The 56,892-nt window shown below is 35.9% G+C and overlaps 6 protein-coding genes across 10 annotated transcripts in view; 4 read left to right on the forward strand and 2 right to left on the reverse strand.

Annotated features, from left to right (window-relative positions):
• Positions 1-11,095: 11,095 nt before the first annotated feature.
• On the forward strand, positions 11,096-15,286 carry LOC121258042 (auxin efflux carrier component 3-like). Its single transcript, XM_041159373.1, has 6 exons — positions 11,096-12,587; positions 12,715-13,048; positions 13,172-13,257; positions 14,102-14,259; positions 14,417-14,493; positions 14,614-15,286. Exons 1-6 carry the CDS (start codon positions 11,345-11,347, stop codon positions 14,678-14,680), a joined length of 1,965 nt encoding a protein of 654 aa, XP_041015307.1. The 5' UTR covers positions 11,096-11,344; the 3' UTR covers positions 14,681-15,286.
• Positions 15,287-20,971: 5,685 nt separating this feature from the next.
• On the forward strand, positions 20,972-23,041 carry LOC121257849 (protein FAR-RED IMPAIRED RESPONSE 1-like). The gene is made up of 5 exons (XM_041159097.1): positions 20,972-21,584; positions 21,682-21,882; positions 22,022-22,113; positions 22,311-22,487; positions 22,826-23,041. The coding sequence occupies exons 1-5, from the start codon at positions 20,972-20,974 to the stop codon at positions 23,039-23,041; spliced, it is 1,299 nt and encodes a 432-aa protein (XP_041015031.1).
• Positions 23,042-39,527: 16,486 nt separating this feature from the next.
• On the forward strand, positions 39,528-41,634 carry LOC121258053 (probable aquaporin NIP-type). The gene is made up of 5 exons (XM_041159398.1): positions 39,528-39,725; positions 40,030-40,251; positions 40,361-40,558; positions 40,967-41,028; positions 41,142-41,634. Exons 1-5 carry the CDS (start codon positions 39,621-39,623, stop codon positions 41,347-41,349), a joined length of 795 nt encoding a protein of 264 aa, XP_041015332.1. The 5' UTR covers positions 39,528-39,620; the 3' UTR covers positions 41,350-41,634.
• A 4,128-nt stretch (positions 41,635-45,762) lies between these two features.
• On the forward strand, positions 45,763-49,531 carry LOC121258051. 5 transcript variants are annotated; one of them, XM_041159393.1, is made up of 9 exons: positions 45,763-46,194; positions 46,457-46,672; positions 46,822-46,883; positions 46,963-47,052; positions 47,133-47,229; positions 47,323-47,394; positions 47,507-47,606; positions 47,873-47,985; positions 48,645-49,531. In XM_041159393.1, the coding sequence occupies exons 1-5, from the start codon at positions 46,009-46,011 to the stop codon at positions 47,173-47,175; spliced, it is 597 nt and encodes a 198-aa protein (XP_041015327.1). In that variant the 5' UTR covers positions 45,763-46,008; the 3' UTR covers positions 47,176-47,229; positions 47,323-47,394; positions 47,507-47,606; positions 47,873-47,985; positions 48,645-49,531. The 5 variants fall into 5 exon arrangements, with proteins under 5 accessions (XP_041015327.1, XP_041015326.1, XP_041015325.1 ...); XM_041159392.1 differs by lacking the exon at positions 47,507-47,606 and having other exon boundaries at positions 48,645-49,312; positions 49,414-49,531; XM_041159391.1 differs by lacking the exon at positions 47,507-47,606.
• A 2,034-nt stretch (positions 49,532-51,565) lies between these two features.
• On the reverse strand, positions 51,566-52,294 carry LOC121258052 (extensin-like). Its single transcript, XM_041159397.1, has one exon. It carries the CDS (start codon positions 52,181-52,183, stop codon positions 51,740-51,742), a length of 444 nt encoding a protein of 147 aa, XP_041015331.1. The 5' UTR covers positions 52,184-52,294; the 3' UTR covers positions 51,566-51,739.
• A 4,508-nt stretch (positions 52,295-56,802) lies between these two features.
• The window catches only part of LOC121258548 (leucine-rich repeat extensin-like protein 3), a 961-nt gene continuing 871 nt past the window's right edge, over positions 56,803-56,892 (reverse strand). The window contains exon 1 of the mRNA XM_041160083.1: positions 56,803-56,892. This exon is cut by the window's right edge and continues 871 nt beyond it. The gene's annotated coding sequence lies outside the window, so the exon portion shown is untranslated.

Genomic DNA, 56,892 nt, shown 5'->3' on the forward strand with positions numbered 1-56,892 from the left:
TTGTTCACCCAGTAATCAGAAATGGTTGTAGAACCTTCTTTTTCTGAATATAATTTCCCTTTCCCTTTGCTGGATGTTTGTGGGAAAAAAACATCTGGTTTCAGGTGCTGCTTGGGTATTTGTTGGAGTGAGAGGAATATTTGTTGCTAAAGCCGCCACTTCCAACAACTGATTTCCTGTTAATGCTTGCTGGTTCTTAGCTTGATTGAGCCTTCTTACCACAATATTCTCTACCCTCATCCATGAACCATATTTTGTAGTTTCTAGTTGATTCTAGAAGATTGGACATACTTGTTGAATGTAACAATCACAACAATAGCAAAAATATGATAATCTTTCATACTTAAAACTTATTCAAGTTGCTGGTCTCCTTGGTCATGTAAGAGGAAAGCCTTCTGGCAGTGGATTTTTAACATTAATCTCGACCTGAATTCTCATACATCTCCTAAGAGCTATTCCCCAGGCTTGGTACTTGCTCTACCTGAATGAGGTTTCCCAACTTTTTTACAAATTTTTCAGCGTTTGGAGTTGTCATCATTCCAACGGAAGACCATGTATTTGCACCCAAAAAACTGACATTTTCAAATCAATGTCTTGTAAACTCAAACCTGGAGGCCATTCACATACAAGCATATGGGACCCCTATATATTCCATGGGCGCTACGCCACAACTCTGTTTTTTTCCTGCTGTGTTGGGAAAGTGAAGATAAAGGTGTTGATATTTAGGTCTTCAATGGTGAGCCCAATAACGAAACTCCAGACTGCTTTGATTGTTGCATGCAAAGCATGCTTGTTGAGGGGTTTGGAGGATATAATCCTACCGATGAGAGCATGGTCAAAAAGATATGCAGCTGCTTCAGTCTCTGGTTCTAGATTTAGATCAGTCCAGTTTAGTGCTTTAGCTTTTGAAATGAGATTTTCCAGGTCTGTGTGGGTGGGCATGATTCTAATACACTGATTTTCTTTGAAGCTAATGGTTGGTTGGTGGTGAGAGGAAGATTTGGTTTCTGAAGAAAGGTCGGTTGCGTACTCTGTGTAAGTATTAAAGGCTTGGGTTTTTTGCTTTGTTAATTTCCAGGAAAGGGATTGTTTTGTCGAGTAATGGAATTAGTTACAGAGGGAAGGTGTAATAGGGTAGGTGTGACAGGGAGAGAACTCATCCTGGAGAGAGAGTTCGTTTTTTAACAATTGCAACTACTTATCAAAGAACCAATGTCACCCATGGAACTCTATATATCATTATTCACGCATTGAAGTCCAATGTGGGATTTGGGCCGGCATTACACTTTTGGTTGGTTGCAGGAAATTCTTTGAAGACAGGTCCTGATCAGAAAATTTGTCATGACAAAGCTGTGTCGTTTCTTGCTTAAAATGTGTCAAAACATGAACTCAACATGTCTCCAAGCGCTATTTAATATTGGGATGTATAGATTGTTCTTAGCTCTAGTTTGGAAATTATTGCTCCTCCGTGTGAGAATGGTATATGGGGTGAGGAAAGAGAATAAGTAGTAGTACTGATCACACCGTCACAGAAGAATGTTCGATCTTTCACGTGGTTGGCTTTGGAATTGTAAGTAATGACCCATCTATTACGGTACAAACAGCCCCACAAAACCTCTAATTCCCATAAAACTAATTTGTTGGTATTGATCATGTTATTGATTATCATTAATTATAACCAATTGTAAATTATCTTGATAATATCTTGTTACGATAATTAAACTTATCCTTTATATATAACATGGTCACAATCCGATATTAATTAAGGTTGCGTTTGGATGTTGAAGTGAGTTGAGTTGAGTTGAGCTGAGATGATAAAATATTATTATAATATTATTTTTTAATATTATTATTATTTTGGGATTTAAAAAAGTTGAATTATTTATTATATTTTGTGTTGGAATTTGAAAAAATTGTAATGATAAGTTGATATGAGTTGAGATGGATTGATAATCCAAACAAAGCCAAGTCAACCTTATTCAATAATATATATGTTCTTCATTTCATTTATAATAGATAGTATCCATTTAAATATATAAGAATGATTACATTAATTAATCTGCGTATATAGCAATATACATCATCCTTGGTAGTTGCATGGTAGATATGACGAATCATGCCCTTTGATTCCATGTAAACCCTACCACATTCTTTTACAGGCCATCTTGATTAGCAACTGCTGATCATGATCATGTCCACGATCGAGCATGAGCCCCACACCTGGATTCTCTCAACAGCTCGATTAGCAGTTGAGAGAATATTTAATAAATTGGATTATCTGTTAGCTTAGTTTGGATTTTTAATTATTCTCAACTCATTTCAACTCATCATTATAATTTTTTTAAATTTTAATATAAAATATAATAAAAAATTTAACTTTTTCAAATATCAAAATAATAATAATATTAAAAAATAATATTTTAACAATATTTTATCATCTCAACTCAACTCACTTCAACATTCAAACACACTAAAATTTTTATAACTTAACCTAGCTTTTAGTAGGACTAAGATAACGCTTTTTGTTTTTTTTTTATTTTTCAAAGTATAAAAAAGTGGTATTCGAAAGAATTGGCAACGTGTCATGCATCCCTGAAAATAGAACCAAAGAAAAGCGAGAAAGTGCAAGAAAGTATATATGCAGAAAATGTTGGGATCATTAAATAATGAATCGTTTGCGAGTTATATCCATCGTTTACCAAACTAAGAAAAAGACCCATCATCTCAAAAATGATATATTAAAAGACTGTTCTGACAAAAGTATGCTAAATAATTAAACAGTCGTGTGTGTATATAGGAATAAGCTATACTTGGCCATAACGGTGGATGTAATTTATTTTGAAGTGTCTTCTTATGTAAATGGCCACTTAAATAGAAAGCCGATTAAAATAAAGAGTAATTCTACTCACTATTTTCTGTACGTGAAGCGTGTGAAGTTGAAGTAAAATAAGTTACACTTGACTACAAAATTACAAACGTATGGTGTGACGCATTTTTTGTGAAGAGTGTCAAGAGCACTATATACATTATGCATTGCAGATTTTAAATCTACGAAACCAAAGTAATTTGTTGTGGTATTTTGAGGAAAAAGGGGGGCCTCCAGCAGCATTGTGACTTGTGAGCATAGCTAGGAGAGCCGTGGCATGCCGAGGGTGGGGGCCGGAGAGACCCAAATGGGCCGACAGCTGGCTCATTACTTTTGACTTGCTCATTATGATCTTTAGCTCTCCTTACTATGTACTAACACTAATAAAGAGAAGCCATTTGGAACCACTCAACCCGGACCCCAATGCGATCTTTTTTCCTTTTTCTTCCCTCCTTTTCTCACATCTCACCCACTTTGATATAAGAATCGCGTTGTACACATGATGTACCTAAATTCACATGTGAGATTGGCTGAAAGATCATTATTTTATCAATAATATGCATGCCCTTTAAAAGCACAAAGTTGCACGCATCTGTTCCATGCAGAGGTGTGGTACTTAATGCTAAGTGCTAATGTTGGTGCTTGCTATCAGTAAAAAATGGAGATCATCATGTGCACCGTCGACATGTCTGTGGCTGCAAAACAAATAGCTTTCTTCACCTTTAACCAGATCGAGAGAGAGGAGAAAAATTAACAACCGAGTTGCTAGCTATGTAGATCCTGCAGTTTTTTGATTGGGAACAGACCCACACGTGTAGTTCGAAATGTGCGTGTGTGTAGATCTCTCTCTCTCTCTCTCTCTCTCTCTCTCTCTCTGTTTATATATATATATATATATATATATATGTATATGTATATCTATATCGATGTGCATTGCCAATTAAGTTATATTTACACTTTTGGGACCTCCATGCTTTTGCAAACAGGTACAATTGGACACCCTAACTAGTCCTCCATGGATAGGAACTTGACATGCATGCGTATAGTTTGAGAGAGTGTTGGCTTTTAATATGTTCATTGTATAGACCCATATAAGAGGTACTTTTACATGATCCATTGACCCCGGGCTTTATACAAATGATCACCGTCTTCGTTAGAGATCATGCACTTATTATTGCCAGACAATCAACATTTGTTCATTTGGTACATCATCCAGCTTCGATTAGACATCGATCTAATTTTGACGTTCTTATTATCATTAGCTAGATAGGTATCAACCCTACGGAAAAGTGATTGAGTTCTAAGTGACAAGCATATTTGATAACAAAATATTATATATAGCTATATGTGTGTGTACTGTGTGTGTGTTTCTATATATCTCGATGATTCTAAGATTGGGAAATGCCAAATTAAGATCAATCCATCGATATCGATCATTCTTTCACATCCCAATTGAAAATCTTTTCGTTTGAATTCTCAGTAGAAATGCATGGTGACAAGCTAACCGGTCCCTTTATCATGTTTATAATTACTATACTATCACATCATTATTAATTAGGTATGGAATTACATCAGAAAACCACTAAGCCCATAAGATTGCTACAATTAATTTATTGGATGTGTGTTTGATTTGCACTAATTAGCTTGGAGGCCGGCAACACTACAACATATAGCAATTTTTGCAGCGATTTATCAAATTGCGCCGTAAATAGATTTTGAAGTCCAAGCACTTTCGCAGCTAGATGGTCAGTACTAATCCGTCTAAAAAAGTAATTAATAGTGAGATAAAAAAGCATAGCGAAAACTGGGTACCATTGCGGCATTCTATATCATTGCAAATAGTCTCAACCGTCATGAATGTTGTACAATTTTGTGTGGTCGCAAATAGATATTTGCAGCAATTCTTGTTGCCGCAAATAGATATTTGCAGCAATTCTTGGTGGTTGTGACAAAAAAAAATTTTATTTCCAACAATTCTAGATCACTGAAAATAGTGTTACAAAAATAAATAAAACACACATCTTACACTATATTACAATCCATAAAGCATTTACACAATGTGTTTGCTTTATATTCTAAGCAATTGCATTATATTACAATCCATAAAATTAGTAATTACATTATATTCTAGGTGTGCTACTTTAGATTTCTCAATGCACATCAAAGTACAAAACCTATAAGTAGGTATTATCAAGTCCAACATACTTGTAGAAATCTCTGTGGCGGGGTTCCTGCAAAAATATTCGATGTCATCCTCAAATGATTATAAAACAAAAATTCTAAAGATATCATGGTAGCCAATGAAAGGGGGAAGGAAAGAAACATGTACATGAAATGTTCATCTAAACTCAGGAAGCATAAAACACATGATAGCATAAATATGTATATATGGCAAAAAACTAATAACTAACAAAAAACTTCATTTACATGCACAATTGAAACAAGCCTAATGCTAGAGCCACTCCCCTTACAATTGGTATAAGGGAAAAACTACACAAATAATGGGCCTTTATTTGCATAGGATGGTCAAAACTCAAAATTACAAATGAATGTATTAGTCAAATACCATCAAAGACTACCTGCACTAGTACATGTATCACAAGAACAAGGACTTTAAGAAGGCATGTATTGCAGAAGCAGAGGAAAAAAAGGTGGTTTTGCAATCACTCATTATCAAATGCAAAAACAATAAGCACCCAATAGGTAGCAAGGAAACAAGAACACCAATATCGTGATAGAAAGAGAAAAAACATTATATTTTAGTGATAGAAAACAAGTTTGAAGAAAAAAAAAATATAAGGTTAAAGATTCAGCATTGTTAGAAGAACAAGCACTCTAGAAGTTGGCAATAGATATAAATATAAATAATTGATGGTATTACCTACTCAACATTACAGTAGGAGCAAGTCCAATTTCTGCAAGAGTCAAGAGTACACAGTTAGTAGCTTAGATCATGCGTTCTAAGCACAGCCCAAATCATTTGAGTTGACATTTACCAAGGGGAAAAGCCAAAGGTAATAAAGTATTGAACCAGTGCACACAAAGAACAACAACAAATATAAAGTAGTGTACCTGGACAACAAAGAGACTTTTAGGAAGGGTGAAGAATATAAAGAATAATAGAAATCATCAGTATAAAATTATTTTGAAAATGATGAAGAATCTTGAAAATTCATAATAAATTATATTATTAATAGTCAAATATTGAAAATTACATTATAATTGAGAAAGAGCAATGAAAAATTACAGTTCCATTTTTTTACCCGAGATTGAGATGTTAAAACGAGCATTGCAAATGGGATGTGAATCGGGAAATGTTCAATAGTAGAATATAGAAAAATTACCTAATCCTTTGCTTACTACATTTGCAAATTGTTTCTTATAGAATGTGAAGAAACACATATGATAGAAGTGTGTACAATCCAAGGAGGTGATAGAAATTTCAACTAATTAGGTCTCTGGTTCCTTGAGTGGCTCTTAGATTAGACCCTAATTTTTGGCAATTCATTACACAATTTATGACATTATACTCTTGTTTTAGAGAAACCGAGTTTTTTAATAGCTCACATTAAATAAATGTGGAGACAGAGAGAGATCACAAACCCAACATGCATTTCAAGACAGTCCCTTCCATATTCCAAAATATACTCCTCAGAAATAACTTGACCTGCCATTAAGGTAAGATTATATTAGAATGCTATGAATACACTAAAGTTCTAAATGTTCAAAATCCAAAGACAAACTTGGAAAGCCCTAGAAAAATCCTAAATTGTTTTGAAACATCCATATCAGACCATGACTCTAGAACTCTAGAACATCATGTTAACACAACCGACACACATCATGTCAACATCCAATTGGAGATTTTACAAGATCTAACTAAATAGTAGAGACCCAATATATTCCCTAAAAATAGATTACAGCTTCATAGACAAGTTGAGAGTCCTAGATTACAACATGCAATGGGATTTGTAAGGACTGGGACAACATATGCTCACTATTATGCCACATTCCTATAATCTTGCAGTTTCAGTAACCGCTGCTAAGTATCCAAAAAATAAAATAATCAAAAGTTTTGGAGTCTTGATAATTTAAAATCTGGGAAAATATTGAGAACCAAAAAAAATGAGTTCAAATTACAAGTTCTAGAGTTATAACAAAAGGCTAGGGCTATGGACTTACCCCAAAATCCAGCAAAATCGAAAGCCTGAGACCATTCAAAGTACAGAGAACGAGGAATGAGACAGGCTCGGTTTCGATATGAAAACCGAAGATGATAGAGCTTTGTTGGGGAAAAACATAGGAAATGGCAAGAGAGAGGGAGATGGAGGAAACAAATGGAGTGAGAGAGAGAAAAGAGAGAGGGAGAGAGCTTACTACAATGAAGATCGAAAGGAGAAGGATGCAGAATACCTTGGGTTGCGGCAGCACGACAGTGGAGCAACCTAATCATGGAAGGGGGGGGGGAGAGAGAGAGAGAGAGAGAGTCACTAGCTAAGACAGAGAAGGTGTGACATCAAGCGAACAATGATGGGATGGACGATAGAAAACTTAGAGAAGAGAGAGAGTATCGGGCTCAACAAAGAAAGTGCTGGGGATGAGGAAGAAAAAGTAAGGGGGGGGAAATACTTTAGGTTTTAAATGGCACTTTTTGCAACGGTTTTATATCGCCGTAAAAAGACTAAAGCCATACCGTAAAAGACTAAAATACGGATTAGAAATAAAACGCCGCAAAAGGACTTTGTTGTCGCTGTAAAAATAATTACAACTGTTCACTTGCCTGAATCTTGCCATTAGTTGCAGAAAGTTGCGACGAGGTAAAAATTGGTGCAAAAGATGAGTTTTAGCGTCGATTTCTCTGGATTAGAAATGATTTGGTCACAAAAGCCCTATATTCATGTAGTGAAAATTTACGTATAACACGTAGGGGAGCTACCCGCCCCCTACGGGGCGGGGCCACCACTATCTCGCCCCCCACCCCCGCATGGGCAGGGTTGGGATTTTTCCCCAGGCTCTGCCCCGTCCATGCGGGGGCAGGGTATGCCGTCTATTAAAGGGGGTGCAGGGGTGGACCTCCAACCGTCCGCCCCCGCCCCTCCAATCTTCACAGTAATTCACAACACAATCAAGCAATTCACAAAACTACATGTACAATCAAATCCTCCACAACACACAATTCACAATCTCATCCTTCTTTAATCTCATCATTCAATCTCCATCCACAAATAATAATAACAAATTAAAAAATTGGGGGCGATTCTCAAAGAGATACGGGAGTGAGCCCTACTTACATTCGTGAGGCGCTGAGGCTTATAGGAGACGGCAATGGCAATTTGTGATGATGATGATGACTTGAGATGACGGTGGTGACTGGTGAGGCAAATAGCGATCTGGAGAGAATCGAGAATCGCACAGAGAGGGAGAGAGAAGAGAAGAGGAATCGCAAGGAAGAAGAGAAGTAGGGGCTAGGGGGTCTTCGATTGGGTATTAACCTATAATCAAAACGTCATTATTTTGTACCTGAGTATTTTTTTTTATATACAATATGTATTATATATAATATATATATTATTAACAAGCGGAGTGAGGCGGGGTATGTATGGAGCGGGATTCCATCCCATTTCGCCCTCACCTCTGCTTGAAATTCCAGATGCAGACGGGGCACCCCTACACCCTGCATTATCGAACGGGATAATCCGCCTTGTCTCACGGGGCAGAGCGGACGGAGCACCCGGCCCATCTCTAATAACAAGTATACTACCGTACCTCATTTATTTCTATGATGTAAGTTTGGGAGTCTTGGGATGTTCATCGGAGTAGGTAGTGTGATTTGACAATATAATTTGTTTTCAATCACTCACTCACGGATCGATCTCTTGTTATTTTACTTGTGCGATTTGATATTTTACTCATATTGAATGTGACTGATGTAGGTGTTTTGCCCTTTGCTTTGGAACCTTGGATCATCCATATTATTTATTATATATATATATAATTAATTAATTAGAAGGGACAGGCCTCTTAATTAATTATCATATATGCTTGACAAATCTCATCTTATATTATAATTATAATTATTTTAAATTTTTACACAAAACATAATAAATAATTCAATTTTTTTAAATTTTAAAATAATAATAATATTAAAAATTAATATTTTAAACATTTATCTGAAAATTATATATATATCCTTGTCTTTGCTTCCCATGTTTAGTCAGTACTGTACGTTAAGTACCTGATGTCTAGCATATATAGAAAAGAAAGGATCCCCATATGATATTATATTATATGCACTCGGTAATTAACCAAGTGATATATGGATCATAAAAACTAGCTTATTTTGATAATCACTTTTTTAAAGAAAATTAAAATGATTTGATCGAGGTTTTTAATTTCCTTAACTAACCTTCCGTACGTTGTGTAATTTCAAAACCACACATACCAAATAATCATTGACAAAGAGAGTAAAGTATTGATCAGGAAAGTTATAATAATTACCAATATCGGACAATATGAATATGACTACTCCTACCTAATCATCCTCATCCTCCATTTTACTACTTTTTAACTATATCTTAACTACATATAATACCATATATATATATGTATGGGGTCGTATACCTTTTTGAATCTTTTTTCATTCCTGCATGTGATCAGTCATCAGTGTCTCAATCCTACTTTTTCTAGCGATCTTTTTTCTCCCATGAGTTCACTGACTTTTCTTTTTTAGCACTGTCACTATCATGGGAATGAGACTGCTGCTCGAAACAGATCAGTCAAAACCTAAGAAAATAAAATTCCAAATATTGGAACATAAGCGCAAAATAAGTTTAGAATAATGATAGAGTTATTATTTTTTTATATTTAATTGTTTTAAAATCTTTTATTGAGTAAGTTTATATATGAAATGGGTAATGCAGTTCGGATTGGAATTTGGAACAGAGGGTTAAATTTATCTGAAAAACCACGCGCGTGATGAATATTGAAATAGAGTAGTGCTATATAATATTTACTGTAGTGGTGCACATAATATATACACTACAATTCACTAACTTATTCTCTCTAGATAGATGGTTGAGATGATGCTACATAGAGTGTGCAAAGTGATTGCTTCTAAACAGTGGCTTCTCTCAAGATTATTTCATTGAAATGAGTAGTGCTATATAGCATCTATTGTAATGGTGCACACAATGTACACATTACAATCCACTAACTTCTTCTCCCCAGATGAATGGTTGGGATAATGCTACACAGGGTATGCAAAGTGACTGCTTCCAAACAGTGGCTTCTCTCAATATTATTTTATTGAAATGAGTAGTGTTATATAGCATCTATTGTACTGGTGTACACAATGCACACACTATAATTTATTAACTTCTTCTCTCTAGATGGATAGCTGGGATTATGCTACATAAGATGTGCAAAATAACTGCTCCCAAACAGTGGCTTCTCTCAAGATTATTTCGTTCAAATAAAGAAAATTTCTATTAACATAAAAGTCTAATTATCCTGATTTAATTTGTAATAAAAATTTTAAAATGAAAATTTATAAATAAAATAACTTATAAATAAAATAACTCAAAAATAAATTATTATATATCTTGCTTTATTAAAGTACATGTCATGCCAACGTCAAGAAATAATAATGAGTACTCTCTAACAAAATTCGGTACTGAATGCAGGGTACTGAATAGAGTAAATTATTTTTTCTTTTTTCTGTTTTTTTACTTCAACCATTTTTTAAATCATTTTAAATTTTTTTTAAAATTATAAAAAAAAATTAAAAAATTATTAAAAAAATACTTTCTTCACTACAAAGTAAAAAAAATAATAATATAATAAAAAAAATTCGGAGTTAGCATTTTTTAATAAAAAATAATATACACACAATATTTTATACAATACATATTATATAACAATATATTAAATAAATGATATTTTTATAAAATATCTTATAAAAATAATATAATTTTATAAAATATTCTTATTTTATAATATTATTATATAATATATTATATAATTTATTGTGTATCCATCGTTACTCTTTTGTAATATTATAATCTCCAATGGATGTTGGAGTCAATGAAAACCTTACGTGCCAGAGATGAATGCGGACCAGGTGTACAAATTTAACCCGACATTGGGTTAACCCAAGCATATGAGATGGTTAAATCCTAACCCAGCTTCGAAGATCACACCATCACTACCCTTTTGTCAAAGCCGCACAAAATCTCTCTACCTTACACGTTAGACTATCCACTGCTAAATATCATCACTCTCTCTCTCTTTCTCTCTAACTGAAAGCCACCAAAAATCTGCAGAGCAGAGCTGCGCTGAGAGGACGCGTCGCTGGCCTCTAACACATCTTCTCCACCGCAGTCAACCACCATAACGGTTTTTTCCCTACATCCGTTTTGCTCTTCCTATACACCCAAATACCCAATGCCATTCACCTTATAGATCTGAAAATAGTAAAAGATGATCACCTGGGGCGACCTCTACACCGTTCTAACGGCGGTGATCCCTCTGTACGTGGCTATGATTTTGGCCTACGGGTCCGTCCGCTGGTGGAAGATCTTCTCACCGGACCAGTGCTCCGGCATCAACCGCTTCGTCGCCATCTTCGCCGTTCCTCTCCTCTCTTTCCACTTCATCTCCAGAAACGACCCTTACTCCATGAACTTCCGTTTCATCGCCGCCGACACCCTCCAGAAGATTATTATGCTCGTCGTCCTTACCATCTGGACCAACTTCACCAAGAACGGCAGCCTTGAGTGGATGATAACCATTTTCTCGCTTTCGACGCTACCGAATACTCTGGTCATGGGCATCCCTCTGCTCATCGCCATGTACGGAGATTACTCGGGGAGCCTCATGGTTCAGGTCGTGGTGTTACAGTGCATCATCTGGTACACTCTCTTGCTTTTCCTCTTTGAATACCGAGGCGCCAAGATGCTGATCATGGAGCAGTTCCCAGAGACGGCAGCGTCCATCGTTTCGTTCAAGGTGGACTCCGACGTGGTATCGTTGGACGGTAGGGACTTTCTGGAAACCGACGCGGAAATCGGCGACGACGGGAAGCTTCATATCAAGGTGAGGAAGTCTAACGCGTCGAGACGGTCCCTCGGTGGTTCGGCATTTACACCTCGGCCGTCGAATCTCACCGGGGCGGAGATATACAGCTTGAGCTCTTCGAGGAACCCGACTCCGAGGGGTTCGAATTTCAACAACTCCGACTTGTACTCCATGATGGGATACCAGGGTTTCCCGGCCGCAAGGCATTCGAATTCGGACTTGTATTCCGTACAGTCCTCCAGGGGCCCAACTCCCAGACCGTCGAGTTTCGAAGAGAATTGTGGGCCAATCGCTCAGACAGCTTCATCTCCGAGGTTCGGGTTTTACCCGTCGCAGACTGTACCAGCGGCGTCGTACCCAGCGCCTAACCCAGAGTTCTCTTCCACCATTACTAAGAGCTCGAAAAATCAGTCGCAACTGCAACCGCAGTCGCAGCAACAGCAACTGCAGCAAGCTCCTAACAGCAAGGCCAACCATGACGCCAAAGAGCTACACATGTTTGTGTGGAGCTCAAGCGAATCACCTGTCTCCGAAGGGGATGGCCTCCAAGTCCTCGGTGCGTCAGAGCAATCCGGACGGTTCGATCAGGGCGCCAAGGAAATCCGGATGTTGGTTGCTGATCAGCCGCCAAATGGAGAAAACAAAGGTAAAGAAATCTCGAGTCAACAGATCACCCATTTTTAATCAATTAAACTAAGGATTTCTTTCCAAGACTTTTTGTTAATTATACTTACAAATTTATACTTTTTTGTTTGTATTTTTGGGTCATTAAGGATTTGATGAAGCAACTACGGAGAGGGAGGGCTTTGGTGCTGGGGAAGACTTGAACTTTGCTGGGAGACATGAAGTTGAAGGAGATGCTCATCAGACTGAGAGAGAGAAAGAGAGTACAGGCCCCATTGAACTCAACAAGCTGGGGTCAAGCTCCACGGCTGAGCTCCACCCAAAATACGTCGCCGGAGCTCCTGAGTCAGGTGTAGGAAAACAAATGCCTCCGGCCAGCGTAATGACCCGTCTGATCCTTATCATGGTGTGGCGAAAGCTTATCCGCAACCCCAACACATATTCCAGCCTCATTGGTCTCGTTTGGTCCCTCGTGGCTTTTCGGTATGTAGTTCACAAATGAATACAGAAAATTTTGTTTAAGTTTAAAAAAAAAGATGAAAAGAAAAGACACTTAACTGTTTTTTTTTTTTTTTTTTTTTCCTCGGGTACATTATAATTTGGAAGGTGGCACGTGGCTATGCCGAAAATAATAGAGAAGTCAATCTCAATACTGTCCGATGCCGGGCTTGGAATGGCTATGTTCAGCTTAGGTGAGTTTTCCTCTAAAATTAATTTGCTAACACTTTCATTAATAATTTTAGTTCTAAAGATAAAAAGCTTAAAAAATTCAATTATTGAATAGGCATGGCATAGTTTTTAAGGGCAGTGGGCACCATGCAATAGGGTCGGGTTTAATCATGCATACTTATAATATACACAAAATTAGGTGAAAGAATGGTAAAGATAATATTTTTGATTATTTACACAAAAATAAATCTGATATTTTAGTCCAAATACATACCTTAAAAATTATAATTACTTTAATATTATTAAATATCGGGGCTGAGATTTAGAAGGCATGCATGGCAGATGGGGTCGGATTCGGAACTTAGGACGATGTCGACATTTAATTTTGCGTTGTGTTAAGTGTGTAACTATTAAATAATTCAAAAAAAGGAATACATGATGATATATAATATTCACATGATTCTATGATCAAGGGATACAATATATTTTAAATTACAAAGGCCGTCTGTCCGTCGACTTTTCTTCCTGATCTGTAAACTGAGTTTCATCCTTCTGGGATATAATTAATGGGCCGGGATTCATGACCACCCGACAAGTAGGGACCCGGTAGGCAGCGTTGCTTGATTGGGGACCAGAGGGTCGGCTGCCTAGCTAGACGTGGTAATTATGATGGATGCTGATCATGTACATTGTGGTGAAAGGGATTTGAATCCAGAAATTAAAATTGGAAGTACATTGATTGATGATATGCACCTTTATTTTGTGTTTTAGGGGTGGGGTACTTGATCTTCATGCGTATATAATTATATATATATATATATGGTACTAATAATTAATTATTTGGTTTGCAATATTGTTGATATATAGGTCTGTTTATGGCTCTTCAGCCCAATATAATCGCTTGTGGCAACTCCGTTGCTGCTTTTGCTATGGCCGTCAGGTTCCTCACTGGCCCCGCCGTCATGGCCGCCGCCTCCATTGCCATTGGCCTGCGTGGTACCCTTCTTCACATAGCAATCGTTCAGGTAATATTCATCGTAATGTACTTAATTATGGATCTAGCTAGCTTTTATATTTTGCATGTTTAATTTTTGGTCTGTTTTGATCTTAATATATAATTCCCCCCCTATGGAGTAAATTATGCTGTATTAACTACGAATGAAAATTGTTATCTGATTATAGGCTGCACTTCCACAAGGAATTGTTCCCTTTGTGTTTGCTAAAGAATACAATGTTCATCCAGCTATTCTTAGCACTGGGTAAGTAGAAAAAAAAAAAAAAAAAAAAAAGTAATTTTCTAAACCTTTTTCTCTCCATTTTACTGAGGTAAAATTAACTAACATATGCTTAACATATCCTCGATCTATGTAATATTGCAGGGTTATCTTTGGCATGTTGATAGCATTACCGATTACCCTTGTCTACTACATTGTTCTCCGCTTGTGAGTTTTACAATGGTAGCCAAAAAATACAAACTGGCCCGGATATATATATATATATAATTGAGAGAGCTAGCTGCATTGACTGCATGCACCGGAATATGTTGTTGTTGTTATTGTTGCTGTTTACATGAGGAATTCCAGGCAGAAATCAATCAGAATTGGAATTATGTTTGACTTGGTGATCAAAGCCCGGATACGAGGATCGCCACCCACGTTAACGTACAGCCAAAGTTGATATATTTTTCATTGAGTTTGAGAAGATCGACAAGGAATGCCGTGTAGCTCAAGGGGATGGAACAAAGGATAGGAAAATAAGGAAACAAGGGTTGTAAAGCCAAAAAAGGGTGCATATATGGTCAATGCATGATGGTCGCGATGTCTTGTGATAATTCTGTATATATGTTCCGTCGTGCACGTAAAGTTTGAATGTCACAATTAATTGGATCCCATCTACGTACTGTAGAGAAAGTGACAAAGTTTGTTAAATGAATGGATCTGGAAAATAGAATATATAGTAGGATCGGAGGGCATGTATGCATTTTTTCAAAAAAGCTGCTTTGTTCTTACCTTATTTTGGTTTTGATTAATCTACGTGGATTCATTGATCATATATATCTGCTGTACGTACGTACGTACGTTGTCGTTTCTTTCTTGATAGGTACCTTATTTTGCAAGAAGATTTTTCCTTCTTTTTGATATGTAATCTAATATTTAGGGTTTTTATGGTAAAAAAGGCTTCATTAGTCCTCTGCTTGAAAAGCTCAAAAGAGAGAGATCATGGATCGATGCGTCGTTATGATCTTAATGCAGCAAGACGCATATAATCTTTCTATCAACAAATTATGGAGAAGGAATAGTGGGATGAAAGCACAGTGTCCATCTGCTTAAAGGTTCTTTGTACTTTTGCGTATATAGGACCACATTTATAAGGACTCTCTCTCTCTCTCTCTCTCTGTGTCTATATATATATATATATACACGTGTGTGTTGGGTGCTGGTGCTGGTGCATGCATGCGAGTAATGAGAAGCAAAAATATGAGATAGGAGAGCGCTAAGGTCAAAATAAAGCAGCAAATATTGCCCACTTTTGCCTCTCTGGCTTTTGGCTCTTTGCTTTTGATATTGGTCCCACTGCCCTAACCTCATCTACGTACGTACGCTAGCTACATATATAGGACTTTGGAGGGAGGACTGATCCTCATCACTCACTGATCATTAGAAAAAAATTGATCATATATATATATTAAAAATAAAATATGTCATATTAATTAATATAAAATAATAATTACATTTAAGTCTCCATCATTATTCACAAAGATTGGATCAAGACATCACCTGTCAAAAGTATAGTAGTTGCTGTAAATCAAACCTCCAAACTCATAAAAAGTATGCATGCATGCAGGGGCTAACATGAATTATATATATAATTCGGTCAGTTAAGTGACGATTATATATATAATATGCCAAACACCGCCTGATCTCATGATCTGCAGTACTCGATAATTCCTCTCTCCCTCTGAACCTTAATTTGTTCTGCAACCTTCAAAGATGTGATGTATGTATCGATCAACTTTTGTTCAATACATTAAATATGGCCAGCCTTGTAATTGTATTAAGTTTGTCATCGTAATTGTGTCGTATAACATCCGAGACGTACCATGAATTCATGCAAGGTTGTCCCATTTAAGTATTATAAGTTCAACAATCATGCATAGAAGTAAACAGACATTTGGGGACAATCTCATTGGAAGTGGTGCACGAGCAAAATCATGTAGATTAATTCAGCTTAATTAATCTTTATCGATCGACCCTTTTAGTTTCATCCAACCAAGAATTGTCAGCAGCTTGCACAACATTCCATCAATATAAGATAATTAAATCTATTCGATGGGAGCTTAAAATCATTTATCAACCCCGGGCCGAAATTTCAATTTAGTAATTAAGGTCAGGTTGTATTGGAAGGGAACACGTACACGCACAACACGTATATATATATATATATATATATATATATACACGTAAATATTATAACACGTACATATTATATGCATTAGCATTGATCATCCCCGTAAAAGCAAGCTTCAAAATATCTTAAGATCATTTTGGCAGGTTTTAATTCCTAGACCTAGTTATAATAAGAGCCAAATACCCCCCATGAATGAATTAATTAATTATGGTTTAGTCTTCTGGAAAGTAGTAGAAGGGCCATCAAATCACGCAAGACCAACATACTCAACGTACAATTAAAGAATCACCGTGGAGGGTACGCTCATCATATGGCATCGTAGGGAGAGAGAATTCAAAGAAAGAATGGCTCTTATATATAACTTATAAGCGCCCTCCACGCATGCACTCAACCTCGTTTTCTGTGCGTTATCAGCCACGAAAATTGAGCCATTAGCGGCCAAAATTGCGCCAAGTAGGAAGCTTATCATGTTGATCACGTACTCTCCGTTGAAAACTTATATATGTATAGTTAACGTTGGAGTCGCACTGGATACAAATACATATAGAGTGTCTAAGTTTTGTGTGGATTCTTTGTAAATAAAAAATAAAAAAAAAATTAGGATAAGAAAAATTAGATTTTTTTTACTTAGGTCAGATCATTAATTTTATAAAAAGAAAAAAAAAAATAGATGAGACTGCATTTTAAATCTTCACAATTAATCATTTTCTTTTTAATTTTGTGAGTCGGACAAAATTAAGCACATGTACAGCATGATATGATTTAATGATAGGGCAATGCTACTCTTCCGCTCAGTATTTACCGCTGGGCGTGCCGTCCAGTCTGGTTTTTTTTTTTATTTATTTTTTTCATTTCATATTTTTTTAATACATTTAAATATTTTTAAAAAATAAAAAAATATACTATTACACTTAAAAACACTTCCTTAATTACTAAATAAAAAAATAAAAAATTTTGTCAAGCGATAAAAAAGAGCGGTCAAATTGAGACCGCATACTAGTGTTTTCTTTAATGATATTATCAGTTGATGGAAAGCATCGATCGATTTCGATCGGCCTGTACTTTATTGTAAGAGTGTTTTATTGCTAATTACGGCTGGGGCGTCCTCATGACAGCTTAGGGTACTTGTGTGAGAATATTCTAATTCAGAGTGATCATCATCCTAGTTTAAATGCGTAGAAGATTGAAGTAATTTTTTGTTAAACATCATGATCAGAATAATATATATATATATATATATATATATATATAAAAGATCAAGAAAAAATAGATAAAGAATTAGGAAGCTGATCACTAACATGGTAAGTACTGTTAAAAGATTTCAATCTTAATTAAGGATCATATAATATATAATTAATTTCCAGTACTAATAATATTTGACAAACATGCGTGCTCAAACCAACAAACGATCAGGTTATAAGTAATTTCGACCATCAGGTCTTTAATTTGTTTTATTTAGGTTCCCAAACCTCGTGATACTAGTCGAACATGATCATTTAGATAAGCTTTACACGCATGATTTGGCTGTTTCAAACTAATCTTCCTAGTTTTCAATAGTGCACGCTAGATTGATGGAGATTGAAAAGGGAATACATGCAATCATCAAGCACGTCACAAGACAATTAAACAAGCTGACCATTCCATGGTAATCCACCAAAAAGATGTAGAGATCAAATTTAAAGAAATTCTCTCAATCCCATATAAATTATTCCATAAAAATATGAAACAAAACAAGAATGAGAACTAGGAATTGCATGTTTTACCTCTGATGATCAAGAGGATAATATTTAAAATAAACATACAAAACAAGCAATATGGTTTTCAATCAGCTTTAAGTCGCGCATACGAAGCTAGCTAGCTAGCCACGTTTAAAAAGGGTTTGAACCGGATTTGTCTCAGAAAAGCATGTTCTAATTAAGTAGATCACCATCAGCTTGATTAGCGTTCAATTCAAAAGGAAAAACAAGAACAAAAAGATCCAGAGCTAGCTAGCTTGGACCAGTCGTTGGATGTTTTGAGTAGTCTTGGACACTTAAAATTTGGTGTGGTCATTTAAAATAAGTCGACATATTAGGACAGAAATATTCATACTCAACTATAAAATTTTCAAGATATAATATATTTTTGGTAAGCAAGATCGATCTATTGTTGCAAAAGAAATGATATTTGCAATCGTGAGTGCGCAAGTGCTGCACAATCACTTTGAAAAAAGTAAATAAATATGAAAAAATTAATTTTTAATAGTAGATCCTATTCTTTTCAAAGTGATTGCATAGTACTTGCATACTTCACGATTATATATGTAGCATTACTCTTGTTGCAGACCACATCATCAACGAAAAGTTAATTATTAAGTAGACTATTTGACAAAGATCGCGTGGACCATTGTAGTATACAATTATCAGTAATTATATATACTTCTACAAATGCTTGAAGAGACCAAGTATTGCGTGGCAGGTTGCGACACATACTAGAAAAGTTTAACCTACCATTGAAACACCCGTGGCATGCAGAAACATTGGTGGTCCATGCTCATGTGGTTGCCCATACTGTGTTCATGTGTGATGCTAGCTAGGGTTTCAAACATTAATGACTAAAGCCAAACAATATGGTTATCAAGGGAAGAAGGCTGAAGAGGATAGCTAGGATCCAACTAATTAATTAAGTTAGCTAGGGACTGTTTTGAAAATAAAGTTTGACAGAGACTGACTCTGTATGCAGTGTACGTACGTAGTTACTCGATCACTCAGTATTTTTCTTTGGAATGCAAATTAGCAATCATGGGACCCTGATATATCTGACTTTATATTAATTAAACCGGTCCTAATATATTTATAGATACAATTTCCTAATCTATTATGTCGCGAAAAGCGTAATGATAAATTGGAAGGCTGCAAATTAAAACAGTCCCCATATATTGCTGATCACTAGATCTAAAATATGTTGCTGCCGGCCGTTCCAACAAAATTATAGTAAGGATTCATTTCGATACAGAACTAATACTTCCAATTCATCTCATTATTATAATTTTTTTAAATTTTTATATAAAATATAATAAATAATTTAATTTTTTTTAAATTCTAAAAAAATAATAATATTAAAAAATAATATTTTATTTAGTTCATCTACAATTATCTAATCTCATCTTATATCACTATCTAAATTCGCCCTTACTATCTAAATCAACCCTAAATCTTAAAAGAGTACTAATTAGTTTGTGGATCATTTAGCGCTCATAAGTACTCTCAGTATATACCCAACTTCATAAAACATACACCATAATTTGAACTTTAAATATATATATATATATATATATATATATATATATATCACCTGGCCCGAAGCTGATTAATTCATAAACAGAAGGGAAATGCTAGTCACCCCGCTCTTAAGTCCCGTTCTTGTATCCTGCTCGACGTGGCCTACACATTTACAAACAAAACAATTATTTAAAACACACGGAAAGCAACAGAACAATATCCTCCCGCGCGATCTCTACTTCTCCTTCGCCCATCTACCCCGTTCGGCGCAGCCATCGACACCGCTGCCTCCCTCCATCTCCGACCTCTCATCTCTGACCTCCATAACACAGTTTTTTCTTCTTCTTTTTTTCCCTCCCCCAGACCCCGCGCGCTCTTTGCTTCTCCCTCACCCATCTACCCCATTCGGTGCAGCCATCTCGCTCATCGACACCATTCCCTCCCTCCATCTCCAACCTCATCTCCCCTCCCTCCATCTCAGACCTCATCTCCGACCTCCAGACCACAGTTTGTTTCTCTCTTTTTTTTCCCTCCCCCAGCCCCACGAGTTCGAGCCCCACCAGTTCGTGGTCCCCTCTCGGCCATCTCTCCGACAGATCCAAGGTCTATTTTTTTTCTTTTCTCAGTTAGCTTCCCTTGCAATTGATGTTCGAACGTTTTTTTTTTTTTTTTTTTTTTGTGCTTTGTCTGGATTTTTTTTTCTTTTGAGCTATGTTGCAGTAGTGTTGTTATGATCTTTACTTATTGTACTAAGGAAGGGAAATAAAATAGAACGATAGAGAAATTTGTGAAACAAGAAATTGCAGTTGACATATTTGTGAAAATGCCTGTGAAAACAAAAAATGGAAATGGAATGGGCGATCGGTTCTATGGAGAAAATAAATAGGTTCAATACTGCAGTTCTATGGAGAAAATAAATAGGTTTAATACTGTAGTTGACATGCTTTTTTTATTTCGGTTTCATTATATATTAATCTCTAGCTCTCGTATGAAATTACTATTTTTATAAAGCTTTATTTTAATATCCTTGTTTCACATGTTGTATATTTGCAGACATTTGAACGTTGCAATGGATGCCGACATAGAATTTTTAAATAATGAGTGTGATGAGGTAGAAATTGATAAGGAGATTGGAGGTGATGAAACAATTGAAGAACCTATGGTTGGAATGCAATTTTCATCTATAGAAGAAGTGCATGCTTATTATATGAAGTATGGTAAGAAGAAAGGGTTTAGGGTATCCAAAAGGAATATTAGACAGGATGACGATGGGACAGTAAGATGGTTTTGCTTGGCATGCACGCGAGGAGGCACATTGAAGAGTACGGTTGCCAATGTTATGAAACCAAGACAAACAGTAAAGATGGGATGTAAGGCTAGGATTAATGCGGTATTAAATGTTGAAGGTGGATATATTATATCTAAGGTGATATTGGATCACACCCACGCCTGTAGTCCGGGGAAGGCAAGACATTTCAGATGCTTTAAGAAGGTTGATGCTCGTGTCGCTAAGAGGCTTGAAATAAATGACAAGGCAGGAATAAGGTTGTCCAAAAATTTTAAGTCTGTGATTGTTGAGGCGGAGGGTTATGAGAATGTAACATTCGGGGAGAATGAGTGTCAAAACTACATTGACAAAGCACGACGACTTCGCCTCGGGGTTGGAGGTGGTGTAGCTTTATGTAACTATTTCAAAGATATGTAAAAAAAAAAATTCAAAATTTTATTATAAGATTGACGTTGACAATGAGATGCGGTTAAAGAATGTGTTTTGGGCAGACGCCCGGAGTAGAGTTATGTATGAATCATTCGGGGATGTGATTACATTTGATACAACATATCTTACTAATGCGTATAAAATGCCTTTTGCACTGTTTATGGGTGTGAACCACCATGAGCAGTCAATCCTAGTCGGGTGCGGATTGATATCCAATGAGGACGCAGATACATTCGAGTGGTTATTTCAGTCATGGTTGCAGTGTATGAATAACCAACTGCCAAATGCAATCATCATAGACAAAGACAAGGCCACGAAAATTACAACATCGAGGGCGTTTCCAACTTCTAGGCATCGATTCTACTTGTGGCATATAATGAAAAAACTTCCTGAGAAATTTAGCTCACATTGTTGATACGGAGAAATCAAAAGTACCCTACATAGATGCGTATATGACTCTTTCAGTCAGCATGAGTTTGATGAACACTGGTGCCGTATGCTCGATACATATGATTTGCATGAGAATGCATGGTTAGTATCACTGTATAATGATCGACATTATTGGGTGTTGGCCTATGTTAGAGACACATTCTGGGCAGGAATGTCAACCACACAACGAAGTGAATGAATAAATGCATTTTTTGACGACTACGTTCACTATAGAACTACTCTGAAGCAATTTGTTGACCAGTATTCAGCCGTTAGAAGGAAGGTAGAGAATAAAGCAATTGCTAACTTCAATTCCTTTAACACGGACATTCCTTGTATCAGTCGCTATCCTCTTGAGAAGCAATTTCAAAGTGCATATACTAAGGAGATGGGGTGTGGGGATGGTAGATATATGTTCGTTGTTGTGGATGAGGTTCAAGTTGGTAATGACTTATTAAAACGTGTAACCTTTAATGTGGAAGTTGATCAAGATCCCCTTGATGTGAAATGCAGTTGTAAGTTATTTGAGTTTAGGGGTATTCTGTGCAGACACGCTCTCCTTGTCTTAACTCAAATGGGCCAACATACAATACTATCAAAATACATCTTAGATCGGTGGAGGAAAGATATTAAGCGAAAATACACATTCATGAAGAGTAGTTATGACACTACTAGCATCGACGATGCACGAATGTACGATAGGATCCAAAATTGTTTCTATGAACTGTGTTCCAATGCTTCTTGGCTGAGAGTAGTTGTGTTAAATTGATTAGTCAGATAGAACAGTTGAAGACACAGTACCCTGGTATCGCTGATCATGATACTAGCAACACAGTTGATACAACTCCTACGACGGAGGCTTCGACCCCTAGAGTTCTTAGTCCTTTGGTAGTTCGGAGTAAGGGAAAACCACCATCTAAGAGAAAAGTGCACCCGCTGAGAAGAGTATTAAGAAATCCAGTACGAAAGGTGATTGCACAACAACCAAGCTGAGATTCATTTTTATTAATTTTGTATACCAAATTTACGATTCACTTGGTCTTGAATGTTTTGTTGTTTTTTATTTAATTTATTTTTAATTTATACTTTTAACACTAGGATCAACAAAGTCAAGTTTGGATACATGCGTCGGAATTTTTTTCAACTCCTCGACTGCTCATCACTCACAGCTAATGTAAAACTAAAATATTTTGATAATCTTTTTAGTGAATTGTGTTGCCACTGACAACATTTTTTATGCCCTATAGGACAACACTATGAAGGCTTTCCATTAGGATTTCAGTGCTTTTTGATTGGTAGATGCCATGAGACAAATTTATACTTGGGATTTTATATTGTAATCTCGAGATATTATTGAACCTGTTTTTGTATTGATGTGTTTAGATCATTAATTGTAAACTGGGGATTGTATTGAACCTGTTTTTGTATTGACGTGTTTAGATCATTAATTGTAATCTTGGGATTGTATTGAACCTGTTTTTATAATCGTCATTTTTATAATAGTTTGTTGATTCAATATCATAATCGTACCCATGACATTGAAATTACTTCAAAACAAGCCTAAACAAAGTACCCATGACATTGAAATTAACTTCAAAGATTATATATTGTCTTAGAATTTCCCAAAAAAAAAAAGCCTAAACAAAGTACATATGACATTGAAATTATTAAAACTACAATGACTCTCTCAACATTTCTCTTGTGCCTCTCAATCTCTATTTCTAGTCGATGTGGAATTGCTTGGACATCCGTTACTAGTTATATCTTTTCAATTTCGGTTTTTAAATGGTTGATTTTCTTCTCGCCATATAGTGGTATTTTCGGGTCATACAAACAAAAATATCCGCAAGAATGTTCAGCCTGCAAAATCAACCAACAGATTAGGAAACAAGAATTACCATTCACTTCTTAGCAAACAAGATTTAAATTTGAGATACCTCAAAGTTTTGGCAACTGAAAAATCGACGCCCGTCATTATTCTCCGTATGCACAATTCGTCTGCATGCTTTAATACCACAAAAGCATATTGGGTATTCATGTTGGCAAGAGTTCTTGCGTGAGATATTGCTAGTGCTACTACGAGCTTCCGACATTGTTGAATATCTAGTCTCGTGCAGGAAGAGGTATCTAGCCTCGGGTTCAGATATGTTTTTCTTTATTCTCGGTCTGATTCGAGCAATATCACCAAAATTAGTTGATGATATTACTCACCATATGTATATAATCTTGATGATAACTGTTAGAAAACTAGCTATATTCATGCACAAATTATGTTGCTGTAGAGGATTTTGTCCACATACATCCCACATTCATCTATTCTACAACGTCCCTTGTTCTAAATTGCTCATACCATTTATTTTGTTAGCACCTTTGAACAATGACAAATAAAATCACCCATAAATCTAGGGAACATCTGCTTCTCATAGCCCAATGAAAAAATAAGTTGAAGAAATGCATGATTCTTAAATATTATTTTCACCATTATATTACCTCAAGAAGCCCTGTAGTTTAGTTGCTGGATGCCTGATCCTGAACAGCTAAAGTGCATCCTTCCCAACAAAATTCATGAGTTCTGCTTTTGCCGCTTCCATTACCATCTAGAAGTCTATTTGTGTATATCTTCCCCTGTGACCCAAAAAAAGCATACTAGCTCAGCTTTTTCCTAGGCTAAGAATTTTAAGCAACTACCACTAACTAGAAATGGTTTGCGAGAGCATACTTCTATGCTAATGGCTCAAGTGCATCCAAATTAAAGCTTATATCCTAGACTTTTCTCACATGGGAGAGTCATTTACTGAGTAAAATCACTAGCTTAATTTATCCATTCCATTTCCATTTTCGGTTTTCACAGGCATTTTCACAAAATGTCAACTGCAATTTCTTGTTTCACAAATTTCTCCATCATTCCATTTTATTTCCCTTCCTTAGTACAATAAATAAAGATCATAACAACACTACTGCAACATAGCTCAGAAGAAAAAAAAAATCCAGACAAACCACAAAAAAAAAAAAAAAACTTTTGGACATCGCTGAGAGGGGACCACGAACTGGTGGGGCTTGAACTCATGGGGCTGGGGACGGCAAAATGGGTCTCAGGGAGGGCAAAGTCAATGGATCTGTGGGAGGGGAAAAAAAAAACTGTGGTCTGGAGGTCTGAGATGGAGGGAGGAGAGATGAGGTCGGAGATGGAGGGAGGGAATGGTGTCGATGGGGTAGATGGGTGAGGGAGAAGCAGAGAGCACGCCGGGTCTGGGGGAGTGAAAAGAAGAAGAAGAAAAAAAAACTGTGGTCTGGAGGTCAGAGATGGAGGGGAGATGAGGTCGGAGATGGAGGGAGGCAGCGGTGTCGATGGCTACGCCGAACGGGGTAGATGGGCGAAGGAGAAGTAGAGATCGCGTGGGAGGATATTGTTCCGTTGCTTTTCGTGTGTTTTAAAATAATTATTTTATTTGCAAACGTGTAGGCCACATTGAGCGGGATACAAGAACAGGACTTAAGAGCAGGGTGACTAGCATTTTCCTAAACAGAAAGATCAGCACACTAAAAGTACTAAAGGATGAAATTAAAGTGCAAGTACGCCTGATTAAAATTTGGAAGCTAGACAAGTAGTATTGGCATTTCTATTGTAATTTGACGAAAGAAATTAAAATATATAACCCAAAAGTACTACTATATATACCAGCTTCCTCGGCCCTGCTGGTATATATAATATTAATGAAGCATAAAGCCTGGGCAATAAGAAGATTAGCACGCAGGCCAAATATCGATCGAGCGTCGACACACACGCACACATATATATATATATATATATATATATAATGTCATGACGCTCTCCTCGTACGTGTGGCTTCATTCCGAAGCATATATACACATTGGAGCCACCCCCAAGTACTCATGCATGCATGCATTAATCAGATTTAAAAAGGGAAGAAAACCCTTCAATCTGGACTTGTTACCAAATATATATGAATGAATGATTAGACTGAACGAGTACACTGTACGTACCAATTAAATTGCATCGATCGGTAATGAGGAAACGAAAACAAGACACAACACCTATTTGAAGAAATGACTTAAAGAAGGTAAAGGCTGTGTGAAAATCATCTCAGTATTGGTATTCCTCTCATATGAATATCAACAGCAACAACACAGAATTTATAGGCATATTTGACCTATATTTCAGACTAATTACATAAAGGAAAATATTGACAAAGTCCAGTATTCTGTTACAAATATATTCGAGAATCTTCCATCTTCTAAGCACGTCCAATGTGTGAATTAGTTAAGAACCCAGTGCAGACCCTTCCAGTGATGTTGAGTCATTTGCTGAGTCACTATTTGCTCCTTTATCCACCCTCGATGCAGGCGGCATAAGCAACATGGTTATGCTTGATCGTAATGAGGAGAAGCGAGTAGTAGACAGTGGTTTAGTGAGAACGTCAGCCAACTGGTCATTACTAGAGACAAATGCCACATGAAGAGTCTTGACAACAACACGATCCCTCACAAAATGAAAATCAAGATCCACATGCTTAGTTCTAAAGTGCAAAATAAGATTCACAGAAAGATAAGTAGCACCCAAATTATCACATAGCAGAGTGGGAGGATCAGTAAGACAAATTCCTAATTCTTTAAGAAGAGATTGTAACCATAACAATTCACAAGCAGTGCTGGCGATGAACTTGTATTCAGCTTCAGTTGAAGAACGAGTAATCGTGGGTTGCTTCTTGGAGCCCCAAGAAATTAGATGAGAATAGAAAAAGATACATAATCCACCGATGGACTTCCGGTCATCAAGGCAACCAACCCAATTAGCATTGGAGAAGGCTAGAAGTTTAGGGGAGGAAACTGGAGAGAAATGTAAAGTAAAGGAAGCAGTTAAATGAAGATACCGAAGTATTCATTTAACAGCTTGCCAATGAGAAATGCGAAGACAATGCATAAACTGACAAACTTTGTTGACAGCAAAAGAAATATCAGGTCGAGTAAAGGCTAGATACTGAAGACTCCCTACGACACTACGATAAAGTTGGGGATCGTCAAAGGTGGATCCGTCAAGAGCACTAAGTTTGGTCGAAGTTGACATGAGAGTAAACACTGACTTAGAGTTTTGCATATTAGTTTGTGACAGTAAGTCAAAAATATATCGGGACTGAGACAAGAATAAACCAGTAGGATTACGGGTCACTTGGATTCCTAAGAAATAATGTAAAGTGCCAAGGTCTTTAACAGGGAAGGTACTTCGAAGAGCAGTAATAAAATCATTTACAAGCACAGGATCAGAAGCAGTAACTATAATATCATCTATGTAAACGAGCACATAGACAGATGCAAAACCTGAATTAAAAATAAATAAGGAAGAGTCAGAGACAGATGCATTAAAACCCAAAACAAGTAATTTTGAACCTAGTTTGGAAAACCAAGCCCGTGGGGCTTGTTTAAGTCCATAAATGGATTTTTTGAGTTTACATAAATATTGAGGAAAGTCAGGATTGACAAACCCTACTAGCTACTGCATGAAGACATCCTCCTTTAAGTAGCCATGAAGGAAGACATTCTGCACATCGAGCTAATGCAAAGGCCAGTGCCGAGAAACTACAATGGAGAGCAACAAACGAATGTGACAGGTTTCACCACCGGGCTAAATGTTTCAGAGTAGTCAAGATCAGGCTGCTGATGGAACTCTTTAGCAACCAGAAGAGCTTTTCGACACTCTAGGGTGCCATCAGCATGTCTCTTGGTCTTGAGAGCCCATTTTGAACCAAGAATATTTTGAGAGGGATGAGGAGGATCGAGAATCCATGTTTGGTTGTGAAGAAGAGCCTCAAATTCGCTGGCCATGGCAGCATGCTAGGCAGAAAATTTCGAGGCCTCAGTGTATGTGGAGGGTTCCTCAGGAATGGATTTAACTTTGGTGAGGTGCGAAGAATGAGGAGCTGCTGGCCAAGCTATAGTACCATCAATCGATGTAATGGGTGAGTGGTGTTTGTTTTGGATCGGGTAAGCATATGATAGACATTGGAGGAGCTTTAAGAATGAGGTAAGGAGGAGTCCGGGGTCAGTGCGATTTGAGACCGAGAATCAGTAGAAGAAGATGATAGCACTATCTGTGGAGAGAAAATATTAGGGTTTAAGGATGACGACGCTATCCCAAGACAAGAAGAGTTAGGGTTTGTTGAGGAAGAAGGCAATTCTGATATGGGTATGAGAGAATCACGTGAAATGAAAGGCTCAGTTGGGATATTGGGTAAGGGGAGTGGGCTTCGGTTGGGCCAGATGATGATGAAGGATAATTCTATGGATGAGTGGAGTTAGATGGGCTAATGGGCTGAACGTGTAGAGTCTATAGAAAATCAGGAAAGACATGGGCCAAGGAAGGAGCCGAGGTTATAGATGACGGGGAACCAGTGCTGTGTGAAAATGAAAAATTGGTTTCATCAAAGTGCACGTCACGCGGAATATAAATTCGACTAGATGGAATATGAAAACAATTATATCATTTATGATCATATGTGTAACCAAGAAAGACACAAAGTTGAGAGGGCATGTCCATTTTGTGTTAATTAAAGGAAGGTAAATTAGGCCAGCAAGCTAAGCCAAAAATACATAAAGATGAATAATTAGGAGATTGATTAAAGAGAATTTGAAAGGGTGACTGATTTTGTAAAATTGGAGTGGGCATGCGATTAATAAGAAAAACAGCGGTTTGGAAAGCATCAACCCAAAATTTAGTAAGAACAGAGGACTGAGCCAATAAGGACAATCCAATTTCTACAATATGGCAGTGACACCGTTCAACACTACCGTTTTGAGGATGTGAATATGGACATGTTATTCGAAAAGAAATACCAAAATGTTGAAAAGGAAAGTGGAAGAAATTCACCTCCCCAATTCGTTTGTATTGCATGAATTTAGAAGAAAACGTATTAGTTATATATTTAAGAAATGCCAAGAAAATAGCATCAAATTTAGTATGAAGAGGAAAAAACCAGATGTACTTACTAAAATCATCTACAATAGACAAGTAGTAACAAAAACTACTAGAGGAGAGCACAGACGCTGGTCCCTAAACATCAAAAAGTAAAAGTTGAAATAGTTGGGAGGATCAAGATGGTGAGGGAGGGTGTGGAAGGGCATGGGCTTTTGCTTGGAGACAGGCAGCACATGGTGTCACATTATTTCTAGTAGTAGTAACGGGAAGTTGAAAATGCCAAATAGTAAAGACAGTAGTCCGTGAAGACAGATGACCGAGACGAAAGTGTCAAATTTGAGAGAAGTGTGTTCACCAATAAGAGCATGCTTGGAAGATGTAGACATGGCCTGAGCATCAATGGGAAGCACATATAAACCATCCTTAATGGGTCCATGAAGGAGAACCGCCTGCGTGTGCAAATCCTTCACAAGAAAATCAGAGGAATTAAACTCAAAGAAGACATTACTATCAAGATAAAATTGACGAACAGATAATAAATTGTGTGAAATAGCCAGAACATGAAATAAATGACGAAGGAGAAATTTACCATTTGGAGTGGTAAGAATTCCAATGCTAGAGTGTTGAATTGGGAGAGATGAACCATCTCCGATGCATACTTGGTCAGTGCCTTGATATTGATGGGAGTCTAAATTTAAGGTGGAGAAATCAGCTGTAAAATGATTTGTAGCTACTGTATCAAGGAACCAACTGTTCGGATTAGTGGGTGTTTGAGAATAGGTTGTGGTATTGGCTGAGAATGATTATGGAAGAGATGCTTGATAGGCATGATCAAAGCGATAATGGCAGACCATAGCAGTATAACTAATTTTATGACAGACTTGACAAATAGGGCGATTAGGAGAAGCAATAGAGAAATAATTTAGAGATTGAGGGACTCGACCTCCACCTCGTCCACGCCGAGGGCCACGACCACGGCCTCGGTTTGGTGAGGAAGGTGAGAAAGGTGGACACACAGAGGTGGAATTAGCGAAAAGAGAAGTTTCAGAGAGCACAGACTAAGTTTGATGAGCAATCTATGACTCATGATTAAGAAGATAACTGAAGATTTGAGAATAAGATAATGGATCGGGTCTGGAGGAAATGGACGTGACCAAAGATTCGTAGTTCGATCCAAAGCCAGCTAAGAGAAAGACATTAAACTTAATAGAGGAGAGGGGACAATCAGCAATGGAGAGAGAAGAGGAGAGAGCTTTGACTTTGTTAAAATACTCAGTAATGGAGTCACTACCCTTTTTAAGAGTAGCTAATTTAAGATGAGTTTGCATAAGATGAGCAAAGAAGAGGCCTTGAAGAGTTGTCCAGACCTCATGCGAGGTTGAACAATCCGTGACCTGTGCGAGAACACCATTACTGAGAGTGGCGGAAAGAGCATAAATAAGTAATTGATCATGAAGAATCCACTTATCATGCTCGGGATTTGGGGCATCACTAATAATGGGAGGGGGTTTTGGACAAGAACCATCGATAAAGGAAAATAGTTGATTGCCCCTAAGAAATGGTACTACCTGGGATTTCCAGAGGAGATAATTAATGGATGAAAGTTTGATAGTGATGGTGTGGGCAGCAAAGGCAGTGAGATTGGGGTTGGAAGGAGGGAGTTTTGCCATGGAGGATCGAAGTTTGGAAAAGGCCGGACGGAGATCCTAAAGGCTCTGTGATACCTTAATGAGGAAACGAAAACAGGACACAACACCCAATCGAAGAAATGACTCAAAGAAGGTAAAAGCTGTGTGAAAATCATCTTAGTATTGGTATTCCTCCTCATATGAATATCAGCAGCAACAGTACAATATTTATAGGCATATTTGACCTATATTTCAAACGTAATTATATAAAGGAAAATATTGACAAAATCTACTATTTTGTTATAAATATATTCGAGAATCTTCCATCTTCTCAGCACGTCCAATGTGTAAATTAGTTAAGAATCTAGTGTAACCCTTCCAGTGATACTGAGTGATTTGCTGAGTCACTATTTGCTCCTTTAATCGGTAGCAGTAGACCACTAAGTACTCTGGTTATAATGAAAATTTATTCAAGTGAAAATAATATTTCAGTGAGATATTCCCAGCTGATGCGTGCTCATGTTTCAGACAAGATAATTTAAAAGGATATTATATTTTGCGCAAGTTGGGGTCTGGACCAAAAACATTTAAGCCGCGGGAGTAGTACTTCAGATACACAAACACTAATCAACACAGAGAGAGAGAGATCAGAGGGGTCAGAGTCAGTGCAGGGTAAACCACGGACAGGAGCTGGGGGGGCTGGACCAAAACTAGATGGGGACCAATATAATTTAAGTTAGGTTGAGTGAAGGGTACAAAAGAAAGTTGCTTTTACAAATTACCTATCCATGACATACACACATAGAGTTGAATCATGTCAAAGATAGACGAACCCCATGTTCGGATCCCCCCTCCCCCCTTTTGTGTTTATCATTGATCAGCTTTTGAATTTCCTAAAGCTCGGCGCCTTACAAGAGGAATATTGTCATCAATGCGAATGGCCGGGGTCTGATTGAGAAAAAAGCTGACTGTCAAAATGTACTACTGCAGATATGCGTGCTTGGGGGCACGTACGTGTGGGGTTCAACTTCTTGTTGCTCGACTGGCAGCCAGGACCCCGGCCCGGCCAAGATCAAGGACATATAAATATCTAGTGCATGGTGTCAACATGTCAGTGGTCTTAGATATATATCATTGATGAGTGTTAGATCTTTCTTGCAGCATACCAAAGCTCATCAAAACAGTACTAGTACTACACCCCTCAAAATTATCAGCACGGTATATATATATGTACGTACATGGTACAAGGCCTTAATTATTAGGCTCTACATGCAGCAGGTGTACGTTGTTCTGTGTCAATGCCCTTTTTCCATGCATGTGGTTCTGAAGGTTTTTGAGTTAGATATCTCGTATTTTTTCTGTGTGTGTGTGTGTGTTTGTAGTGCAATAAAAAATGTATCTTAAAGTTTGTTTTTCAAAGAAGGTCCTTGCTGCATGGCTGCTGCCGCATGCATGTGCCCTCATAGACACCATCCTCCCCAACCCTAAACTCTGCGCGCGGGGTCTGTCTAAGAGCATAGCATTGATTTATGCAAATGCAAAGTCATAATTTAAATAATATCACATGTTTTTATATTTGACTATTTTATTCAAAATTAATTCCCACATTCTATTATCCAAATACTATCTATATAATAATAAAATATTAATAATTTATTTTTTTAATATAATTTATTTTTGTCACTAGCTAATTTTAGCCAACTGCTTCTATTTAATAGCTAGCAACCCAAAATGCATATAGATTCATGGCAATCCAAATACTTAATAATAAAAGGTTGGTTAATGGGAAAGGAGGAAAGCTTCCACCTCTTGGCCATGGATATCAAACGAAGAATTCTTTTCTTTTTTAAAAAATGAAAAAATAATTAGAAAAAAAAAAACATCTCCACTACAGATTTTGAAAGATAATAAATTTACGAGTATACAGTCGATCGACGATAGAAACTCAAGATATCACAAACCTACATCTAAACTTAAATCTCTAGTCTAATTACTATAAAAAATTAACTTCTTGCACTACAAACTTCAGGCATCAACACGAAGTTAAAAAACCAGCAACAACTATTTAAATATATATAAGATCTCACAAAATTGCCTTGAATCATTTAAAAGCACCTCCAACTATAAGACCCACCAGCAGAAATGGTATATGAAACAGTTTGTGCATCACATAGCATGAGATTTGAAGCTTACCCAGAAGGCAAAGGGTCAGAAAAACTCAAACTCGCGATTCCTTAGAATCTCCATGACTTTAGATCTCAAATGGTGAGATAAAGAGAGAGGGATTTGGTGGTTGGTATTAGAGCATGAGACAGAATAAGTTCAATTTTTAAATAAAGGAAAGGAGCCATATATTGATGCAGAATAATTTAGTTAGTCTATTTATCATCTTTTGTTGCTGTGCTGTACATAAGGGTATTTATGTATTTGTTCTTTAATAGTTTGTTAGAAGATTCCTTTTTTGCAATTGTATATATATGGTCCATGTAAAGCTGCACATAAGAAAAATATACTCAGAGAATAATTTTCTCTCCCTTTCTCTGTGTCCTTTCTGCACTTTTTCCATTTTCTTCATTCTGTTACGTAGAAGAAAGAAGTTTGATCCGAGAGGGAGAAGATGTGTTTTTTTGGGTTATCAATTTGGAGTGAAAGGTTACAAATTGTTAGATTTAGAAACTGAACAAATATTTCTCTCTCGTGATGTTGTGTTTCATGAAAGCATTTTCCCCTTCAATACAAGTCTCTCTACCATTAATTCTCCTCCTACTTCCTCTGTTCCTCATCTTACTCCTACTCCTTTTAATATTCCATCACAGACCCTCCCTGTTTTCCCCTCCAATTCTCCTTCTTCTCAGGATTCACCCATGCCAAACTCTTCACCATCCTGTCCTGAAACCTTACCCATTTCTGCTTCCCTTTCCACTTCACCTTCTAACTATTCTTCCCTTCCCTCTCCACCACCACCACCTCCCCCACCCCCTCTTCCTCCTCCTCCTCGCAGGTCAATCAGAACTCGGAATGCACCTAAGTACTTGCAGGATTTTCATTGTGACCAGACCTCTCTCACTTCTTCAACCCAGGTTTTGACCAGGCAGCAAGGTCCTCTACAAGGTACACCTTTCCCTTTAGCTAATACTTTGTCTTATCATAATTTTTCTCCTGCTTATCGTGCCTTTTCCACTAGTATTTCCACCCACCTTGAACCTCATACCTATAAACAAGCACTGAAACATCCAGGCTGGTGTCAAGCCATGGACAAAGAATTAGCAGCTTTAGAAGTAAACAATACTTGGGAGCTTACAGACTTATCCCCTGGCAAAGTGCCAATTGATTGTAAATACATTTACAAAGTGAAATATAATTCCAATGGGTCAGTTGAGAGGTTAAAGGCCTGCTTAGTAGCAAAGGGTTACACCCAACTTGACAGGGTAGACTATCACGAGACATTCTCACCTGTTGCTAAGTTGGTTACCATGAGATGTTTATTGGCAATTGTTTCAATCAAAGGCTGGCATTTACATCAATTTGATGTAAACAATACCTTTTTACATGGGTATTTAAATGAGGAAATATACATGAGAAAACCTCCCGGTTATACCAAAGGGACACCTACCCAAGTCTGTAAATTACTTAAGAGTTTATACGGCCTCAAACAAGCTTCGAGGCAATGGTACTCTAAGTTCTCTACTTCTCTAATTGATTCTGGTTTCTCTCAATCAAAGGTTGACTATAGTCTTTTCACCAAGGAATTCAATGGCTCATTCACAGCTTTGCTTGTATATGTCGACGATATTCTTGTGGCCAACAATGACATCAATTCTGTGAACCAGTTGAAGTCTTTCCTGGACAGCAAATTCAAAATTAAGGACCTCGGTTCTTTGAGGTATTTTCTTGGCATCGAGATTGCAAGGTCTTCAAAGGGCATCCATTTGTGCCAAAGAGAATACACTTTGGATATTTTGGCAGATTCTGGAAGTTTGGGCAGCAAACCAACTAAGGTTCCTATGGAACAAAATCTGAAATTGATTCAATCTACTGGCACTTTTTTATCTGACCCGAGTGTATATAGAAGATTAGTGGGTCGCCTTTTATAGCTCACCATCACTCGGCCTGATATCTGTTATAGTGTTCAAACATTGAGCCAATTCATGGCTCAACCCACTGATATGCATTTATTAGCTGCCCAGAAAATTCTCAAATACCTCAAGGCTACATCTGGTCAGGGGCTACTTCTTTCCAGCTCATTCTCTCTTCAACTTACTGCATATTGCGACTTGGATTGGGCCTCATGCCCTGATACTAGTCATTCAGTAACTGGCTACTACATATTTCTCGGATCATCCTTGATTTCTTGGAAATCTAAGAAGCAATCCATCGTCTCTCGTTCATCTGCCGAGGAAGAGTATCGATCAATGGCAGCTACTTGTTCTAAGCTTACTTGGCTGCGTTTCATTCTCTCCACACTTCAAATACCTCATCCTCAAGCTGCTTTACTGCATTGTGATAACCAGGTTGCCATTCACATTGCTACTAACCCTGTTTTCCACGAGAGAACTAAACATATCGAGCTCGATTGCCACTTGATTCGTGACAAAATTCAAGATGGTAGTGTCTCTACTCAATATGTTCCTAGCAATCTCCAGTTGGCTGATCTTCTAACAAAGGCTCTGCCCTCCACTGTTCTTCATCATCACTTATCCAATATGAGAGTTCTCAATCTCCACTCTCCATCTTGTAGGGGGTATTGGAGCATGAGACAGAACAAGTTCAATTTTTAAATAAAGGAAAGGAGCCATATATTGATGCAGAATAATTTAGTTAGTCTGTTTATCATCTTTCGTTGCTGTGCTGTACAGAAGGGTATTTATATATTTGTTCTTTAATAGTTTGTTAGAAGATTCCTTTTTTGCAATTGTATATATATGGTCCATGTAAAGCTGCACATAAGAAAAATATATTCAGAGAACAATTTTCTCTCCCTTTCTCTGCGCCCTTTCTGCACTTTTCCATTTTCTTCATTCAGTTACAGTTGGAGCAAAAATGGTGAGAAAACGACAAGTGAAATTGTGAAAGAAATAATCACGCATCAGACAAATTACTGGTTTGAAGAGAGATTTGGTGGACAAAGAGAAGAGGGCGAGAAGCACAGTTGGGAAAGAGAGATTTTCAAGGGAAAGATTGAAGACAGTTTGGACGGGATCATTTAAAAGGTTGGTTTGTTTTCGAGATTATAACTTAAAATTTTAAAAAAAATTTATTTTATCATTATAATTTTTTTAAATTTTTACACAAAATAAAATAACAATTCAATTTTTTTAAATTTTAAAATAAAAATAATATTAAAAAATATATTTTAATAATATTTTATTTAACTTTTTAATTTTAATCTCAATTTCTAAAAATAAACGAGCCTGAGAGAGAAATATATTGATTTGTTCTTTGTACAGTAGAGACCAAATATGACCACTCAGTGATTTTTTCTGTAGCTCAAAGCTATATAATTTTGGATTTGGCTAATCCAATACAATCATCTTTTATTTATAATCGGTAAAATTTTTCATTTCACTAACATTTAGATAACCTAATGACAGCGCTCTAAGTACTGGAATAGTACTAGTGTAGGTATACTGAGGTCATTGATCATGGAGATGTACGTACAAGTGATCTCAAGGGAAATTGTAGACCAGATAAACCTGCTCACATGCATGTCTGGTCACAAATATATATATTTATATTAAATATATATATATATATATATATATATATATATATATATTTGCGATATCCATCACTTGACCACAGTTCTCGTTTGGTCCCTCGTTCCACGGATGCAAAAAGGGCACTTTTCTCATGCTTATTTCCGAGATATTAAGGATTTTTTTTTTTTTTTTCATTCAATCAACCCCGCGCCAATGCCGACGCTTGATCGTTGATCACATAAATGCAAAAGAGGGGAATAGATTAGACAAAAGAACTTGCCAACTGAAAAGCTCGGATGCCTGAATCAAAACTGTTGGAATTGTGGGTTGATTTTCTGTTGAAAACGTCATTTCAGGGATTGGGCTTGACTGTGGCTCGATCCTAACTCGACCTTAACTCTAGCGAATTTCAAATAGATTGTTCACTCGACATCCGCTCAACAATATACTCGAACGACATTCAAATAGATTTTTCATTCGACATCCGCTAGACAATTTACTCGAGCAAATGTTTAGAAAATCTAATTCTCACATCGTTTGATATATAAACAGATTTTTTGAAAAGTGGGATACACAGTATTGCGGCAAGAATAGAGAGAAACTTTCTTTTGTGAGATTAGTAAGTCTTTTCGTGTATTGGGACTTGGGATTAAAGAGATTTTGTGATTACTCTCTTGTACTCCACCTTTATTATATAGTGAATTTATTGAGACCGATCCCGTTAGTGGACATAGGCTTGTCCTAAGCCAAACCACTTAAATCTTGATATTCTGTGTGTGTGATTATAGAATTTTCTTTTATTTGTTTAGCCTATTATACCTCAAATCCAGCTCTAGATATCTAGTTAATCCTAACAAAAACCTTGTCGATCCTAGTAATTAAGGATCGCTCACACATATATATATATATATATATATATATATATATATATATATATATGGAGAATACTTGCTAAAGAGACTACTTCTCAACTTCTAGAGTAATGGTAGACCAAATTTAGGGCATACAAATCTTGCACAAGTTTTTTGAAAAAGGTAAAATCTATTATGAAAAATTAAAATTTTTAAATGGGTCTCACTTTTTTCAAAAGATCTAGGGGTGTAATCAGTTCAGTCTGATCCAAGGAGGACATGGATCGAAAATTTTAGTTTATCATTTTTATCGGACCAAACTGTTAGCTATCGGTCATATTTTTTTCATTAACATTTTTCCCTCTTTTTTTTGACAAAAAAATTAATACAAAAAAAATTAAATTAGTAAAATTAATTTTAAGTGATATCTTTAACAATTTATTAAATAATTTCATTGTATGTAAAGTCAATGTGATCTCTTAGATAAAAATTATATAATTAACTTATACAACTAATATATAAAATAATATATTATATATTTAAAAAAAAATTAAAATATATATTCGGTCGGTCTCAGTTCGATTCAGTTCAAAAAAATACATCCGGCCAAAATCGACTAATAAGACTATCAGTCTGATCCCATCCAGTCTGATTCGGTCTAATCGATTTTTCGGTCCTGACCGATTGCCTTACACCCTACAAAGATCACTTGTGTATGCATAGATTTACCCACCCTAAATTTAGAAAAATCATTTTCCAAAACATTAGTAGTACCGTGACTGGCTGACATTTTATAATCTTCGGCGTCTGTTTCACTTTTGAGCCTTATCATGTATTATGTACATTCATTGTACAGATTGGGCTGCCTTTTTTCAGGTGGATTAAAGCTTGCCATCCTTGGCGGCTTGACAGGCTTGATAAGCATTATTGGGCAGTTCTGTAATATTACTGGCCCTTGTCGGTCCATATCTTCGACCTCCGTAGTTTGAGTAAGTTGATTGATAGGCTACAAGGCTAGTATTTCCCGTCACAATATGGGCCGTCTATGTTACAGCTGCTATTACATAGGCTTTCTCTACGTACATTCTATAGCTGCGGGTTACTGATTGTTGTCACGTATAATCAGAAATGCTTTGTGTTCCGAATTTATCTCTATTTTTTTTAAATGATTAAGAAAGTATTTTTTAATAATATTATAATTTTTTTAAAAAATATTTATGATGATTAAAAAAATATATGAAAAAAAAAATTAAAAATTAAAATACACTGCTTAATGATATTATTCGGGATACAAATTCGATGACTGTAGTATCGCTCATAATATAATATAAGAGATCAAGCAGTCAAATTGCATGAGCATGCATGCTGCAGTGGTAATTAGTTTGACCGCTCAAGAAGGGAAAATACTACAAAAATCAATGTTTTTTATTTTAAGAGATTTTTGCGTACTTTCCTTAAAAAAAATAGATAAATTTGAGACTTATATTAAAAAATATTTTTTTAATTATAGACTTCACTTTTTTTTTTCAAATGGAATGCATGAGACTTTCACACCTTACGACTGTATATCTCTAGCATTATTATTTTATTTTAACATTTAAAGTTTTTTTTTGTTATATAAGCAAACTTTCATTCATAAGAAATCAGTACATAGCAATTTAATCAAACCAAAATACATGATCCACAAAAGCTGGGACATGTTCCCACCACATTAGAATATCATCAACATTCCAAACAAAACGTGCCAAGCTATGTGCTATCCGATTGCCTTCCCTATAAACATGTTGAACATGCAAATCTGTAAATGCATCATTAGGTCTTATTAGATTACCATTCGAGGAGAAAGACTCTTGAGTAGCTTGTATTCCTGCACCAGTAATAGCATTTAAAGTTATTTTAAGATGGGTTATACTATATTGTTATACTCTCGTCTGATCACGTCTCTAATGTGTTGATATTTAGTAACAATTATTAGATCAACTAAAAAATTAATGTATAATGTTATTATATTAATACACAGCACAGTATATGCATTTTTCCTTTTATCTACATTAAGTAATCATGTGATATTCAAGCAAGAAGATCTATAAATATATAAGTTATAAACCTATTTGTGGACCGAAAAAGGAGAAGAAAATTACAAAGCTCGAGCTAGCTTTCCATGGGCCACAAGAAAATAAAACATGAGAATTGTGGTTAATTGTTATTTCAGTTTAAGGTCTAGATTTGATAAGGAAGTAGAAGCACATGATACATCCGCAAACAACTCCCAAAAGCAGGAAAACCATCAATCCTCCATTTTATAGGCATTTAAATTTCCTTCCCATGACACCCAATTCGATTTTCTGTCAACGTATACATTGTTAACAGAGGAGAAAGATATAGTCTGTTAATTAATTAGTAGTCGCTTTGAAATCATCGAATTAAGTTGCTTAATTAATTAATTACTCAATTCGGAGGAGAATGTCTTCACGCGAAATCACAATGATGGAAATAGGTGAGAGTTCGACAGGCGACAGAACCTGGGGACTCTGTACTTCATCCGAGACCGATCAGCTCATTCAAAAGGTATATGCAAATTATCAATTAATGCTACTGATCCATGTCAATTTACAAAACTAGAATATATTACTTACATATATAGAGGTGTTAGATTCACAAAAAGTAAAACTTATAAACTAATATGCATGGTTAGATGCGAACATCATATCTATATTACAGTAAATAATGATTTACAATTTGATCATGTAACACAACAAATCACATCGGTATGTGAATTTTATTTTATAAGAATCTGTTTGTGAACTTAAGATATTTCTCTAACATATAAGCTGTTTGTTTATAATTTATTGATTCAATTGTTTTGGGTCAGGTGATTGCTGAATTCATTGGGACATTCTTCTTGATATTTGCTGGGTGTGGTTCGGTTGCTGTCAATAAGATATACGGTTCAGTATCATTTCCAGGGATTTGTATAGTTTGGGGTTTGATAGTAATGGTCATGGTTTATTCTGTTGGTCATATCTCCGGCGCCCACTTTAATCCGGCAGTGACTCTCACTTTTGCAATCTATAGGCATTTCCCTCTCAAACAGGCAGGTTTCGAATCCATTTTTTTTTTATATATATATACATATATAATGAGCTTTTCTTTTCATTCTCTGAGCCCATTATATTGATCTTATAAATAATGTGTACGTGCAGGTGCCTCTGTATGTCATAGCGCAGATATTAGGTTCAATTCTTGCTAGTGCCACGTTATGCGCTGTTTTTCCAGTCGACAAGAAGTCTTTCTTTGGAACAGTACCTGTTGGATCCAATAGTCAGGCTCTTCTCATCGAGATCATCATCTCCTTTCTTTTGATGTTTGTTATTTCCGGCGTTTCCACAGATAATAGAGCTGTTAGTAACTCTTATCTCCTCTTTTTTTTTTTGTCAAGTCATGGTGTTTGTTATCTAAAAGTTTTCTTGCAAGCGAGTTCATGTACTAAATCGCGCATAAATACTGACATGTAAGATATCTGTTAAATAGTACGAATTGAAGATAGAAATGATTTTTGTGAGATAGAAGACTTTCTTCTTCTCTCAAAATTTTTCTTTTTTTGTTTTTCTTTTCAATAAAAAATGTCATGTCAGTGTGACACACAATTTGGTATACCAAACCGCTTGGAACTAACAAAGGACGTGCAAACATTATTCAGATTTACACACGCAGTACTCTACCCAGAAACTGGATTTAATATATATTTTGCGCAAGATTTTTGATGTTGATCAGCGGATCGAGACATAAATATATTTATATTCTTGCAGATTGGAGAATTGGCAGGGATTGCTGTGGGAATGACAATAACCTTAAACGTCTTCGTCGCCGGGTATATAATTAACTTCAACTTTAGGGAAGATTTCTGAGATTTTTTTTTCCCAATATTTCTAGAAAATACATGATTAACATGCATGGGGTTTCGTCATTAATGATATATTTCAGGCCAGTAAGTGGTGCATCGATGAACCCAGCCAGGAGCATAGGGCCAGCTCTGCAAGTGCACATATACAAGGGACTGTGGGTTTATCTTGTAGGGCCACCCGTAGGAACCATACTTGGTGGCTTAGCCTATAACCTCATTAGATTCACCGACAAACCCCTCCGGGAGATAACCAAGAGTGGATCCTTTCTCCGGAGCATGCCCCGATAATTCCTGCATCATCATGTGCTGGCTAGCTTGTGCTCCCTACAAATTATATATATATATATATATATATATATATCTTCACACTGCATGCAGCGTTTAATTACAACGTCGCCTAGCTAGCTTGTTTGACATGATGCCACTATCAATCCTAGTATATACCATGTATATATATAGCTTGTATTAATTAGGTTGGAGGAGGTAAAGACAAACTTGAACATGCATCGACATTACCTTTTTTTATATTTAATTGATGAACAAAAGGTAGAGAAGTTGGTCGATCGTTTCAAAGTTAATATATATATACACGTGTGTGTGTGTGTATGAGCTACTCCATCCAAATTAAACGTTAGAACATTGCATTAGGTTAATTTATATTGTAATCACACATATATTATTGTAAATTTCAAGTCATATTTGGACTTATACTTTAAAAAAAAAAAAATCGATATTATTATAAGAATTTCTCGATCACAAATAATGTGAAATCTCGTACGACTACGAGTCTCAAATATGGTTACCCATTTACCACCATTTTTTACACAATCTAACTAATGTAATTATCACATGAATCTCTACTATCAAATCTCTTATGTCCCACACGGCCTCAAACTGATGATTTTCTCTAATATAATTTATACGACTTAATTAAAGCTCGAGCTACTCCAATATCAATTATGTTTAATATTTCTCACTCTCATGCATTAAGAGATTAATTAATTTCACCTACCACCCTCCTTTATTCAATATGGGGAATACATTACAACATATATATATCCTTTTTTTTTTTTTTTTTTGTCAGATCATTTCATAACATGTACTGATATTATTGTTAGGTAGACTATTGATTTCTCTCTTTTAATTCCCTCCGATCTTATTCATTTCTAGGATTTCTTGGCAAGTAGCACTTTTTTAAAGTGTATCAATATTTAAAACCTGAATAATAATGTGGTTCCACTTTTTGTAAAAAAAAAAAAAAGAAAAAGAAAAAGAAAACAACTATCTGTTTGGGCTAATTGAGTTTGATCAAGGTTTAAAAAGTGGTTTTAATAGCTTAAAAGTTCTTTAAAAAAAAATATTTGATAAATTTATAAAAAATGCTTTAAGCACCTAACAAAATTTACCAATTGGTCTAGTTCCTACGTACGAAAAATGCTAGCTACTTAACCCTAAGAATGCTTAATACTCGTATAATTGAATCCTCGTTAAAATCATTATGAAGAGGAAGAACTTTTATCTTCCAAGTAATGTGAGATCTCATATAGTATTTATACCTATATTTATCAGTTAGTATGAAGTATCATAATCTCTCCCTTAGATTCCTAGTATCCTTGTTGGGAAATTCTATCACAGGTGGCAGGACTCTAGTCCACAATTTTGGTTTGGATAAGGTTTGATATTAGTTGTAATGCCCAAATTGAAAGCTTAAGCTACATCTAAGTCATACTTTAAAAAAATTCATGTACAATTAGAGCCTCATTAAAGTCATTATAAAGAACAAGAACTTATTTCTCTTAAATAATATGAAATCTCATACACGCTTCCTATGTCATGTGAACTAGTTATGATACAGACATGAACACAAAACAAACAACTTTACAATGACGCCACATAGCATCACATGGTCAAACTCAATCATTTACACATTGGTGTTGGATAGAATTAGGATCATTCTGGCTGCTAGTTAATCAACAGAATTAGAGATTGAGATTGAGAAAATATTCAAAACAAAGAGAAAACTTTGAGAGTAATTAATTTTATTGATAAAATTTGTAAGCTAGGTTTTGAAACTCACAAGCTATATAGGCTCAAATAGTATGATAATCTGAAATTATGAGAATCTTGTCTGAAAATAAAAAATTCTAATTATTGCATAAAAGTAAAATACTTAATAAAATAAGAATCTTGCAAAAAATCTAGCCCAAATCGGAATTATCAAAACCATCCCTAAAATGAAAGCGAAACTTTTTTTTTTCAAAAAAGAAAAATAACTTAAATTATTGACGATTTGAAGGGACAACGGGTATTTTCGGGACCACCAAACATAGGCCGATGACCGCAACGTATGCACCAAATAGAACTTTTCCGAATTAAAGCTATATGCATGATTATGATATCTGTAGCTAAAATTATAGTAAAAATAATGAATGTGCACTATACCGACCAAAATCCAAGAAATCTTCACCATTTTTGGTCGTATTTATGTTAATATGCCTTCTCAAAAATATAGTTCAATACTTACTATCAATACAAAATCTGTCTAATCGACATCGATCATCAAATCCCAATCCCTTGCTTAGATATGGAGGGTGAGGCACGACAGGCCCATGGTCTGTCCCTATATAATACGATGGATGAAACCAATGGAATTCAGCATTATTAATATTTATTATTACCCAATGATATTTTGATTGTGATCCGTGGATCGATCCAAATCGAACGGCAGTAATGATTGAATAAAATCTCTTAATCCTTATATCATTCCATTAACCAAAAGTTTCAGGTCCCATTGAAACATTCATTTTTAATCATGGCGGGTTCCTTTTGTCTCTTTTATTAATTATTATTAATAAAATCTCATGACTAAAAACTTCCTAAATTTTTATTGCAGCTGAAACAATATCCGAATAGACCAAGGAGCAAGTCATGTGTATTTGATTACAATCAACAAGTAAAATTAAGTTTTCTACCTTAAATTATTCTCATATACAATTAATTAATTTCACATGTAACATATAGCTAGCATTATATATAATTTGTATATATATTTTGTTGAATAATAATGTGAACGGAATTAATTTATAGTCCGATTTATAACAAGCTAAAATGATAGTTCCACTTCATTAACTTTTAAAAATTTTATTTGATTTTAGTTTTAAATTTTACATGACTATCTTTTATTTAAAATTAAGTTGTATAATGAGTTATTAAAGAGATTTTGCTTATATCATTATTTCTATTTTTTTTCAATTTGTACTATAAACTATCAAAATTATCAATTTGAGCTGAAATTATCACTTTTTGATGATGCACATTCTCGATTTAGATCTGCTCATTAATATATATATATATATATATATAACACGATCTTAGATCACTCTCAATGAATACTGTAAAATATATTTAAAACCTAAATATGTGAGTGTTTGTCCAAAAACCAAACCAAATGAATCATGTAAAATTCCTCTATTTTACATTCATCTACAGTGACTTGCTACATATAAGTAGCGGTTTCTGTTCATCCTATAAATATTTTTGTGTATAGGACGAAATATATCACATTGCATATAAAAATGAAAATGTTTTAACCATAAAGAGATTCCACAAAGCAAATTGATGTAGTTTGATTTGGTACATTAGATTGTAAAGTTATTTTTATTGTAAAATAACTTTTATTGTAAGTATATGATCTAACGTATCATATGAAATCATATCAGTTTATGAATTTATTTTCATAAAAGATTTACAACTATAAAAAGATATAAAGATATTGCAACTTTATGATAAATGATATTTCAAACTCCACACAAGTCTCGTGTAAATCTTTTATAAAAAAGTGAATCTTACTGTGTAAAAGTGTGAAAAACTCATTTTTTCTTAATGGAACTTACATTTTTATAAAAAGCTTGTACAATATTTGTACATATGTAACTTGGACCTAACATTACTCCAAACTTATTGTTAATTAGAAGAAATATTTGAAAAAAATAAAAATAAAATTATTTAAATGATTCGAAGAAAAAGAAATACAAGTTAATGTATATTATGTTGTAAAAAATTATTAATTAAAAAAAGTAAGCTTTAATAATTTGTAATAGAAAACAAGATAGAAAAATCATGGGAGTGCTCTTCAGATTGGAAATTGTAAAAAAGAATTATTAAGTTTTAATTTATAAATTGTCATCATGTAGGGTCCATCAATTAACACAGTGCACCGACTGTAAACTTAGAACCACTGACACGGTTGCGAGCAAGAAGTCCTCTCTTCGGCGACAAGAAGAAGGAGAAGATCTCAAAAGCCCTTGAAAAGAGATAAAACAGTGTTTGTGGTTCTGTGCTTGCACTCCCAAACACGCTTGCTCAACATTCTTCTTCGATTCGTCTATTGAATCCCAAAGCCTTGCCTTCGTTTATTTAAACCAAACAGTTTTTATTCCTAGATTTTGCGTATTGAAGCTCCAGAGTCCTCCGTTCCTTTGAAAATGCGTGTTTAAGGTGACTGAAAAAACCTTCTTTCTCTCTCACTTTCTCGATTTTCTGTCACAGGTTTAATAAGATTTTAACGAAGACCTTTGATTTTGATGAGCGGTGGCTAGGGAGAGTTCTGATGCTTATTTTCTGCTGATAATGGCGGGAGACATGGAAGAATCGTGTAACTTCAGCTTACAGGTATTCTTTTATCAACAACGAACTAATTTGAAGGTTCTGCATATCAAGGAGAGTATGTGACAGGATGCAGAATGGAAAATTTGAAGTTTTGTTCCCTGTCCCTCGGATGGAATCTGCTTCGAACAGTGCTGATGTTTTGGTAGATGGTGTTGCTGAAGATGTTAATGCTGAGGAAATGCATCAAACCGAAGCTGGGTGTGACGAGCTTCTTTAGTTGAGGATGAATCAGATATAAATGGGCGTGAAATTTTTCTTTCAGTTAATGAAGAACCAGAGATGGACGTAAATCATAATCTTGATGATGATGCTGTAAATGCTGATGAATCCTCTAAAGCCATGGTTAATGACAAATCAGTTAATGGTGATTTGTTACAGAAAGGCATTGATCCAGCCCCCAAGAATGAACCCTCTGTGAAAGCTAACAAAACTAGCTTGGAGCGCCGGCAACATCCTTCTCTGAAGGTGTGGATTTACAAGAATATTGTCATAATTAAATCTTGCATTTCTTCATCTAGAGTTCCTTGTCTTTCAAAAGCCATCACTGGATGGTCAATAGCAAGTCACAAGCTGTAATAAAGAAAACTATAGTGGCATCTGGAGAGATGCTCTGGAGATATTTCTTATTTTCAAGTTAGCATCAGACTGTTAATTAAGCATGCACGTACATAAGCCCTTTTCCATCTATTTTACCATATACCTTGACTCCTTGATTTTCTCACTCTAGTTGAGGGCTGCAACCGGACCTTTCAAGCCCAAAGTGAAGTCTCAGACCAATCCTGCTCAAGTCCTGACAGACATTTCCAAAACTACTTCTAAAGATCCTGCAAAGAGTCCTAGTAGAAGAGAAAGAGAGAGTACCCTAAGAACAAGTACAGAAAAGAGTTCAGTAAAAACTGACATTAGAACTACACGCACTGTACAGAGAACTCCAATCTTAGAGGTAAGCTTTGACAATGCCCATAGAGAAATCAATTCAAGGCATTTTATCAGCAATAGTCTTAACCATCTTGACTGTTCATACACTAGGATTCATCAACATTCTTCTATTGTTTATTATTCTTGGTCTTTTTTACTTATAAAAAAAAATAGTCTTGGTCTTTTTTACCGGATTCTAGAAATCAGAAGGCAAAGTTTGTGCATGACAATAAAAGGTACTTATAATTCTCGTGAGTGAAAAGCCTATATGGTTTACTGATTCGAACCTCAGGTTTGATTCTTTTCTTGTTGCAGTGGTGAAAAAGAGTCAATGAGAATGAAAGCCGGTGAATCACAACCCTCTTCATTGAAGGCTGAAACAAGAAGATATCAACCACTGCACAGGTTTATTGGCAATATCATAAGAGATTTTCTTATCATTTTATCATTTTACCTTATGAAATTTCATGTAATCTTCTTTGTAGGCTTAGTTGTCCTGTGAATTCGACCAAGGCGGATACAAGCTGAAGTGCTGCAGTTTTCAGTTTCAAAAGCAATGAACGCGCAGAAAGGAGGAAAGAGGTAAATGAGAATGCTGTAAATTTGATTCTTATCTTCTTTGATTTTAGGGATTAGATTTAAATAGCTTACTCTTCTGTGACTCATCTGATTCAGTTCTATACGGAGTTGCAGCAAAAAATGCACGCCAAGGAGGCTGAGATGAATCAGATGCAAGTGAGAAGGCAGGTAAATGGGATTATTTAATTGATATTTTTTGTTACTAAATAAATTAATCCATTAATTTCACTGCTTGCTGATATAATTTATATTATTTTGATGCTGTCTTGGCATGCTAGAGAATGACACTACTAGTTAAATTGTAATGAAGGCTCTAATACTGCTGGTTGGAGGCTGGTGATGCTCGATCATATGATTAGTTGATGAGAATTCTCAAATTTGTTTGTTCCTTTCTTTTCCCTTTTCTTTTTCATTTGATGTTATTAAAAAAATTTCCAAATTTTCAACTTGAAAAAAAAAAAACCTTGTTTTTTTTCTTCTAGTTCGTCGTTTCTTCAACAAGGATGAAGCAGATATGGATTGAATGGCATCCTTTTTTTTGTTTTTGAATGGTGTCCATCTTAATTGAGTATGTTACTATAATTGTAGATCTTCGCCAATCATGAAGCTACTAGAAACTTAATGGCTTCAGTTATTGTCATTGCAGGAAAAGACAGAAGCCGAGATAAAACAATTCCGGAGAAGCCTAAACTTCAAAGCAACACCCATGCCTTCTTTTTATCATGTGTAGCTGTACCACCAGGGTCTGATGGGAAGAAGGTAAACTCTGCTTCGAATTTGTTTACCCATACCCAGTTTGCATTTTGATGTAATTGTAGCTCCCAGCTGCAGCACGTAGGCGTGCTCCCAATTTTATTCGTGCGTTCCACTACTGCCGCACATAGGCATCAGGCGCACCCCTCACTTCCCAACTATTGAGGCGTAAGACATGAGGCATGAGACTTGTGCCCCATTTCATTCTGCACGTGGCCTTTCTAAATTAAAACTTTGGTTGCAAGTCTAGGAATCCTCATGGGCTTCAGCTCTTGTACATGGGCCTCCTTATGATAACTTCTTTCCAAACTAACTCCTGGAGCATCATAAGCTATGTGAGCCCATCTGAATTTAATCAGGGACAAGAAAAAAAAATCATTTCACATGCCAAACAAGGTTAAATCACATTATCTAATTAATACTCTTATTTTAACACATAAAGCTCTTTTAACCCAAGATATTTAAGAGTATTAATACCACATAATTGACCATTAATCAGGAGGCTCTATGTCCTATGTTCTGGAATGGTTTCTTCAATCAATGATGGATGTTCTTTCATTATAGCAAAAGTATTTGGTTTTATAAATGATGAGCCTTTTAGCTTTAACTCGGCAACAAATAAAGCCAAAATTATGTTGATATTGGAAGACATTTTTATTTCTCAGGCACTGTCGAGTAACAACAAAGTCAATAAAGCACGAGATAAGTCAACAAATCCAGGGAGCTGAGCTGCTGGCAGATCAAAATTATGTTTGAAAGAAGGAAGTGATCAAGCCTCCTCTACCAATGAATCTGTTAACACAACTGAACGAATCGATGCCTTAGAGAAGACCAACTGCCCAACAGGTGAGCACTCTGAAGGCAGTGCAAGCTCTCAAACTTTACCTAGCAACCAAAACTGCTTCCTTGAAGTTGGGATAGAAAATAAGGTCATAAGAAGGAAAGAACGAGAAAAGGAGAGGGATACTAGCATGTATAAGCATCGTGTATCAGAAATCCATAAGGTGATGAAAGGCCAAAGAGCTGAGGGGAAGCAAAAAGTGGGAGCTCAGAGAAGTAGCAATGAGAGGGCAAGGAAGGACATGGAAAGCAGTGGCATTGGTAGCAGTTCTGGATTGGGTAATCTGGTTGTTGGTGTTGCCTCTTGAACAAAGACGCCTCTTCTTCCCATACATGATGTTCTCCGCTCCTAGCTACCGTTGTGAAAATGTTTGGAATCGCATGTTTGCCACCATGCAAAATCAATAAAAAGCGCAAAGTGACCTCAAGCTATCAGCTAAGAGGCATGCATCCATAGCAAAGATTTGAGAAATCATGAAAACCGAATGTTGAGGTTAGCATTTCCCTTCACCAGTATCACTTCCGTTATTCATGTATGCGAAATCTGACTTTACATGTAGTTCGAATAGATAATTATGGTGAAATTGTTTGTAGGATATCTTAAGATCACAAGACCAATATCTCTTGCCACCATATACGAGGAAAAGTTTCAGTACCAACCCTTAATTTATTTAAATTATTATCAATTAATAAGAGATATTGTTCTTATTTAGAGCTTTTTATTCTTTTAACAAAAATAAAGATCTACGGTTGCCTTTTAATGCCAAATTGTTAGCCACTTTGAAGCCTTAGGTGTGGGTCTCTAGAAAAAATTTTACTGCTAACATTTAGGAAATCTATCATTTCTCATCCCCTGAAGGGTGGGTTTTGAAATCGCATTATCAGAGAAATCGAAATTGTTTCATTTAATCCAGCAAGGATTATTCACATCTGACATTTGCTAATTGAATCAAGACTTTTGGTAGAGGTGATCATTAAAATTTATATGAACAGCATTCCTTGTACATTCAATTAATAATTTTTTTTTCATGAATTTCTATGCAGGTGAAGGTTATATAGAAAATGAGGGGGTAGAGATTTGAGGGCTACATTTTTACTATTCTCAATTGTTATTGAATACATAACATCTTTTTCCCTGTTTATAGGTGGATGGGGGCAGTGAAATAATGGAAATATAAATAAATAGAAGATACTAATTGATTTACATAATAAATTAAATATGATAGAGAATAAGTCATATTACCATACATATGTTAGAATATTATGAATATATTGTAAGTACGGTAATATTCAAAAGTTGCTGAACTGCTGTTTGAAGACAGAAAAGAATGGAATGGAGATTTGATTACTGCTGTGTTTGAAAAAGAGGCAGCAGAACAGATTCTGAGCATTCCACTTGGCAGAGGGAGGACAGAAGACAAGGCATCCTGGGGACCTTCAAAGAAAGGGGTTTTTACTGTTAGGAGTGCATACTTCTTGCATCTTGAAATGAAAAAAAGGTGCAAAGGGGAATCCTCTATAGAGAATCAAGTGGACAGCAGGTGGAAGTGTATTTGGAACCTAGAAGTACCAAATATGGTCAAGTTTTTCCTATGGAAGGCAGCAAATGAGTTATTACCTACTAAGAGGAATTTGTTCCATAGAAAAATTGTTGAGAATCCTCTAATGCCCTATCTGTTTTAGAGATGAAGAATCTGTTATACATGCACTTTGGGAATGTCCTGCAGCAAAGGATGTATGGGCAAATGGCTTGAGTGGTATACACAAGTGGAAGAGGGAGGGTGTTGATCTGCTGACATTATGGGGAAAGATGATGAAAGTACTCGAGAAAGCTAAGTTAGAAGAGGCAGCTGTTATCCTTAGGAAAGTCTGGCTGAGAAGAAACACCTATGTTTTTTATAATAGACTCACATGCCCAAGAAGACTGTTATCCACAGCCATTGAGACACTGGAGGATTTCAAGAAAGAAAATGGAAGGGTTATTACTGAAGATCAGCAGGCTATGGTGCTTGTTAATAAGTCTAAATGGGTTCGACCTGCAGCAGATTTTGTGAAAGTTAATTGGGATGCATCCTTGGACTTGAAGAACAGGAGAATGGGGATGGGGATAATCAGTAGAAATGAAGAGGGAGAGGCACTGCTTGCGGTGTGTGATAGTAGGAGGAATGTACAGTTTCCGGAAGTTGCAGAAAGTATAGCTCTGTGGAAGGCAATGCAGATTTGTAATGATCTCAATATTCAGAAAAGAAAGTCATCTTTGAAGGGGATGCGCAGACAGTCATCATGGCTGTGAAAAGCGATGAAGAAATTTTGTCTCTTGTTAGTCCTTTGATAGATGATATTAGAAATGTCTTTAAGCTTAGGAATGACTGGTTTTTACAGTTTGATTATAGGGAAAAAAACTCTGTTGCACACAATTTGGCCAAGGCTGCTTTACACTTAGATCAGGAAAAAGTTTGGATAGAAGAAGTTCCAGACTTCATAGCCAATAGTCTGGATTTTGACAGAAGATGTATACATGAAACACCTTTATAGTATACTGAGGTTTCTTTTCAAAAAAAAGTATGGTAATATTTTAAATTTAAATTTCATCTAAATATTGAGCGGAAAAACAGGGGGAAAATAAACAGGAAAAAAAAAATATGGAATGAATTCCTCAATCACAATGATTTCGTGGTCGTAAAATACTAATCAAATCATAAAAGAGTGAGTACAGAACCGGAAAAAGTAGAAAAAAAAAATTATATAGGAATAAAAAAGCAGTTTCCTTGTTGTAACCAAACAAAAAAGTCAAGCACTTGGGTCATCCTCCTCCGACGAAGTTCTTCTCAGACTTATGATTAACCATTGTTTCACATTTCTGCAACTGAACACAGCATGAATATCTCCGCTCAAACTGATTACAAATCAAAAAGCTCACTTAAAGTACATAGAAAGGAAAAATAGAAACAGAGACAAGAAGATAATTAGCTACGGCGATTATGATCATGAGTATTGAGCGAATTCCAAGAGTGGTTGCTGCAGAGTTGTCGGTCTGATGAAGTGGTTTTCCGGAGTAGTAAGGGAAGTAGGGTAATATGCGGTCAGGAGGGGGAGGGGAACCAAGTGAATTGCCATAGGGTGGTGGAGAGGAATATGGTACGTATCCTGCCGGTGTAGGATTGTATCCAGCTGGAGGTGGGTATGACACAACCTGGGATGGTGGCGGTGGCGGCTGTGTTGTGATTACTGGAGTGCCGGAGCCGATGGGCGGCGGATAACACGGATACGGGCACGGGTCATCAGGCTTTGTCATTCCCAAAAAATTCAGAAATATTAGGATCAAGAAGAGGGTCGAGAGAATTTGGCCTGACTTTTCAGCCATGGCAAGAGGAAGATGGTAGCTAGGAGGAACGGTAAGAAAGGGTTTGGCGAGGAAAACAGGTGGGTGAGTGTTATGGAGGGTTTAAGCTATTAGAATGATCAATGTAGCTTTTGTCATGAGACATGACAGCTTTTAGGAAAAAAAAAAGAAAAGTAAAGTAAAAAAGGGCTAAGCGATAAAAATGGGAGTGAAAAGCAAGTTCTAGCTACTTTCCAATGTCTCCATCCCATCACAATTCTCAAGTTGGCACATTTCTAATTTTCTAGATCATGCATATTGAGATTTTGCCTCCTAAGGCTCACCAGAAGAATTTTAGTTGAATTTTCCCATCATCCTCAATTTTATCATCATCTTTAGTTTCAATAATTAATGCGATAAATTTATATGATTTTATAAATTAATTAATAAAAAATTATTTAAAATATAACATATCAGTTAGTGCTTATAATTGAAAATGATAAAATTAAGACTAAAAAATAACATTTCTCTTACAATAATAATAATAATGTGTACAAGGAAGCTGCATTGCAATAATTGCACATGGATGTGATGCTCCAAGCCATCATGTAAAGAAATAGTATTGGAAAAACGTGGGCTCGTAAGTAAAATTGAAACCTTACTTGACTTCAAAAAGAGACAGATTACAGGTCCATCTTCCATGACTCCTGTTCTAACCCATCTAACTAAGTTTCAGACTTCAAATAATTACAGACAAGTTTTTAATATGGTTGACTCGGATTTTTGGCATAATCACTTGTGGATCAAACTCTCTAATTGATCATAATACTTGGGAGCAAACCCAAGGCCTCCTGTATACATAGTTTATATCATTATCATTACTCATGATCCGGCTTTGGGTTTGCTTTCTAATAGTTACCAATTCGAGTACCCTTAGGGTTATTGAAGGTTTATCCGGTCGTTAACTTCAGGGTCCCATGAGATTAGTCGAAGTACGTGTAAGCTGGCCGGATACCCTCAGTTATTAGAAAAAAATTAAAAAAAAAATACTCATGATCCTTCGCTATCCAATATAGAAGGATAGGGGCCACCTGTTTCCTCTCTTTTCATGACAGTGGCAAAGTTTGTAATAATCCATACCAATCCCTGTTTTTCTTATAAGTTTAGCAATGATATTCTAGAAAATTATCACATAAAATATCATATATTTTTTTCACACAAGTGATCATATTTGTCCTCTCTCAAGGTAACAAATACAGAGTTTCATGATATCTAATGATAATAATTGAGTATTAATGAGATATTTACAACTTTTTTTTTTTACTATTTTATAATTTATTTTACAATCAATTACCAAATATTATACAAATGTAACACTTTATTAATTTGATAAATTTTAATTTTATAAAACTACTCTCCACTTTATATAAAATTGTAACATAGTTAATTATGAAAGGGTTAATGCAAATGAATAATTTCCCATTACCTATTTTCCCCATACGTAGGAGTTGCCCTAAATTGATTGAAATTTGAGGTTGCCATGATCTTGATCTTGCCAGACTCTGTTTAGAATATTCAAAAATCATTCGAGGAATATTTATTAATCCTTATCCACTCCTTGATTTCTCATTACCCTAGCTAGCTATGTTAATTCTCGTTTAAATCTTACTGCTAATTGCTGATCTTTAAAATTATATATTAGGCCAAACTCCATGCATAATTATAAGGACTATCCTACCCACATTAATACTGCAATGTAAAATATAAGATTTTCCTTAAACGGCGTAGGATGGTCTTAAAACCATATTTCACAATTCTCTCTCTCTCTCTCTCTCTCTCTCTCTCTATATATATATATAGTTTTGAATAAACGCTAGATGCAGCTAAAAACGACAAGTACTTGACTTCTTTTGCTGTCTTTGGAGTTAATCGCAAAAACCCATTCCACACGCAAACAAAACAAGGTGATCAAGGGCACATGAGTATACATACATGCAGCTGGAAGAAGAAGAGGTTGAGTGGCTTTGACGTGTTAGACCGGCCAACACCCCAACTCATCAAGCAGCTGATCATGATCACTACCTAGCTAGCTAATTCATTATTTGCTTTGAAAAAACGAAAGCTAGGGTACATTTTCAACTGCTTTGAAATTTGATTGTACCTACCTAACCACCAATTATTAATTTAAGGCACAGGCACATGCACATACAAATTAAGTTATATGCAGGAGGAGGTCGGTCCAACGTCTAATTTATATATTATTTGAAGTTACACTAAAAGAACTAATTTCCTCTTGTTTCCTTCGGCCAAGTTGCATGGATCATCTGAATTAATGAATTAGCAAGAAGTTTGAAATCGGGTGGGAGTACTTTCTCCTAAACTTCATTGTGTCGGTGGAATGACCATCTTTCTCAAATATTCTCAATTATCTATCACAATAATATATTTGTACGTACGTGTGTAGTGGTTATAGCTACCAACAACTTCAACCCCATTAAAAAACTTAAGTTCACATGTTTTCTTCTTTTTGTCTTTTGGTTAATCAACTATGGATCGAATCAATTAGGGTTTGTTTGGATAATGAGATTAGATAAAATGAATTGAGATAATTTATAAATAGTAATGAATTTATTAGTTGAAATTAGATGAGATGAGGTGAGATGATTTCATTTCATGTTTGTATCCAAACGGGCCCCTATTTGGTCAATATTCTCGACTGCAAACACCTACCATGATATATATAGTCCCATTTATAGCCTATGAAAACCTAACAATTCTATATATGAAGTTGTTCACATTTAATATTGTATAAGCGCCTTCTTTCTAATTATCAATGATTATTTTCCTCCAATGATCAAGAATATAGATAGAAGATTAAAGTTCCACAAAGCTAGCTGAATATATTAATAAATTTCACTTTATATATTGTTTTCTCTGCTTTTCGAAGAAAATCTCTCACTTCCACCAACATGAGAAAAATTAAAGAAAAAAAGAAAAGAAAATGAAGATAACAACAAGATAATTATGGGTCATTTCACCAAGATTTAGAACCCGGATATAGAAGATTAGTATTTCATATATATATATATATATATATATATGGTGATCAAAGGATATGATTGGGACAGAAATCATATCGTACATGACTTTGGCATGAATGCTTTAGATATGATGATCAGATGAAAATTGTAAGCACAGTCGACACAATTTGTCAATAAGTCAAAATCAAACTTGGATTTAAACTTGCTTTGTACGCTGTAAAGGATGCATTGAATAATTGAGATGCAAAGTTGGAAACTATGCATATAGAGACAAGTACATCATGCAATATTGCCAATCAAACACGTAAGGTTGAATTTTGAGTAGAGCCGAAGGACAAACAACTAACCCAAACTGTCCCCAACGTGCATTACCGCCCCCATGACCATGACGTGTAAAGTAACATGTAACTAAGATCAGACGGTATTGTTGCAGGCGTACTGTCTTGGGCCCCTCTTATAATTTGGCTGGTGAAACCAAAGTTGATTTCATCCACTGACAACTGACGCAGATCAGATCAATGGGAATGAATTAGTACTCTCACTGACTTCGAGACCATATATATATACTTGATTAAACACAAATACATTTAATAGTGATCAAGACTTTAATTAGAACATGCATGGGAAGGTTTCCTTCATTTTGAGGAGATATTTCAGAAAATTTCTAATCGCATACACATAATTATGGGGTTCCTTTGGAAGGTACTTAATTTTAAAGAGATTATATATTCATTAGTCTTTTATTTGTAATTTCTGATTTTCTTTATATGGAAATTGGGAGTACTATTAGAATTTAATCTCATATATATACTCCTTTATAAACGGAACCAAACTTGGACAAGCCTAGGCGCATCGAGATCGGCATTAATCTTAGGCGTGCATATTAATTATTAGCCTGGGATACAACCCATCAGATGCTTATCACTAATCCCATGACCGCCGGCTGCATGCGACATGCGTGCCTAGCTCGATTGTATTTGTTTGTATAGTGAGATGATGTCATATGATCAATAAATAATAACAAATAAATAATAAAATATTAAATAATAATGCAGTTATCTCACTATCTAAACACATACGAAGACAAGCCTCGGCACCTCAGCAACTAATTAAAGGCAGGCCCATGTAGAGTATTTTTCTCTTTTTCTTTTTCTTTTTTTTTCTCCGTTCTTTTAGATCGTTGTGGACATGGAGAGTAATTAAAGGCAGACCGTTCATGTGGACATGGGAGCTGGCCTGGTGGGTGATCCATTTATTCAAGCTTAACTCGTACGAGTTTTTATAAAATCTGGCCTTTAAAACAAATAGGATAATTGTGCATTAGTTTTTCTTTTCACCCTGATCCCAAGACGTTCGATTTATTAACCAGATCTAATCACATTTATCCCTGAAAACTGCATGCCAAATCAAAAGAGACGCAAAGATGAACAGCGCACACATACCTATGGATCAGATCAATAAGAAAACCAAGGCAAAATAAAAAATAAATAAATAAAAAAAAGGACGAAGTCAACTCAACGCAGGGAATTAAAGAAGAGTCATGCCACAGATTGAGTTCAGATCGATACTAAAAAGGAAGAGGAAGAAATATGAACATAATTTCTTACATCACTGGCAACAGATCAGAATAAAGTTGTTATTGAAAATTTCTGAATTGAATTCAGATAAAGCATGAACCAAGATGGGTATTACTGATTAAAACGAGTACAA

This window comes from Juglans microcarpa x Juglans regia, chromosome 3S, assembly GCF_004785595.1.
Source record: "Juglans microcarpa x Juglans regia isolate MS1-56 chromosome 3S, Jm3101_v1.0, whole genome shotgun sequence".
Classification (NCBI taxonomy): domain Eukaryota; kingdom Viridiplantae; phylum Streptophyta; class Magnoliopsida; order Fagales; family Juglandaceae; genus Juglans; species Juglans microcarpa x Juglans regia.

Coding starts and splice junctions, on each gene's coding strand:
- LOC121257849 (XM_041159097.1), top strand. CDS start 20,972: ATGGATGCCGACATAGAATTTTTAAATAATGAGTGTGATGAGGTAGAA. Junction 21,585..21,681: donor TGGAGGTGGTGTAGCTTTAT/GTAACTATTTCA, acceptor TGTTTTGGGCAG/ACGCCCGGAGTAGAGTTATG. Junction 22,114..22,310: donor GTTTGATGAACACTGGTGCC/GTATGCTCGATA, acceptor TTTGTTGACCAG/TATTCAGCCGTTAGAAGGAA.
- LOC121258051 (XM_041159393.1), top strand. CDS start 46,009: ATGGACGTAAATCATAATCTTGATGATGATGCTGTAAATGCTGATGAA. Junction 46,673..46,821: donor AGAGAACTCCAATCTTAGAG/GTAAGCTTTGAC, acceptor AAAAAAAAATAG/TCTTGGTCTTTTTTACCGGA. Junction 47,053..47,132: donor AGATATCAACCACTGCACAG/GTTTATTGGCAA, acceptor TCTTCTTTGTAG/GCTTAGTTGTCCTGTGAATT.
- LOC121258052 (XM_041159397.1), bottom strand. CDS start 52,183: ATGGCTGAAAAGTCAGGCCAAATTCTCTCGACCCTCTTCTTGATCCTA.
- LOC121258042 (XM_041159373.1), top strand. CDS start 11,345: ATGATCACCTGGGGCGACCTCTACACCGTTCTAACGGCGGTGATCCCT. Junction 12,588..12,714: donor GCCAAATGGAGAAAACAAAG/GTAAAGAAATCT, acceptor TGGGTCATTAAG/GATTTGATGAAGCAACTACG. Junction 14,260..14,416: donor TTCACATAGCAATCGTTCAG/GTAATATTCATC, acceptor ATCTGATTATAG/GCTGCACTTCCACAAGGAAT.
- LOC121258053 (XM_041159398.1), top strand. CDS start 39,621: ATGTCTTCACGCGAAATCACAATGATGGAAATAGGTGAGAGTTCGACA. Junction 40,252..40,360: donor GGCATTTCCCTCTCAAACAG/GCAGGTTTCGAA, acceptor GTGTACGTGCAG/GTGCCTCTGTATGTCATAGC. Junction 41,029..41,141: donor TTAAACGTCTTCGTCGCCGG/GTATATAATTAA, acceptor GATATATTTCAG/GCCAGTAAGTGGTGCATCGA.